Here is a 72,089-nt window from a genome sequence, read left to right on the forward strand (position 1 = left end):
CGGCACGGCACGGCACGGCACCGGCGAAATGCGCCGCCCCCGCCCCTCCGCGCATCCGTCCGTCTCGCCACGTTCACTGACAGCCGCGTCTGCGGCTACACCACGACAACCACAACACAACACCGCTCCCCTCCCTGGCAACTCATTGTTTTTCTCCTCCTCTTTTGCACAAACCACAACGCCGAGCACAGGCGCAAGCCACCCACACCGCGCCCCTCCCCGTCCCGCCTTTCTTTGGCCGCCGCTCCTCGTTTGCCCCCTCCCATCTCCCGAAATGCCATGCCAGCAGCGTTACGCATGCCCCTCCCCTGTCCACACAACACTACCGCCAAACGAACAGCCTTCCGGGCCACATGCAGGGCACGCCCACCTCCAAACACTGCCAATTCACGGACGCACACACACACACACACACTTTCTCGACACCTTTCTGTACGGAGGGTGCGTCATCTCGACCGTGACAGAGTGACGCCAACTATCGACGATCCATTTCCCCCCACTGGTGAAACATGTCCACTAACACCTACATACATCATTCAAGTACACAGACAATAGCATACACACAATGGGAGGGCACACGAACATGGACGGCACGGCACTGTCATACACTCTTCCTCACAACCATATCAACAAACGTTACGTACATCCGGGAAAGCGAAAGCGAAAGCGAAAGCGAAAGCAAAAGCAAAAGCAAAAGCAAAGCCCAATGCAGCCGTCAAAGGTAACGTTCACCACGGCAGACACTTGCAGCCGCGCCGCCGTTAAACGCATTTCAGTGCGGCTCCAATACGCCTCCGACACGGGAACGTTCCGTTGCTCTACGAATGCGTTTCTCCCCTTTTTCCCTTCCTCTCTCTTTTGCCCCCCCTCCTTGCACTCTTGCCTCATTCCTCACGTTCTGCCCAGACATTCGACCGATCAAAGTCAACCTTTCGTCACCGTTCTCAGCGCGACGGTGTACAACAGTATGACGGGTGTGCCCAAGACTTCGGTTCAGTTGCGTGACGCCGGTCTATCGCGCCGATCGACAGTTACTCAGGGGGCGACGGATCGGACCACGTCACCGACACACAAAACACTTTCAAACAAACACATACATACCGGATGGACACAGACAAACACGTGTACAGACATTCGCCAAACAAACGACGACCGCCGCCGCCGCCGCCGCCGCCGCCGTCTAGCGTCGCGCTTACTGTACTGCACTGGACACGCGTGCATCTTGAATGACGACATCGGTGTGCGTGCGTCGTACGCAATCAGTCAGACACGGCTATCAAAAATCAGAGTCGAATGGTACATCATCGTGCGTGTCGCCGTACACGTACAGTACAATACAACAACAATGCGTCTTAATGGCACGTTCAATTTCAACGTCACTCACACACCTCCACGCTGCAGTTACGTCGCACCATTGTCAAACTCGGCGTACAGCAAAGGGAATAGTGGGCGGCAAAAAAAAACCAAACAAAAACATTTCACATTTCACCCTCGCCATGTATGATGTGCAAAAAACAAACCCGCAAACGGCCGTCGTTACGGTGACACAAAAGTCGCCGATCGCACTGTCCCCCCTCGCAGACAGGTAACACACACACACCACCACCAATGGGTCAAAACCACTCCAACGAGGCGTGCCACCATTCCACGCCACGGCGACCAACCTCGTGGCCGTCCCCCGCAACACGCTTTGACGCGCCCCCCCCCCACCCACAATCAAAATGCACACATACATCACAGCCGTCCACACAAACAACAACAACAACAATTCCGCCCTTCCCGCAAAAGGCAAGTTGGTGGCCCTGAAAAGGGCCGTTTTGCCGCTCTCGCAACGGAGGAGCCTTCTCCATCCTTCCTTCCACTCCAGAGCCACCTCCTTACTTGGAGCTCGTGTACTTGGTCACCGCCTTCGTGCCCTCGCTCACGGCGTGCTTGGCCAGCTCGCCAGGCAGCAACAGCCGCACAGCGGTCTGGATCTCGCGGGACGTGATGGTCGAGCGCTTGTTGTAGTGCGCCAGGCGAGAAGCCTCGGCCGCAATGCGCTCGAAAATGTCGTTCACGAAGCTGTTCATGATGCTCATCGCCTTCGACGAGATGCCCGTGTCAGGGTGCACCTGCTTCAGCACCTTGTAGATGTAGATGGCATAGCTCTCCTTCCTCTTGCGCTTCTTCTTCTTGTCGCCCTTCGAAATGTTCTTCTGCGCCTTGCCAGCCTTCCCGCTAGTCTTGGGCGGCATCTCGAACGAACGTACGGCAGCAGCAACACCAGTAGCAAGCGCTCCGCTCTAGTCAGCGTCTCCCCACACAGTGGCACCCGCCGCCAGCCGCCGCCGCACCTTTACCAGCTCGCCCTGTTGCGGCCGCCGACCAATGGGGCGCGCGCGCAACCGGCCGCCGCACCCGAGCCCATAAAGCACCCCCACCCCGGCTGCGCCGGCACGCACTCCGCTGCTCGACTCGCTGCCGCTCGCACCGGTCGTTTTCGTTTCCGTTTCGTGTGCACCGTCGCTAGCCCATCGCCATGTCCGGACGCGGAAAGGGAGGCAAAGTCAAGGGCAAGTCAAAGTCCCGCTCAAGCAGGGCTGGGCTCCAGTTCCCGGTCGGCAGAATCCACCGCCTCCTGCGCAAGGGAAACTACGCAGAGCGCGTCGGCGCCGGGGCGCCCGTCTACCTCGCCGCCGTCATGGAGTACCTCGCGGCTGAGGTGCTCGAGCTGGCCGGAAACGCGGCCCGCGACAACAAGAAGACGCGCATCATCCCGCGCCACCTGCAGCTTGCCATCCGCAACGACGAGGAGCTCAACAAGCTCCTGTCGGGCGTCACCATCGCACAGGGTGGTGTCCTGCCCAACATCCAGGCCGTCCTGCTGCCAAAGAAGACCGAGAAGAAGGCCTAAAGGAGGCCAAGGCAATCGCAGCGCCGCGTGCTCCCCTGCACGCAACGCGCTTTGCCGGCTCGGCTCGGCCCGGCCCACAACAATCGGCCCTTTTCAGGGCCACCACACAAACCTACGTCCAAAGCAAAATTTCAGTCGTCCTCGCCGCACCTTGTTTTGTTTTAACTTTGCACTTTCACAGCACAGCCGCCGCCGGCGCACGTCCGCCATCTTGTCGTCCACACAGCCCGTGTGGCCCAACAAACACACACACACACATTCATTTTGCACGGTCGCAGTCGCCTTCCAAACGACAACGGCAGCAATAATGACCATTGTTACAGGGAGGCGTGTCGACACACCGCCCTCCACTCCCGCGCGCAACGGCCGTCGACACGAACGAAACAGCTGATCCGGCCGCCTGTGCCCACACGCCTTGCCTCGGAAACCCCAACGCCGCCGCAAACACACAGAGCCAAACCACGCAAGCAAATAATCACCGCCTCTCGCACAACAACACACAGCCCGCCATCTCCGTCGCGATCGATACAACGACACACAATAACAAACACAAACGAAGCAGCTCCCACACACAGCCAGCCACATGACACGTTTCCTTTCCTTCTCCCCTCCCAGTCACATCACGTCGCTCAAACGGAAAGAAAGAAACAAACAAACAACACAGACTCTTTCGCACTTTTCAACTTCCGAACAGTGTGGTGGCCCTGAAAAGGGCCGTTTTCTAGTCTCTCCCACCCACAAGCACGGCCGCGGGAAGGCCAGCGCCCGCTGCGACGCAGCCTAACCGCCGAAACCGTACAGGGTGCGCCCCTGCCTCTTCAGGGCGTACACCACGTCCATGGCCGTCACAGTCTTGCGCTTGGCGTGCTCAGTGTACGTCACCGCGTCGCGGATCACGTTCTCCAGGAACACCTTCAGCACCCCGCGGGTCTCCTCGTAGATCAGACCAGAGATGCGCTTCACGCCGCCCCTGCGAGCCAGGCGGCGGATGGCGGGCTTCGTGATGCCCTGGATGTTGTCGCGCAACACCTTGCGGTGCCGCTTGGCGCCACCCTTGCCGAGCCCCTTTCCTCCCTTGCCGCGGCCTGTCATCCTTCCTTCCTCGGGCAAAGCAAAACGTGCACAAACAGCAGCTGCAGCGGCTGGCGAGTCGGCTACGGTCTGCGCCCAGCGTTACTCCGTTACTCATGTGCCTACCTGAGGCACGTGTGTGAGCAGGGTAAGCACTTGTGTGCTGTTCCTGCAGGACCTGAAAGAGATGTTTTTGAAAAGACTTCCTAACTGTTGTTGGGGTCCTCTCGGTGTTTATCTCGTGGGTCCTGGTGTTGTTGGGGGAAGGGTTATTCCCGCAACAGGTCCGGCCAACGGGTAGTTGGTCGATGGTGTTGCTGCTGGCCCAAGTCCCGAATGAGCCGATTGCGGGATTGACCCGCTTTTTGGTAAAACTGACGTGCTAGGACTCGGAATCGGTCCCGCAACGTCAGGATACCCGTGTCTTCATGGAGAAAGGTGGTTGGGTAGAACCTGGGAAGGCCCAGCGCAAGCTTGAGCGCCTTGTTTTGGACGCATTGTAGCGATCGTATCGAGGAGTCGGCGGCATTGCCCCACACCACGGCCGCGTACTCTAACACTGGACGTACCAGTGTCAGATACAGCGTGATGCCGTGACGGGAGGGCAATGTGGACTCCGGGTTTAGCAAGGGATAGAGTGCACGAAGCCGCCCTATCGCCTTGTTTCGGATCCACTGGATGTGTGGGGCCCAGGTGAGCCGCTGGTCTAGTCTCACTCCGAGGTAGGTAGCTGTTTTTGACCACGGGATGGGGCCTCCCGCGATGTGTAGGGCTTCTAGGTTTGGCGGCACTCTGCGCTTCGTGAACGCCACCGCCTGGCTCTTGCCAGCGTTAAATTTAAGGCGCCACATGGTGGCCCAAGCACCAAGCGCTTCACATCCTTGCTGGAGGCGACGCCCCATGGTATGCGCGTTCATGCTCCGGGTGAACAGAGCAGTGTCGTCCGCATAGAGGGCCAACTCTACTCCGTTCACTCGCGGAGCGTCGGCGGTGAAGAGCGAGTAGAGTATGGGGCCTAGTACCGATCCCTGCGGTACGCCGGCACGTATGGGTCTGTTTGTGGACCTTCCCTGTTCTGCCCTGACGTGGAAAGTCCTGCCAGATAAGTAGGACCTGAGAAGCACTCCGTGCGACGTCGGTACCCCGAGTACAAACAACTTGTAGACGAGGCCGTCATGCCACACGGAGTCGAAGGCGCGTGAGACGTCCAGGAATACCGCCCCAAGGTATTCCCTCGTCTCCAGCGCCCTCATAGCTGGTTCCACGAGGCGGAGCAGCTGGTGGGTCGTGGAGTGACCTCCACGAAAACCAAACTGTTCGTCTGGCAGTATGTCTTCCTGGTCCACGTGTTGCAGAAGTCGCCGCACGTAAAGTCTCTCGAAAACCTTCGAGAGACATGGGAGGAGGCTGATGGGTCTGTAGCTGGATGGCGACCGGGGGTCCTTGTCTTGCTTCGGGATGGCCACCACCTCGGCATGTTTCCACACCGAGGGGTAGACACCCGAGGCCAGGATTTCGTTAAAGACTGTGGCCAGGTATTGCTCGTACTCCTGAGGAAGATTCCTGAGGAGTGAGTTCGGGATGCCGTCGATGCCCCCTGCCCTCCGGGCGTTGAGCGATCGGAGTTGCAATGCGACTTCTTCGGCGGTGATGGGGTCTATGCTGTCACCCTCCTCTCGTGCTTCGAGGAAGACTGGGAGACGTTCTTCCACTAGACGGACGTGGGCCACGTCGATGTCTTCTACCATGGGTCGGAAGTTTGCCTCAAAGGTGTCCGCTAGGACACTTGCCTTGGCGTCCGGCTCGCAGTAGTGGTCCTGACCGAGTTGCAGGGGAGGAATGCGCTGCCTGCGGCGCAGAAAACCTCTCACGACTCGCCATGCACTGCCGTCATCTGGGTCGAGGGACTCGACAAGGTCGGCCCATGCTTGGTTGCGGTGTTCGCGGACGGCCGCAGTGATGGCACGACGCATGCGGTTTACGCGGCGTTTCGTTTCTGGCTGTCGCGTTATTTGCCACTCACGGAAGAGATGGTTTTTCGCAACTATAAGCTCCCGTATTGCTTGCGGGAGGCGTCGCGACCTGTCTTGCGGCCGATGAGTGCGACCAGGTGTGGCAGTCTCTGCAGCTCGCAGGAGCGCCTGATTTAGGGAGGCGATGGCGGCTTCCGCCCCCACCTCCTCCGGATCAGGGGCATCTGTGAGGTACTCCCGTACCTCGGTTTGGAAGTGCTCGACGTTGATATTTTTGAAGGATGGACGACCGGCCCGCACCGCCGCGCCGACGACGTCCATGTCAAAGATCACCGGCAGGTGATCTGATGACAAAGCCGTCCTCGTCTCGGCAGTCGTAAATCGATCGACCCCCCTCAGTATAGCAACGTCGAGCACGTCAGGTTGTCCGCGCACTGGGATGTGGGTTGGGTCGTAGGGCCCTAGAATGATGGCGCCGTGTCTGAGGGCGGCGCGTTCAAGTCGGCGCCCGCTGACATTTGTGAGGCGGGAGTTCCAGTGGGCGGACTTTGCGTTAAAGTCCCCCCCGATGAACAGCCTCCCCTCCATGTCCAGTAGGGTGTCGAAATCGGCCTCTTGCAGAACACCCCGCGGCGGCCGGTATGCCGCCACGAAGGTGATCTTGCCGACAGACGTGTTGACGGTCACGCCGGTGGCTTCAACGTGCTCGAGTTGTGGCAGTTGCACCGGGTAGTGCCGCAAGGACGACCTAACATACGCCGCCGTGGGTCGGCCGGTCGGTGCGGTAGCAGCTGTAGTTTGCGACCCTGACGTGCACACCGGGCTTTAGGAATGTTTCACAGACGAGGCAGATGTCTACTGCCTCGCTGTATAGAAATTCCCTAAATTCACCCTGCTGCGGTATAAGACTGTTTGCGTTAAAAACGCAAATAGTCAGGCCATGGGTATGGTCGTTATCCATGACTGGGGGGCTGGGCGATGGCCTGGAGGGCCGTCGCAGCTGCGGAGACTAGACTGGGTAGTTGTGTCATGATTCTGTTTAATGTTTGCAGTAGCGTCTGCAGATCATCACTGATAGCGCTCGCGGCCGCGGGGGCGGGTGGCGCTGGGGCTGTACTAGGCTGGCACTGTTTTGCGACGGGTGTCTGCGCAGCAGGGGCAGCCTGTCCATTTTCGGCGCGGGTCGGGGGGTGCGGTGGGAGTAGCCCAGCAGCACTGGGTTCCGGCTGTGTGTTGGTAGGTGGTTGCAGGTTGCGGGCGGGTAGGCGGCGTTCACCGCGAGGCGGGGCCTGCTGTTCAGCAGCCCGTCTCCCGGCAACGGACGCAAAACTGACTCCTGGCTGCACTTTTTTGGCAGCCTTGCCACGCTTGCGGGATTTGAATGCGTTACAGCCCCTGTAGCTAGCAACATGCGGCTCACTGCAGTTGCAGCATTTGGGCTGTTCGTCGCGCTTTTTTGCGCAGTCACGGCTTTGGTGTGCACCTGCACACTTTACGCAACGCGCGGGCATGGTGCAGTTGTGTGCAACATGGTCTAGGCCTTGGCAGGAGTAACACTGGAGCCTCTTGCCTTTGGCCTTGAGTAGTTCGACTGAAACGTCGATGTCCGCAATTTTGTCGAGTTGGAAGATTTTCCTGTTGTCCTCGTTGTCCACTAGGACGACAAGGAACAACGGCATCTTTTTGTGCGTACGCGGCGATGTCATTAATTCTACCGTGCGCGCGGAAAAACCCGACTCCGCGAGTTCTTGTTTAAGGTGGGTAGGGTCCATCTTGATTGGCAGGTGACGTATAACCACCTTTAGTAGCTTCAGGGACTCGGTGTTGTGGGTATAGCAATGGAGTCCCTGATCCCTAACGAGATCCATGAGCTTTTTGTGCTCGTCTATGGATGTTGGGAGGACCTTGTAGACGTTATTCGATTGGACTTTGAATGACTTTACTTCCACCACTTCTTTAATCATGCGGCGGAGGTCCATGAACTCGTCGTCCCACGTCACGATTACTGGAGGGGGGCGTGTCTGTTTACGTGCTGGGGCGGCGGGTTCCGCTTCCATGACAACTTCGGTTGCCTCTGCGAACCGATTTGATGTGGCTGGCGGTGGGGCGAGCACCTTCTCCAGCCTTTTGGGCTTGGCAGTGTGCCGCCGGTTTGGTACGGTAAAACCGTCTTCCTCGGCTGCAGGGGGCGCTGTGGGGGCGTCTGCAGCAGCAGCCTTCTTTTTTGTTTGGCGCCCTTCAGGCGCGGTTACTGCGGTTTGTTCCTCAGAGTCAGAGGTGGCTGGTCGTTTCCGTGATGCCTGTTGCACATCCATCGGCATCTCTGCCGATAGAAGTGTCCCCAGGTTGGCTTCAGGAATTTCTAGTAGAACTGGCGTTGTTGGGTGCCGTGTTGGGTTTGGGTGGTCGCTGTCAGTCAGTCTCTGCGCGGCGAGGACTGGCGCACTAGCGGCTTCTTCACTGGAATTGTCCGTTGGGGCGATCAGCAGCGCACTGGCTTCTTGAGTAGCCAAGACTGGTGACGCAACACCATTCGGGGCCGCCTCCGCCAGAGCAGCAACATCTTGAGTTGCTACACCCAGCAGGGCTCCCGGCGGAACAATCACCTCTTCTATGGCCGAGCGCGGCAGTTCACTCAGCGGAAAGGAAGACTCTGTTTGCGGCTGTTGTGCCCGGGCGGCGGCTAAGTCGTGGCGCACGAAATGTGCGTACGCCCTTTCCGCGGCCTCTTTTTCTGCGGGTGTTTCTGGCTTTGCTATGCGATTCATAATCACATACAGCTCAACGGCAGAGATGGGGCGGTAGCCTGAGGGAGCGCAAGAAGCGCCGACCGTGGACGCGGTATCGCTGTGGGCGGGTGGTGTGGCGGATGTTGCCGCCGACAGAGTGCGGTCTGTCGTGACAACATCCTCTATGGCGGTTAGGCAGCTATTATTTGGGTCCATGGGGCACCTGTAATTGAGAAAGAAAAGATGTAGATATCTAACTCTAGTGATCGCGGACTGGTCCCACGTGAAGGGGGTCCTGGATCACAGCGTGCCCTAACGTTCCCTAGGCGTGACGCAAATCGATTCCTGAATCGATTTGTGCCACAGCCAGTAGCAGATAACACGACAATTTTGCCGCTGACCAACCCGCGCGCGAGCAGGAGAGACAAGCTTTTGCTTTTGCCACGCGGACGCCGTTGACCAACGCACCTTAACAAAGGCGCGCAGACAAAGACGCGCGAGAACAATAGCGCGGGCGAGACAATAGCAGCTGCGGTGAGCCAGAGCGTCCTCTCGCTACGGCGGCTCAGCGCGGTCTCTTCTGTCTGCTCTTCGTCTGCGCCCAGCGCGCCCGCCGCCCCCCTATATAGACTCTGGCCCGCCCTCCCCCCACCACGCGCAACCGAGGGCATATAAGCGCAGCACGGAGGCGCGCGGGCCCGTTGTCAAGGCAGCACCGGACGCCGCGCCGCACCTAACCTCCACGCACGCCGCTCCGCTACCGCTATGGCCCGCACAAAGCAAACGGCCCGCAAGTCCACCGGCGGAAAGGCGCCGCGCAAACAGCTCGCCACCAAGGCGGCGAGGAAGAGCGCGCCCGCCACCGGAGGCGTCAAGAAGCCCCACCGCTACAGGCCGGGCACCGTCGCCCTGCGAGAAATCAGGCGCTACCAGAAGAGCACAGAGCTGCTCATCCGCAAGCTGCCATTCCAGCGCCTAGTGCGCGAGATCGCCCAGGACTTCAAGACCGACCTGCGCTTCCAGAGCTCCGCAGTCATGGCCCTGCAGGAGGCCAGCGAGGCCTACCTCGTCGGCCTCTTCGAAGACACCAACCTGTGCGCAATCCACGCCAAGCGCGTCACCATCATGCCCAAGGACATCCAGCTCGCGCGCCGCATCCGCGGCGAGCGCGCCTAAACCGCGCCGCGGCACCGCACCGCACAAACAAAAACGGCCCTTTTCAGGGCCACTAACATCTCTCCGTCGCGAGCAAACTTTGTCGGTCGCCTGCCTCTCGCCCCGCAACCCAAAAAAAAACAACAACCACCACTTCCCGTCCGTCCGCCACACCCGCTCACTCTGCCTGCCTGCTTAGCAGCGCGCAACAATCACACATCATCCCTCCCCGGCGCTCAAAGCGCACAATACCCAACGGCCGACGTCACACCGCACGGGTGGCTGGCCGGCCGGCCGCCGCTTTCGTTTCGAAAACACAAAAACAAACCCGCACTCCACTCCGACGGCCAACGGCCAGGCAGGCGCGCTCGCTCGCTCTACACGCCACCGAAATCCCCGCCGACTCCTTCCACATCTCAACGTGCCCCCCGTTGCAAAACATAACACACACACACACACACACAAAGGAACAAAACAACAAAGACCAGACACGACTAGACAAGACAGACATCCGAGAAGAACGAACGCAGGCAAGCCAACCAACGTATTCAAACAAAACAACGTGACAGAAAACCAACCGTCGGCCGCCGCCACAAACACGGCGACAATCAACAACAACACCGCTTACCGCTACCGCCGCCCACACCCGCCACCGACCCCCGCAATCCAACCACCACGGCACGCAAACAGCATCCCCACGGGCATACAGAAACGCCAGACAGACAGACACCCACACCAAACGCAACACGACAATCAAAACCTTCCCCGACGTGCTTTGATGGCCCTGAGAAGGGCCGTTTTGGGCCGCGCGTCTCTTGCGCGCCACTAGACGACGACGGGGGGTGGGGACGACGGAGTCAAGCGCCAAACCCTTCCTTTCTCCCATCTCTTTCTCCTCTACTCTACTTCTTCTTCTTGGGCGAAGCCTTCGCCTTAGACGGCGTCGTCGCCTTCTTCGGGCGCGGCGCCTTCGGCTTCTTCGTCGGAACCTTGGCGGCCTTCTTCGCCTTCGACGGCGACTTGGCCTTGGCCGGCTTGGCCGCAGCCGCCTTCTTCGCACCCGCGGGAGCGGCCGACGCCGCAGACGCCTTCTTGGCGGCGCCCGCCTTCCGACCGGTCGCCGCCTTCACGCCACCAGCCTTCTTTGCGCCGGCCGCACGGGCGCCCTTCTTCTCCTTGCTGGCCGGAGCGGCGCGCTTCTTCTTGGCACCGCCAGCACGAGCCTTGCCGCCCTCGGCCGCCCCCCCGCCGCCGGCGCCGGCAAGCTTGAACGAGCCGGACGCGCCCTTCCCCTTCGTCTGCACCAGCTCGCCCGCCACGACGGCCGACTTGAGGTACTTCTTGATAAACGGCGCCAGCTTCTCCGCGTCCAGCTTGTAGTGCGCGGCAATGTACTTCTTGATCGCCTGCAGCGACGACCCGCCGCGCTCCTTCAGACTCTTGATGGCGGCCGTCACCATCTCAGAGGTGCGCGGGTGCGCAGGCTTGGCGCGCGGCTTCTTCGCAGACGACGCAGACTTGGCCTTCTTCGTAGTGCCGGTGGCGGCGGGTGCCGCAGCAGTCTCGTTCGTAGCCGCCTGATCTGCCATTTCGACGACGCGCGTAACACACAGCGAGAGCGAGAGCGAGAGCGAGCGGGACGGCAGGCAGGCACGCAAGCACAGCACAGCAGCAGAGCAGAGAATCACAAGGCCCAGCCAGTGTCGCGGGCGGGCGCGGACGGCCGAGAGAGCGGCCGCCACTCTGCGCGCCGCCGCGCCGCGCCTCCCGCGCTTGCTACCGCCCAACGTCCGACAGCCTGTGCGGAGCAGCCCCAAACCTGCGCCACAACCGCCCGCGCCTTTCAAACCACCGAGGATGGGGCTACACACAGCCACACCACAGTCGCCAACCAGTCGCCACGGCAGCGCCGCAAACCACGGCCAAACTGCAGCTACCGCGCGCTACAGCCTGGGTCGGCCCGCCGAGAATCGCCGCCCCCGCCCAAATGCCGCCCCCACAGCCCCAGCCGACGACCCGCCACAATGGCCAAACCTTCGGCAAAACTCCCACACCGTCGCCGCGGCAGCCCGGCCAGCGCGGCCGGCGCCACAGCCACACAAGCCGAGGCGTGCGGCGATGACGGCCGTGCAAACGCGCCTCCGCCGCCCCATCGCCTTCCGTCGCCCTCCCGCCGTTTCCCGATCGGCCCGCAGCCGTCGGGCCACATCGCGCGCCGTCCTCCTCCTCTCGCCCGCCAACATTCACAGCCGTTTATCAACAATTGCCCGCCGCAAACGGACGCCGCCTGCGCAACAGGCGCCGCCGCCCCTCGCCGCTTCCGACCCAACCCCTCGACCGAGGCAAACCGCAATCCGAATCTACAGACCAACCCAATCTGCCGTCAGCACACACGACAGCCGACCTTACACGTTACGCGTTACACATTACGTTTACACGTCTAGGTTAGGTTAGGGTTAGGTGGACGTGGGTTAGGTTAAGGGGACTTGGGTTAGGTTAAGCGTCAAACTTAGGTTAAGCATTCAAACACGTCAGGCGTCAGAGGTTAGGTTAGGTTACACGTTAGGTTAAGGGGTCAGTGCTAGGTTAAAAAAAAGCGTTCAAACGTGAGGCGTCAGCCGGACAGCTTACCTTACGTAGACGTTAGGGGCTCACAGGCTGAGCTCACCTCGCCACACCACAGGTTAGGTTCGGTTCGCTCGGCTCAGCGTAAAGCGCCGAGGTCAGGGTTACGTTCGTTCACCTTCGGGCGCCACACTTTCGGTTGAAAGGTCGCGACGGGACGACGTCGGCAGGCACGCCGCAAACGAACAAAAACGTACAGACGACGTCGAAAACCGCCGACAGACGGGGGAGCAGCACGACCACGACCAGATACCGAGCGCGAACGAGACACACGCGAACCACCCCCACCGGCCAAAGGGCACCACACAACAACCCAGAGCACCACGTGTCGACACCAGAGCAACCCGCCGCTCACGCGACATGGCTGGCACCGAAGGGCAACCGCCCGCAACTGCGCTTTCCGCGCCGGCCCGGATGCACGTCGTGCTACAACAACACCACTACCGTACACAGCCGCTGTTCACAACATCACTATCATGCGCGCCCGCGGCTCGCCGCCGTCGCAGTCGCAGCCCCAACGCCAGCACTTTTGCACCACCATTCACACGCACCGCAACACAGCTCGCCGACACAGCCGAACAAAACAAACACCACACAACAACAGCAACAACGCCGCCGCCTCTACTTGTGCCGGCGACCCACCCCGCCGATGGCGCACCTTTCGCCAGCCGGCAATCGACACACACGCACCCACCCACCCCCCGGGGCCCAGTGCAAAAAAAAAACACACAAAAACAAAAAAACCAAACAAAAACAAAACGACACGGGAAGCGCACACCGCCACTTCGCGCGCACGCCACCAACCAGTCGTCGTCTCAAAATAACAAACACAAAAAAAAAATAAACTAACAACTAGGGCAACACGAAACAAAAAACGCCTCGCACGAACCGCCCACAAAAAGGACAAGCACACGCACAGCCTCTGCTGACGACCACGACGCAGCGGCACGCTGCTCCTGTCCCGCGCCCCGCGCCCCACTCGAGTCACAACTCACGCGACACCGTCAACGACGGGCTCGCTTCCCGCAACCTACCACCTTTCCGCCACGACGCACAGCCCCAGCCCCACCCGACGACGCGCCCGTGGCAACGACTGCACTTTCACCACCGCCTCCCCCTTCCCCCCCAAAACACACACACACACACACACACACACACACACACACACACACAGCCAGCCAAAAACGCACTCGCGACCCACACATGCACACGCCAACCAGTCAACGTCGACAACCACACGCAAGGCTCGAAACGAAACCGGCGTCCTTCCACGTTGCCATCAAGCTACGCGACACAAGACACAAGGAACCAACACAACAGCCGGCCCCACTAATTCCCCACTCTCACGCCGCAAAAAGCACACCGAAACCGCCAAACGCACGCACATTCCCCTTCGCACTGACACCGACCGGCTCGCTACCACACACCTCTCGGCAGCCGTTTCACGCCAATTCGCCACACCGCCCACACAGTCGACAAGCGCCCGCCCTGTACGGCACACGCAACGACGCAGCGCAGCAAAGGGCGCCCGCAACACATACCTCTCCTCCCCCTCTCTCTCTCTCTCCGCCGCCCGACGCGCCAACCGCCACACCACACCGCCAGCCACTCGCAAATTGTGCACTGCCACCAGCCACACGTCCAACACGCCGCGCCGCCTCCGGCCACCCGCCAGGGGGCGCTCACGTCCGCGACAACAGCGCGGCCCGCCGGGCCGGGCCGGGCCGGGCCGAACCGAACCGAGCCGCCGCTGCTCTGCACTCGGCACGGCCACACCCTGCTGCAGACCGGGCTCGTCTCTCTGTACGCGTCTGCCTGCGCATCAACACAACACGACCTTTTTTTTTTCCTCTCTCTACCGCCATCCCTTCTTCTCGCGTTTTACTCGTTGTTGCAGCAGCGGCGCACACCTACACATCCACAGCCCCAGCCGAGCCGAGCCGGCCTCACCTCAGGGCCCGCCGCCAGCGTCTCCTCCTCGGGCACAGGTGCGGTGCTGTGGCCGCCCATCCAACCGCATTGCTGGCCGTCCAGCCGCCAGGCGTTCCCACTGCCGCGAGCCACGCCGCGCACCGACCCTGCTGCAGAAAACGAAGCATAGCCAGAGACCGACCGATACACAAAGCAAGCCGTCGCCTCGCCTCTTGTCCTTCCTGCCTTCCTTCCGCCCCCGCCCTTCTCACACCACCGCCTCTCCACTTTCGCCCCCCCCTCCTCCTTTTTTTTTTTTTTTTTTGTTTTCTTCTTTCTTTCTTTCTTTCTTTCTTTCTTTGGCCCTCTCTCCTTCCCGCCATGGCGGTTACGGCACCGCCTGCAGCGGCAGATTTTGTGCGCCCACACGCCTACTCCTACCACCATTAACCTCGCCCTGCCCTGCCCATCAACGTCGCAGTCGAACCGACGCTTGCCAACACACTGCCGACGTTCCTTTCTCTTTTCGGCCTACGCCCATTACGCGCCGCCGCCACAGCACCTTCCCTTCCCACAACACACCGACGTCATCACACGCACCCAAAACAGGGGCCACGACCGTGTTCCTCGCCCACTCCCGTCCCGCACGGTACGCACATTCCCAACTATTACCGCGCACCCTCCCTTTCCAATCTGTGTGTCTCTGTGTCTGTGTCCTGTCCGCGCGTGACGCCTCTCAACATCCGCCGTCCCCCGTCCCGTTTTCGCCCCCATGCCGTCGTCGCGCCGCCTCCTCCCCGTCCACCGCCGCCCCTGTCCGCCCCGCACCACACCATACACCGCTGCTTGTCCCGGCCGTTGCCACCAAAGGCGCCGACCGCAAACGCGCCACGCCGCAGCCCCCGTGCGTCTCGCGCTCGCTTGCATCTCCGTGCCGACGCTGCCTCTCTTCCCGCTCGCACTCGACCTCGACAACACAGTCTTTGGCTCCGCCACTGCGTGTTCCGGTGGTACGCACGCTGCAACACGTATGTATTCATTACCAGAGCGATGGCGAGGCATGACAGCATCTCTGTCTGACCAGAGAGTTATTTATCGTTGCTAGTCGGCGCTTGGACCGCGCCAGACGACAGTAGTGGCACGCACCGGGTCGCCAGGAACAGTTGTTATATATATTGTAGCGCGAGTCGGGAGAGGTAGTAGTCGGTCGACAGTAGTAGCGGGTGGACGGTTGTACTGAGCGGGCGTCGGCGGCGTGCTCTGCTCGTCTCGCGACTCTGGTCACGGTTCGGGACGATGTATAGTATATTGTGTTATAATCAAAAGGTAGTGTGAAGCTGCATTTTGCGCAAATCTGATAACGTATGTTCATTGTACTTATTTTGTTCAACGACAAAAAGCCCCACTATTACTTTTTTCTAAAGTAACTTTTGTCTTTTAACGAAAAACATTCACTTTTTAAAGACTACTTCCTATGGCATTTCCCTCCAAGGAGTGCAATTAATTACCAGCCAGCACTCATTCATTGCACACAGCTGTGTAAGGGGTATCTACAATTGAGGAGCGGATACAAATGCAATTTTTTGTTTTGTTTTTTTTTTTTTTGTGCGTTGTAACCTCCCCGCAAAATTTAAAATAATGGACAATGTTATTTACGGATGCTAATGGACATTGCGCTAATTGTAACCTCGCCCACAATGAGAGGTATTGAAAATGGCAACAAAAATGTTAAATTCGCAATCTGACTCAAATATAAATTCTTCACAACATTTAAAAGTCCGTTCAGTGACAAGAAACTTCAATTAAACCGAAATATCGGTCTTTGGCCCTGTGCAAAACAATCAGAATTAAAGTCTTACCTCAGAATAAATGGATGTCACATTTCTGCTCTTGTTTGTTGCGCAGCGCTTGGAGGAACTGCATTGCAAATAATAATATTCTCTTTTTTTTTTGTGATTTTAGTGAAATTTTTCTTCAAAGAAGTGGAATGAAATGTGAAGTGCAACGAACTCTTCAGTTCAATAAAAAATTAAATGTTTGAAAAATGCTTTTGAAATAAAAATTATTATTGGGGAACTTGTTGGAGAATAATTACAATAAATAAAATTGTTCATTATCTAATGATTATATTAATTAACAGTATACCTTATTCACCATCTTGACCAGTGTTGCCGACCGCCTACATCACACAACCGCACTCGGCTGCTACTACTGACCGACCGCTCTGCATGACGACTATTAGCGTACTGCACGCGACGACTACTGACAGAGTACAGCCCTCAACTAGACAGACCTACAGACTCGCAACGACCGACCGACTGACTGACTGACTGACTGAGAACCGCTCGCAACACTCGCGCGGTCCAGCGCAAACTCTCTGGTCACAGATGCTACAATGTCTCGCCATCGCTGCTATGTTACATACGTGTTTCAGTGTCTTTTTCATTGGGGTGACGATCTTTGGCTCTTTTTATTCTGAATACAGGGCCAAAGGTCAACGCTGCTGCCCTTATACAATTTATCAGGTTTCATTATGTCTGTTGCAATGTTACATACGGTTCATTCTTTCATTAATATTATCGTTGGGTTTGTTTTGTAGGGACGTTAACATTCTGGCACATTTCTATTATCATCGGACTCTCTGCTATTTGTGCAGGGAGGTTATACCTGGGTCCATTTCCATTTCCATTTACATTCTAATATTGATAGACTTTTTGTTTTCTTTTTTGTTTCTTGTTGTTTTTCCTTCTTTTTTTTGTTGTTTTTTTTTTTGTTTGTTTTGTTTTTCCCGCTCTCACCACCACCGCCGCATCACGCCTCCCGTTTTCTTGGTTTCTTTTCTGTTCTTCAACTGCTTCAACATCACCGCGCCCCATTTCCACACCACAGCCATCAGCCTCCAAGACGGGCAGGCGCAGTGTGCCATTTCCGGCGCACAAGCACACCCGTACGGTACTCTCCTCGCCCCCACGCCACCAACAACACAGCGACCACGCGGCTGTCAGGCACGGCACGGCACGGCACGGCACCGGCGAAATGCGCCGCCCCCGCCCCTCCGCGCATCCGTCCGTCTCGCCACGTTCACTGACAGCCGCGTCTGCGGCTACACCACGACAACCACAACACAACACCGCTCCCCTCCCTGGCAACTCATTGTTTTTCTCCTCCTCTTTTGCACAAACCACAACGCCGAGCACAGGCGCAAGCCACCCACACCGCGCCCCTCCCCGTCCCGCCTTTCTTTGGCCGCCGCTCCTCGTTTGCCCCCTCCCATCTCCCGAAATGCCATGCCAGCAGCGTTACGCATGCCCCTCCCCTGTCCACACAACACTACCGCCAAACGAACAGCCTTCCGGGCCACATGCAGGGCACGCCCACCTCCAAACACTGCCAATTCACGGACGCACACACACACACACACACACTTTCTCGACACCTTTCTGTACGGAGGGTGCGTCATCTCGACCGTGACAGAGTGACGCCAACTATCGACGATCCATTTCCCCCCACTGGTGAAACATGTCCACTAACACCTACATACATCATTCAAGTACACAGACAATAGCATACACACAATGGGAGGGCACACGAACATGGACGGCACGGCACTGTCATACACTCTTCCTCACAACCATATCAACAAACGTTACGTACATCCGGGAAAGCGAAAGCGAAAGCGAAAGCGAAAGCAAAAGCAAAAGCAAAAGCAAAGCCCAATGCAGCCGTCAAAGGTAACGTTCACCACGGCAGACACTTGCAGCCGCGCCGCCGTTAAACGCATTTCAGTGCGGCTCCAATACGCCTCCGACACGGGAACGTTCCGTTGCTCTACGAATGCGTTTCTCCCCTTTTTCCCTTCCTCTCTCTTTTGCCCCCCCTCCTTGCACTCTTGCCTCATTCCTCACGTTCTGCCCAGACATTCGACCGATCAAAGTCAACCTTTCGTCACCGTTCTCAGCGCGACGGTGTACAACAGTATGACGGGTGTGCCCAAGACTTCGGTTCAGTTGCGTGACGCCGGTCTATCGCGCCGATCGACAGTTACTCAGGGGGCGACGGATCGGACCACGTCACCGACACACAAAACACTTTCAAACAAACACATACATACCGGATGGACACAGACAAACACGTGTACAGACATTCGCCAAACAAACGACGACCGCCGCCGCCGCCGCCGCCGCCGCCGCCGCCGTCTAGCGTCGCGCTTACTGTACTGCACTGGACACGCGTGCATCTTGAATGACGACATCGGTGTGCGTGCGTCGTACGCAATCAGTCAGACACGGCTATCAAAAATCAGAGTCGAATGGTACATCATCGTGCGTGTCGCCGTACACGTACAGTACAATACAACAACAATGCGTCTTAATGGCACGTTCAATTTCAACGTCACTCACACACCTCCACGCTGCAGTTACGTCGCACCATTGTCAAACTCGGCGTACAGCAAAGGGAATAGTGGGCGGCAAAAAAAAACCAAACAAAAACATTTCACATTTCACCCTCGCCATGTATGATGTGCAAAAAACAAACCCGCAAACGGCCGTCGTTACGGTGACACAAAAGTCGCCGATCGCACTGTCCCCCCTCGCAGACAGGTAACACACACACACCACCACCAATGGGTCAAAACCACTCCAACGAGGCGTGCCACCATTCCACGCCACGGCGACCAACCTCGTGGCCGTCCCCCGCAACACGCTTTGACGCGCCCCCCCCCCCCACCCACAATCAAAATGCACACATACATCACAGCCGTCCACACAAACAACAACAACAACAATTCCGCCCTTCCCGCAAAAGGCAAGTTGGTGGCCCTGAAAAGGGCCGTTTTGCCGCTCTCGCAACGGAGGAGCCTTCTCCATCCTTCCTTCCACTCCAGAGCCACCTCCTTACTTGGAGCTCGTGTACTTGGTCACCGCCTTCGTGCCCTCGCTCACGGCGTGCTTGGCCAGCTCGCCAGGCAGCAACAGCCGCACAGCGGTCTGGATCTCGCGGGACGTGATGGTCGAGCGCTTGTTGTAGTGCGCCAGGCGAGAAGCCTCGGCCGCAATGCGCTCGAAAATGTCGTTCACGAAGCTGTTCATGATGCTCATCGCCTTCGACGAGATGCCCGTGTCAGGGTGCACCTGCTTCAGCACCTTGTAGATGTAGATGGCATAGCTCTCCTTCCTCTTGCGCTTCTTCTTCTTGTCGCCCTTCGAAATGTTCTTCTGCGCCTTGCCAGCCTTCTTGGCGGCCTTCCCGCTAGTCTTGGGCGGCATCTCGAACGAACGTACGGCAGCAGCAACACCAGTAGCAAGCGCTCCGCTCTAGTCAGCGTCTCCCCACACAGTGGCACCCGCCGCCAGCCGCCGCCGCACCTTTACCAGCTCGCCCTGTTGCGGCCGCCGACCAATGGGGCGCGCGCGCAACCGGCCGCCGCACCCGAGCCCATAAAGCACCCCCACCCCGGCTGCGCCGGCACTCGCTGAGTGGCAGTCAAGGGTTGAGCTTGCTCCTCTGACTCGCGCGCTGTCAGCCATAGGCCCCCGCTTGTACGGGTGACACACCAGGGGAATCTACGGCTTTGCTTTTATTAAAGCATCGGCGGGACCCAGTCAAGGTCTGCAGTAAGGTATTACGGCGGGCAGGATATTTTTGGAGACGCCCGACAGCAGAATTGTCGTGTTTCCTCTTTCAACTGCGGGATGTCGAGCTCCAGTGGTGCTTTGGGGTCGAAGCGGTCAACCGCTGTCGACAAAAAGCGCGTCTTGTTGTTGCCGCGGGCCGCGTCGTCGGCCGTCTCGAGCACTTCGGCTGCCGCAGAGCTAGGCTCTGCCCCCCCCAAGGATAGGGAAAATGTGGGCCAGGACCTGGGAGCCGGCCGCGGAACCGCAGAGAAGGTTTCCGCCGCCGCCGATCAGACCTCCGCGTCCACAATTACAGTAGGGCCAGCAATGCAGCCGGGATACCTAACGGTGCCAACAAAGGCTGTAACTGGCACCCCCCTGGCAGCAGCCCCACTTTCCGCCCCGGACATGGCAAGAAACACACCAAAAAACGCAGTCACACACAGTACGCCGACAACAAAATATATTGTCAGTACTTGCAATCCTGCCCCTCCTAACCTCGTCCTATCTCCGCTCCTGCTTGCCCACGCCACCGGCACACTTCCAGAATTCCTCACGTCCATGAAGAATGGCAAGCAGATGCCCCGTCTGCCGACAAAAATCCTCCCCAAACCCACCCCCTCGTCTCAGTCTTCCACCCGCTCCAAATACCTTAAATCCCCCCCACTCAAGTCCACCACATCCGACCAGCGGCGTGCAAGGAAGGACAAGAAGGAGAAGCGCTCCAAGGGGAAGAAGAAATCCACCACCCCCACCCCAGCCGCTTCCACACCCTCTGAGGAGCCAGCGCCCCCGACAGCACCTGTCGTCACACTGGGAGGGGACCAGGAAACTCTTGTACTGGAAGGGAACCGCGTAACCGGGCAGGATTCGGACGGTTTCGTGCTGGCGAAGAAAACGTTTCGTCAGCCGAAGCTTCCGCCAGCCCGGGGATTGGAACCCACCCCGAACAGATTTCAGGCGGTTGCTGATGAGCCTGAGACAACAGAAACCACCACAACGCAAACACAGAACCAAGTCGCCCACCACCTCCCCCCGATAGTTGCTGAGTTTGCCCACAGCTATGAGGAGCTCTTCGAGCTGTTGAAGGCAGAAATCGGGGGAGGCAGTTTCCAGGCAAAACCTGCTGGTGGGGACAAAATCAAAATCACACTGCACACACTAGAACACTACACAACAGTCAAAACACTTTTCACAAATAAAAACATACCACACTACACGTTCCCCACAACAAAAACAAGGAACAGAAACATCGTAATACGAGACCTGCCAAGACGAGTGTCCCCCCAGGCGATCAAAACAGATTTGACTGCCCAGGGGTACGTCGTCAAGGGGGTCCAACAGATGGGCAACATTAACAGTAAGTGGCCACTTTACCAGGCCACACTCCCGGACATCCCCCAGAACAAAAGGGAGATAAAGATGGTTCTGGCAGTGCCTGTCACCACCGAACCGCTGCGCCGTAAGAACAAGACGGTGCAGTGCTTCAGGTGTCAGGGCCTTAACCACATCGCCGCCTACTGCACCATGCCAGTAAGGTGCAGGAAGTGCGCCGAGGCCCACGACACGAGAACATGCACACTTCACCACACGGACCCACAAATAAGGTGCGCGCTGTGTGGCAAAAACCACACGGCGGGCTACCAAGGTTGTGAGGTCCACAAACGACACACACAACAGGCAAAGGGCGCAAAGGCCGCCCCCCACACACGCAAACAAAACACCATAAACCCACCAAGACACACAAGAAAACAAACCATGGCAACACACACGGACAAGGCCTGGGTAAAACCAAGGCCAGACACACCGAGGGCGACTTATGCGGAAGTGGTTTCTCCACCGAGGAACCATGAAAGCGTAGCCCAACCATCACAACACCAGACACTATCACAAGAACAACACCGGGAAACACATAGCAACAACGACCAGGTCCACCATGACGGAGGAAGGCCCAGGGAACCCCACACACACTCTCCCCCCATGGATCAGTTGTTAGGCGTAATGGTGCAGACCATGAACCTCGTCATGGAAATGATGAAGGAATTCAGGGAAGCCCAGAAGCAGAACACACAGATCCTCGTCGCCCTTCAGGCAACAGTCCAGCAGTCGCTCCCCTCTGCGACTTCCTCAGTAGTATCGACACCCCATCATGAATAGACGACCAAATATTCAAGGCCTGACAATGTGCGTCTTTAACGCAGACGGCATTGTTAATCAAGAGGTCGAGTTCCGAGAACTCATGAAGGAGTTCTCCATCGACATATGCATGATGGGGGAAACCCACCTAAAGCCGGGAGTAAAAGCGACAGTTCCCAACTACAGTAGCTACCGTAAAGACAGGCCAACCCAAGGCGGAGGAGTGGCCATATATGTAAAAAGAGGGATTCCCCACCACCAGGTATTCTTACCAGCTACCAACAAAATCGAAGCAGTGGCGGTGGAAGTAACCACTGCCACTGGACCCCTAACAATTGTTGCAGTCTACCGACCCCCACATGACCAGATAGATGAGGGAGACATAGCTGCTCTAGGGCAAATTGAAGGCAAACTCATAATAGGGGGAGACTTCAATGCCAAACATCCCGATTGGAATTCTAGAGTAACCTCCAGAGCAGGCGCCAAACTGCAACAACTAGCGCGCGCCCACCACTTCGAAACATGGGGTCCAGTCGAGCCCACACATTTTCCAAAAAACGGAAGCAGGCCCGATGTGTTAGACATAGCTCTCACCAGGAGGATCGCAGGGTTCGTGGCCGCAAGGACAATCAACAGAATGTCCTCCGACCACAACCCAGTGATTCTGGAGGTCGATGTGGGAGAATGGGTAGCACTCCCACGGTACCAGACGTCGTACAAACGAACAGACTGGGAGCGATACCAAGAAACTGTCGCCTCTGATATCGCTCGCGCTCCGCCACCCACTGCGGAAACAGTGGAACAAGCGCTACAAGACCTAACAGGCACCATCTTGCAGGCAGCGGAAGAAGCCACCCCTCCACAAAGGGATGGCCCACCGCCGCAAATACAGCTCCCGGAACACCTGCTAGCTCAAATTCGACACAAGAACAGAGTGGCAAAAGAGTGGAAGATCACCAGAAATCAGGCCACCAGGAGGCTGCTCAATCGTCTACAGAGAGAGCTGAAGGTAGCGCTCAATGAGCACAGAAACCAGCAATGGCAAAACCGCCTCACATCTCTCAAAGTAGACGATCATACACTATGGCAAGCGACCAAACAGTTTACAAAACGACGCGCTAGGATGCCGCCACTGCATGGCGAGCGGGGACTGGTCTACAGCCATGCTGGAAAGGCCAACGCCCTCGCCGACTCCTTTGAGAAGCAGTTCCAAGCGGCAGAACCCCAGGATGAAGAACATGAAGAGGTAGTCAGTCGTCAACTGGCCGTCTTCCTCAATGCTGAGGAGGACCCAGAGGACGAACCCATACTTTTTGCCCCCGAGGACGTGGCAAGAGTAATTAGGTCCCTCCCTACAAAAAAGGCGCCAGGGCACGACAGTGTCACAAACCAGTTAGTCAAAAAACTCCCACCCACAGCGATCACACACCTCGCGAACGTCCTCAACGAGATTACTCGTTCCCGTGTTTTCCCAGCTTGCTGGAAACATGCGGAAGTGGTCGCGATACACAAACCAGGGAAAGACCCTCTATTCCCGCAGCACTACAGGCCGATTAGCCTCTTGCCAACACTCAGCAAGATCTATGAGCGCCTCCTGCTAAGACCCATACAAGAACACATTACCAGAGAGCAAATTCTGCCGGATTTCCAATTTGGGTTCCGGCAGAACCACTCTGCCCCACAGCAGGTCATGAGAATGGTTGAAGCAGCCACAGAGGGCTTCAACCACAGAGGCTACTGCGGGATAGTGCTACTAGACGTAGCCAAAGCCTTTGATTCAGTATGGCATAGAGGGCTACTCTACAAGTTGTACACACAAGGGTTTCCCGGGAGCATAGTTCAGCTCATTAAGAGCTATCTCACGAACAGGACTTTCTCCGTCAAAGTAGAAACTGCCACCTCCACCAGAAGGCGTATTCGTGCCGGGGTGCCACAGGGATCGGTCCTGGGGCCCGTATTGTACAGTTTGTACACTGCGGATACTCCGACGGCCCCCCTGGTGCACACTGCGCAGTACGCTGACGACACAGCCTTCTACACGAGAAATGCGAACAAGGACCTGGTCATCCGTAGGCTACAAAAGGTTTTAGATGACACAGAAACTTGGGCCCGTCGCTGGCGCATCACGATCAACTCCGAGAAGACGCAGGCAATGCTGATTACCCGCAGGCTCGGAAGGCGCGAACCTCCTCAACGTCCCCCCCTCCACCTTCACCTAAATGGAATCCAACTCCCCTGGCGCAGAACCGCCAAGTACCTTGGCGTAACCTTGGACTCTCGTCTTACGTGGAAACCCCACATAGACGAGGTCCACAGGAAGGTCTGCGCCAGAATGTCCATTCTATACCCTATCCTGAACACAAACAGCTCCCTTCCCTTCCCAGTAGCAGTAAATGTTTATCAGGCCCTGATCCGGCCAGTAATGGAGTATGCGTGCCCTGTCTGGGGATACGCGGCAAAGCAGCACCTGGACAAACTCCAGAGGCTGCAGAACCGCGCCCTCAGAAGGGCACTGCATCTACCACTCGGATTCCCCATAGACGACCTGCACGCCGCAGCCGAAATCCCACTCCTGAGAGAGCGTTTCCAGGATCTGGCAAGGTCCTTCTATGAGGGTTCTTCCAGATCCGAAAACGCGCTCATCCACTCCCTAGGTCGGTACGACATGTCCCGCGACAAGCATAAGCGCCCTATGACGATCTTCGACGACTAAGTCGAAGAGAAAATCCCAAAACCCAATCCCTAATCCAGTTCCTTCCCATATAACACCAACCTTCTCGCCTACCTCAGGCAAGTACTAGACTCATTCACAACAAACATCACAAGTCACAGACACCAAAAAACTATAGAAAAAAAAAAAATCACACACACACGTTCACAGGGGAGTAAAAGCCGAAAGGCTACAAACTCCCCCACACACACTTCCCCAAAGAGGGGAAAGTAAAAGATGTGAGCAGCAGCAGCAGCAGCAGCAGCAGGCTGCGCCGGCACGCACTCCGCTGCTCGACTCGCTGCCGCTCGCACCGGTCGTTTTCGTTTCCGTTTCGTGTGCACCGTCGCTAGCCCATCGCCATGTCCGGACGCGGAAAGGGAGGCAAAGTCAAGGGCAAGTCAAAGTCCCGCTCAAGCAGGGCTGGGCTCCAGTTCCCGGTCGGCAGAATCCACCGCCTCCTGCGCAAGGGAAACTACGCAGAGCGCGTCGGCGCCGGGGCGCCCGTCTACCTCGCCGCCGTCATGGAGTACCTCGCGGCTGAGGTGCTCGAGCTGGCCGGAAACGCGGCCCGCGACAACAAGAAGACGCGCATCATCCCGCGCCACCTGCAGCTTGCCATCCGCAACGACGAGGAGCTCAACAAGCTCCTGTCGGGCGTCACCATCGCACAGGGTGGTGTCCTGCCCAACATCCAGGCCGTCCTGCTGCCAAAGAAGACCGAGAAGAAGGCCTAAAGGAGGCCAAGGCAATCGCAGCGCCGCGTGCTCCCCTGCACGCAACGCGCTTTGCCGGCTCGGCTCGGCCCGGCCCACAACAATCGGCCCTTTTCAGGGCCACCACACAAACCTACGTCCAAAGCAAAATTTCAGTCGTCCTCGCCGCACCTTGTTTTGTTTTAACTTTGCACTTTCACAGCACAGCCGCCGCCGGCGCACGTCCGCCATCTTGTCGTCCACACAGCCCGTGTGGCCCAACAAACACACACACACACATTCATTTTGCACGGTCGCAGTCGCCTTCCAAACGACAACGGCAGCAATAATGACCATTGTTACAGGGAGGCGTGTCGACACACCGCCCTCCACTCCCGCGCGCAACGGCCGTCGACACGAACGAAACAGCTGATCCGGCCGCCTGTGCCCACACGCCTTGCCTCGGAAACCCCAACGCCGCCGCAAACACACAGAGCCAAACCACGCAAGCAAATAATCACCGCCTCTCGCACAACAACACACAGCCCGCCATCTCCGTCGCGATCGATACAACGACACACAATAACAAACACAAACGAAGCAGCTCCCACACACAGCCAGCCACATGACACGTTTCCTTTCCTTCTCCCCTCCCAGTCACATCACGTCGCTCAAACGGAAAGAAAGAAACAAACAAACAACACAGACTCTTTCGCACTTTTCAACTTCCGAACAGTGTGGTGGCCCTGAAAAGGGCCGTTTTCTAGTCTCTCCCACCCACAAGCACGGCCGCGGGAAGGCCAGCGCCCGCTGCGACGCAGCCTAACCGCCGAAACCGTACAGGGTGCGCCCCTGCCTCTTCAGGGCGTACACCACGTCCATGGCCGTCACAGTCTTGCGCTTGGCGTGCTCAGTGTACGTCACCGCGTCGCGGATCACGTTCTCCAGGAACACCTTCAGCACCCCGCGGGTCTCCTCGTAGATCAGACCAGAGATGCGCTTCACGCCGCCCCTGCGAGCCAGGCGGCGGATGGCGGGCTTCGTGATGCCCTGGATGTTGTCGCGCAACACCTTGCGGTGCCGCTTGGCGCCACCCTTGCCGAGCCCCTTTCCTCCCTTGCCGCGGCCTGTCATCCTTCCTTCCTCGGGCAAAGCAAAACGTGCACAAACAGCAGCTGCAGCGGCTGGCGAGTCGGCTACGGTCTGCGCCCAGCGCGCCCGCCGCCCCCCTATATAGACTCTGGCCCGCCCTCCCCCCACCACGCGCAACCGAGGGCATATAAGCGCAGCACGGAGGCGCGCGGGCCCGTTGTCAAGGCAGCACCGGACGCCGCGCCGCACCTAACCTCCACGCACGCCGCTCCGCTACCGCTATGGCCCGCACAAAGCAAACGGCCCGCAAGTCCACCGGCGGAAAGGCGCCGCGCAAACAGCTCGCCACCAAGGCGGCGAGGAAGAGCGCGCCAGCCACCGGAGGCGTCAAGAAGCCCCACCGCTACAGGCCGGGCACCGTCGCCCTGCGAGAAATCAGGCGCTACCAGAAGAGCACAGAGCTGCTCATCCGCAAGCTGCCATTCCAGCGCCTAGTGCGCGAGATCGCCCAGGACTTCAAGACCGACCTGCGCTTCCAGAGCTCCGCAGTCATGGCCCTGCAGGAGGCCAGCGAGGCCTACCTCGTCGGCCTCTTCGAAGACACCAACCTGTGCGCAATCCACGCCAAGCGCGTCACCATCATGCCCAAGGACATCCAGCTCGCGCGCCGCATCCGCGGCGAGCGCGCCTAAACCGCGCCGCGGCACCGCACCGCACAAACAAAAACGGCCCTTTTCAGGGCCACTAACATCTCTCCGTCGCGAGCAAACTTTGTCGGTCGCCTGCCTCTCGCCCCGCAACCCAAAAACAACAACCACCACTTCCCGTCCGTCCGCCACACCCGCTCACTCTGCCTGCCTGCTTAGCAGCGCGCAACAATCACACATCATCCCTCCCCGGCGCTCAAAGCGCACAATACCCAACGGCCGACGTCACACCGCACGGGTGGCTGGCCGGCCGGCCGCCGCTTTCGTTTCGAAAACACAAAAACAAACCCGCACTCCACTCCGACGGCCAACGGCCAGGCAGGCGCGCTCGCTCGCTCTACACGCCACCGAAATCCCCGCCGACTCCTTCCACATCTCAACGTGCCCCCCGTTGCAAAACATAACACACACACACACACACACAAAGGAACAAAACAACAAAGACCAGACACGACTAGACAAGACAGACATCCGAGAAGAACGAACGCAGGCAAGCCAACCAACGTATTCAAACAAAACAACGTGACAGAAAACCAACCGTCGGCCGCCGCCACAAACACGGCGACAATCAACAACAACACCGCTTACCGCTACCGCCGCCCACACCCGCCACCGACCCCCGCAATCCAACCACCACGGCACGCAAACAGCATCCCCACGGGCATACAGAAACGCCAGACAGACAGACACCCACACCAAACGCAACACGACAATCAAAACCTTCCCCGACGTGCTTTGATGGCCCTGAGAAGGGCCGTTTTGGGCCGCGCGTCTCTTGCGCGCCACTAGACGACGACGGGGGGTGGGGACGACGGAGTCAAGCGCCAAACCCTTCCTTTCTCCCATCTCTTTCTCCTCTACTCTACTTCTTCTTCTTGGGCGAAGCCTTCGCCTTAGACGGCGTCGTCGCCTTCTTCGGGCGCGGCGCCTTCGGCTTCTTCGTCGGAACCTTGGCGGCCTTCTTCGCCTTCGACGGCGACTTGGCCTTGGCCGGCTTGGCCGCAGCCGCCTTCTTCGCACCCGCGGGAGCGGCCGACGCCGCAGACGCGTTCTTGGCGGCGCCCGCCTTCCGACCGGTCGCCGCCTTCACGCCACCAGCCTTCTTTGCGCCGGCCGCACGGGCGCCCTTCTTCTCCTTGCTGGCCGGAGCGGCGCGCTTCTTCTTGGCACCGCCAGCACGAGCCTTGCCGCCCTCGGCCGCCCCCCCGCCGCCGGCGCCGGCAAGCTTGAACGAGCCGGACGCGCCCTTCCCCTTCGTCTGCACCAGCTCGCCCGCCACGACGGCCGACTTGAGGTACTTCTTGATAAACGGCGCCAGCTTCTCCGCGTCCAGCTTGTAGTGCGCGGCAATGTACTTCTTGATCGCCTGCAGCGACGACCCGCCGCGCTCCTTCAGACTCTTGATGGCGGCCGTCACCATCTCAGAGGTGCGCGGGTGCGCAGGCTTGGCGCGCGGCTTCTTCGCAGACGACGCAGACTTGGCCTTCTTCGTAGTGCCGGTGGCGGCGGGTGCCGCAGCAGTCTCGTTCGTAGCCGCCTGATCTGCCATTTCGACGACGCGCGTAACACACAGCGAGAGCGAGAGCGAGAGCGAGCGGGACGGCAGGCAGGCACGCAAGCACAGCACAGCAGCAGAGCAGAGAATCACAAGGCCCAGCCAGTGTCGCGGGCGGGCGCGGACGGCCGAGAGAGCGGCCGCCACTCTGCGCGCCGCCGCGCCGCGCCTCCCGCGCTTGCTACCGCCCAACGTCCGACAGCCTGTGCGGAGCAGCCCCAAACCTGCGCCACAACCGCCCGCGCCTTTCAAACCACCGAGGATGGGGCTACACACAGCCACACCACAGTCGCCAACCAGTCGCCACGGCAGCGCCGCAAACCACGGCCAAACTGCAGCTACCGCGCGCTACAGCCTGGGTCGGCCCGCCGAGAATCGCCGCCCCCGCCCAAATGCCGCCCCCACAGCCCCAGCCGACGACCCGCCACAATGGCCAAACCTTCGGCAAAACTCCCACACCGTCGCCGCGGCAGCCCGGCCAGCGCGGCCGGCGCCACAGCCACACAAGCCGAGGCGTGCGGCGATGACGGCCGTGCAAACGCGCCTCCGCCGCCCCATCGCCTTCCGTCGCCCTCCCGCCGTTTCCCGATCGGCCCGCAGCCGTCGGGCCACATCGCGCGCCGTCCTCCTCCTCTCGCCCGCCAACATTCACAGCCGTTTATCAACAATTGCCCGCCGCAAACGGACGCCGCCTGCGCAACAGGCGCCGCCGCCCCTCGCCGCTTCCGACCCAACCCCTCGACCGAGGCAAACCGCAATCCGAATCTACAGACCAACCCAATCTGCCGTCAGCACACACGACAGCCGACCTTACACGTTACGCGTTACACATTACGTTTACACGTCTAGGTTAGGTTAGGGTTAGGTGGACGTGGGTTAGGTTAAGGGGACTTGGGTTAGGTTAAGCGTCAAACTTAGGTTAAGCATTCAAACACGTCAGGCGTCAGAGGTTAGGTTAGGTTACACGTTAGGTTAAGGGGTCAGTGCTAGGTTAAAAAAAAGCGTTCAAACGTGAGGCGTCAGCCGGACAGCTTACCTTACGTAGACGTTAGGGGCTCACAGGCTGAGCTCACCTCGCCACACCACAGGTTAGGTTCGGTTCGCTCGGCTCAGCGTAAAGCGCCGAGGTCAGGGTTACGTTCGTTCACCTTCGGGCGCCACACTTTCGGTTGAAAGGTCGCGACGGGACGACGTCGGCAGGCACGCCGCAAACGAACAAAAACGTACAGACGACGTCGAAAACCGCCGACAGACGGGGGAGCAGCACGACCACGACCAGATACCGAGCGCGAACGAGACACACGCGAACCACCCCCACCGGCCAAAGGGCACCACACAACAACCCAGAGCACCACGTGTCGACACCAGAGCAACCCGCCGCTCACGCGACATGGCTGGCACCGAAGGGCAACCGCCCGCAACTGCGCTTTCCGCGCCGGCCCGGATGCACGTCGTGCTACAACAACACCACTACCGTACACAGCCGCTGTTCACAACATCACTATCATGCGCGCCCGCGGCTCGCCGCCGTCGCAGTCGCAGCCCCAACGCCAGCACTTTTGCACCACCATTCACACGCACCGCAACACAGCTCGCCGACACAGCCGAACAAAACAAACACCACACAACAACAGCAACAACGCCGCCGCCTCTACTTGTGCCGGCGACCCACCCCGCCGATGGCGCACCTTTCGCCAGCCGGCAATCGACACACACGCACCCACCCACCCCCCGGGGCCCAGTGCAAAAAAAAAACACACAAAAACAAAAAAACCAAACAAAAACAAAACGACACGGGAAGCGCACACCGCCACTTCGCGCGCACGCCACCAACCAGTCGTCGTCTCAAAATAACAAACACAAAAAAAAAATAAACTAACAACTAGGGCAACACGAAACAAAAAACGCCTCGCACGAACCGCCCACAAAAAGGACAAGCACACGCACAGCCTCTGCTGACGACCACGACGCAGCGGCACGCTGCTCCTGTCCCGCGCCCCGCGCCCCACTCGAGTCACAACTCACGCGACACCGTCAACGACGGGCTCGCTTCCCGCAACCTACCACCTTTCCGCCACGACGCACAGCCCCAGCCCCACCCGACGACGCGCCCGTGGCAACGACTGCACTTTCACCACCGCCTCCCCCTTCCCCCCCAAAACACACACACACACACACACACACACACACACACACACACACACAGCCAGCCAAAAACGCACTCGCGACCCACACATGCACACGCCAACCAGTCAACGTCGACAACCACACGCAAGGCTCGAAACGAAACCGGCGTCCTTCCACGTTGCCATCAAGCTACGCGACACAAGACACAAGGAACCAACACAACAGCCGGCCCCACTAATTCCCCACTCTCACGCCGCAAAAAGCACACCGAAACCGCCAAACGCACGCACATTCCCCTTCGCACTGACACCGACCGGCTCGCTACCACACACCTCTCGGCAGCCGTTTCACGCCAATTCGCCACACCGCCCACACAGTCGACAAGCGCCCGCCCTGTACGGCACACGCAACGACGCAGCGCAGCAAAGGGCGCCCGCAACACATACCTCTCCTCCCCCTCTCTCTCTCTCTCCGCCGCCCGACGCGCCAACCGCCACACCACACCGCCAGCCACTCGCAAATTGTGCACTGCCACCAGCCACACGTCCAACACGCCGCGCCGCCTCCGGCCACCCGCCAGGGGGCGCTCACGTCCGCGACAACAGCGCGGCCCGCCGGGCCGGGCCGGGCCGGGCCGAACCGAACCGAGCCGCCGCTGCTCTGCACTCGGCACGGCCACACCCTGCTGCAGACCGGGCTCGTCTCTCTGTACGCGTCTGCCTGCGCATCAACACAACACGACCTTTTTTTTTTCCTCTCTCTACCGCCATCCCTTCTTCTCGCGTTTTACTCGTTGTTGCAGCAGCGGCGCACACCTACACATCCACAGCCCCAGCCGAGCCGAGCCGGCCTCACCTCAGGGCCCGCCGCCAGCGTCTCCTCCTCGGGCACAGGTGCGGTGCTGTGGCCGCCCATCCAACCGCATTGCTGGCCGTCCAGCCGCCAGGCGTTCCCACTGCCGCGAGCCACGCCGCGCACCGACCCTGCTGCAGAAAACGAAGCATAGCCAGAGACCGACCGATACACAAAGCAAGCCGTCGCCTCGCCTCTTGTCCTTCCTGCCTTCCTTCCGCCCCCGCCCTTCTCACACCACCGCCTCTCCACTTTCGCCCCCCCCTCCTCCTTTTTTTTTTTTTTTTTTGTTTTCTTCTTTCTTTCTTTCTTTCTTTCTTTCTTTGGCCCTCTCTCCTTCCCGCCATGGCGGTTACGGCACCGCCTGCAGCGGCAGATTTTGTGCGCCCACACGCCTACTCCTACCACCATTAACCTCGCCCTGCCCTGCCCATCAACGTCGCAGTCGAACCGACGCTTGCCAACACACTGCCGACGTTCCTTTCTCTTTTCGGCCTACGCCCATTACGCGCCGCCGCCACAGCACCTTCCCTTCCCACAACACACCGACGTCATCACACGCACCCAAAACAGGGGCCACGACCGTGTTCCTCGCCCACTCCCGTCCCGCACGGTACGCACATTCCCAACTATTACCGCGCACCCTCCCTTTCCAATCTGTGTGTCTCTGTGTCTGTGTCCTGTCCGCGCGTGACGCCTCTCAACATCCGCCGTCCCCCGTCCCGTTTTCGCCCCCATGCCGTCGTCGCGCCGCCTCCTCCCCGTCCACCGCCGCCCCTGTCCGCCCCGCACCACACCATACACCGCTGCTTGTCCCGGCCGTTGCCACCAAAGGCGCCGACCGCAAACGCGCCACGCCGCAGCCCCCGTGCGTCTCGCGCTCGCTTGCATCTCCGTGCCGACGCTGCCTCTCTTCCCGCTCGCACTCGACCTCGACAACACAGTCTTTGGCTCCGCCACTGCGTGTTCCGGTGGTACGCACGCTGCAACACGTATGTATTCATTACCAGAGCGATGGCGAGGCATGACAGCATCTCTGTCTGACCAGAGAGTTATTTATCGTTGCTAGTCGGCGCTTGGACCGCGCCAGACGACAGTAGTGGCACGCACCGGGTCGCCAGGAACAGTTGTTATATATATTGTAGCGCGAGTCGGGAGAGGTAGTAGTCGGTCGACAGTAGTAGCGGGTGGACGGTTGTACTGAGCGGGCGTCGGCGGCGTGCTCTGCTCGTCTCGCGACTCTGGTCACGGTTCGGGACGATGTATAGTATATTGTGTTATAATCAAAAGGTAGTGTGAAGCTGCATTTTGCGCAAATCTGATAACGTATGTTCATTGTACTTATTTTGTTCAACGACAAAAAGCCCCACTATTACTTTTTTCTAAAGTAACTTTTGTCTTTTAACGAAAAACATTCACTTTTTAAAGACTACTTCCTATGGCATTTCCCTCCAAGGAGTGCAATTAATTACCAGCCAGCACTCATTCATTGCACACAGCTGTGTAAGGGGTATCTACAATTGAGGAGCGGATACAAATGCAATTTTTTGTTTTGTTTTTTTTTTTTTTGTGCGTTGTAACCTCCCCGCAAAATTTAAAATAATGGACAATGTTATTTACGGATGCTAATGGACATTGCGCTAATTGTAACCTCGCCCACAATGAGAGGTATTGAAAATGGCAACAAAAATGTTAAATTCGCAATCTGACTCAAATATAAATTCTTCACAACATTTAAAAGTCCGTTCAGTGACAAGAAACTTCAATTAAACCGAAATATCGGTCTTTGGCCCTGTGCAAAACAATCAGAATTAAAGTCTTACCTCAGAATAAATGGATGTCACATTTCTGCTCTTGTTTGTTGCGCAGCGCTTGGAGGAACTGCATTGCAAATAATAATATTCTCTTTTTTTTTGTGATTTTAGTGAAATTTTTCTTCAAAGAAGTGGAATGAAATGTGAAGTGCAACGAACTCTTCAGTTCAATAAAAAATTAAATGTTTGAAAAATGCTTTTGAAATAAAAATTATTATTGGGGAACTTGTTGGAGAATAATTACAATAAATAAAATTGTTCATTATCTAATGATTATATTAATTAACAGTATACCTTATTCACCATCTTGACCAGTGTTGCCGACCGCCTACATCACACAACCGCACTCGGCTGCTACTACTGACCGACCGCTCTGCATGACGACTATTAGCGTACTGCACGCGACGACTACTGACAGAGTACAGCCCTCAACTAGACAGACCTACAGACTCGCAACGACCGACCGACTGACTGACTGACTGACTGAGAACCGCTCGCAACACTCGCGCGGTCCAGCGCAAACTCTCTGGTCACAGATGCTACAATGTCTCGCCATCGCTGCTATGTTACATACGTGTTTCAGTGTCTTTTTCATTGGGGTGACGATCTTTGGCTCTTTTTATTCTGAATACAGGGCCAAAGGTCAACGCTGCTGCCCTTATACAATTTATCAGGTTTCATTATGTCTGTTGCAATGTTACATACGGTTCATTCTTTCATTAATATTATCGTTGGGTTTGTTTTGTAGGGACGTTAACATTCTGGCACATTTCTATTATCATCGGACTCTCTGCTATTTGTGCAGGGAGGTTATACCTGGGTCCATTTCCATTTCCATTTACATTCTAATATTGATAGACTTTTTGTTTTCTTTTTTGTTTCTTGTTGTTTTTCCTTCTTTTTTTTGTTGTTTTTTTTTTTGTTTGTTTTGTTTTTCCCGCTCTCACCACCACCGCCGCATCACGCCTCCCGTTTTCTTGGTTTCTTTTCTGTTCTTCAACTGCTTCAACATCACCGCGCCCCATTTCCACACCACAGCCATCAGCCTCCAAGACGGGCAGGCGCAGTGTGCCATTTCCGGCGCACAAGCACACCCGTACGGTACTCTCCTCGCCCCCACGCCACCAACAACACAGCGACCACGCGGCTGTCAGGCACGGCACGGCACGGCACGGCACCGGCGAAATGCGCCGCCCCCGCCCCTCCGCGCATCCGTCCGTCTCGCCACGTTCACTGACAGCCGCGTCTGCGGCTACACCACGACAACCACAACACAACACCGCTCCCCTCCCTGGCAACTCATTGTTTTTCTCCTCCTCTTTTGCACAAACCACAACGCCGAGCACAGGCGCAAGCCACCCACACCGCGCCCCTCCCCGTCCCGCCTTTCTTTGGCCGCCGCTCCTCGTTTGCCCCCTCCCATCTCCCGAAATGCCATGCCAGCAGCGTTACGCATGCCCCTCCCCTGTCCACACAACACTACCGCCAAACGAACAGCCTTCCGGGCCACATGCAGGGCACGCCCACCTCCAAACACTGCCAATTCACGGACGCACACACACACACACACACTTTCTCGACACCTTTCTGTACGGAGGGTGCGTCATCTCGACCGTGACAGAGTGACGCCAACTATCGACGATCCATTTCCCCCCACTGGTGAAACATGTCCACTAACACCTACATACATCATTCAAGTACACAGACAATAGCATACACACAATGGGAGGGCACACGAACATGGACGGCACGGCACTGTCATACACTCTTCCTCACAACCATATCAACAAACGTTACGTACATCCGGGAAAGCGAAAGCGAAAGCGAAAGCGAAAGCAAAAGCAAAAGCAAAAGCAAAGCCCAATGCAGCCGTCAAAGGTAACGTTCACCACGGCAGACACTTGCAGCCGCGCCGCCGTTAAACGCATTTCAGTGCGGCTCCAATACGCCTCCGACACGGGAACGTTCCGTTGCTCTACGAATGCGTTTCTCCCCTTTTTCCCTTCCTCTCTCTTTTGCCCCCCCTCCTTGCACTCTTGCCTCATTCCTCACGTTCTGCCCAGACATTCGACCGATCAAAGTCAACCTTTCGTCACCGTTCTCAGCGCGACGGTGTACAACAGTATGACGGGTGTGCCCAAGACTTCGGTTCAGTTGCGTGACGCCGGTCTATCGCGCCGATCGACAGTTACTCAGGGGGCGACGGATCGGACCACGTCACCGACACACAAAACACTTTCAAACAAACACATACATACCGGATGGACACAGACAAACACGTGTACAGACATTCGCCAAACAAACGACGACCGCCGCCGCCGCCGCCGCCGCCGTCTAGCGTCGCGCTTACTGTACTGCACTGGACACGCGTGCATCTTGAATGACGACATCGGTGTGCGTGCGTCGTACGCAATCAGTCAGACACGGCTATCAAAAATCAGAGTCGAATGGTACATCATCGTGCGTGTCGCCGTACACGTACAGTACAATACAACAACAATGCGTCTTAATGGCACGTTCAATTTCAACGTCACTCACACACCTCCACGCTGCAGTTACGTCGCACCATTGTCAAACTCGGCGTACAGCAAAGGGAATAGTGGGCGGCAAAAAAAAACCAAACAAAAACATTTCACATTTCACCCTCGCCATGTATGATGTGCAAAAAACAAACCCGCAAACGGCCGTCGTTACGGTGACACAAAAGTCGCCGATCGCACTGTCCCCCCTCGCAGACAGGTAACACACACACACCACCACCAATGGGTCAAAACCACTCCAACGAGGCGTGCCACCATTCCACGCCACGGCGACCAACCTCGTGGCCGTCCCCCGCAACACGCTTTGACGCGCCCCCCCCCCACCCACAATCAAAATGCACACATACATCACAGCCGTCCACACAAACAACAACAACAACAATTCCGCCCTTCCCGCAAAAGGCAAGTTGGTGGCCCTGAAAAGGGCCGTTTTGCCGCTCTCGCAACGGAGGAGCCTTCTCCATCCTTCCTTCCACTCCAGAGCCACCTCCTTACTTGGAGCTCGTGTACTTGGTCACCGCCTTCGTGCCCTCGCTCACGGCGTGCTTGGCCAGCTCGCCAGGCAGCAACAGCCGCACAGCGGTCTGGATCTCGCGGGACGTGATGGTCGAGCGCTTGTTGTAGTGCGCCAGGCGAGAAGCCTCGGCCGCAATGCGCTCGAAAATGTCGTTCACGAAGCTGTTCATGATGCTCATCGCCTTCGACGAGATGCCCGTGTCAGGGTGCACCTGCTTCAGCACCTTGTAGATGTAGATGGCATAGCTCTCCTTCCTCTTGCGCTTCTTCTTCTTGTCGCCCTTCGAAATGTTCTTCTGCGCCTTGCCAGCCTTCTTGGCGGCCTTCCCGCTAGTCTTGGGCGGCATCTCGAACGAACGTACGGCAGCAGCAACACCAGTAGCAAGCGCTCCGCTCTAGTCAGCGTCTCCCCACACAGTGGCACCCGCCGCCAGCCGCCGCCGCACCTTTACCAGCTCGCCCTGTTGCGGCCGCCGACCAATGGGGCGCGCGCGCAACCGGCCGCCGCACCCGAGCCCATAAAGCACCCCCACCCCGGCTGCGCCGGCACGCACGCGACGCACGTGACGCGACGCACGCGGACTCGAGTTCGAGATGGCGAGTGAGCAAGACGTTTATGACGCGCGCGCGGTCGCGGCAGCTGCCGCCGCCGCGCCGGAGCTGTCTGATCGCCGTTCGGCGGCGCCTGCGCCGTCGGCGGCCCCATCGGACGCTCCACTTATGACGACCCGGCAACCCCAGGAGGACCAAGAGTATATGACGACTACGCGCGCCCAGGACGATGAGATGGACTACTCTACCGACCCTCCCCGTGAGGACTGCGCTGCCGGCGCCCCGCAGAGGGTGCTTCAGCGCAAGCGATCGGCTGTCACGTCCGCCAGTGACGATCCACACACTTCTGGTACGAGTGACGCTGGATTCAAGAAACCGCCGCCTAAGAAGAGGGCGGCTCCACGACGGCGCCCGGCCGTTGTCCCTGTGCCTACTGCCAATCAGTACGACGCCCTACAGGATGGCGCCGACTCTGAAGATCCTGACGAGCCTCCACCGGCGGCCGCCGACGATGCTACACATCGCTCCGGCCCTAAGCTGCCGCCGATTGTTATCGACTACCCTGACGATTATCTGACGCTTCGGGACTGGCTCCAGGCCAACCTCAAGAACGCTTTTACCGCCAAACACTGCGGCGAAGACCGTCTGAAGCTGACAGTCGCCACTACTGAAGATTACGTGGCTGTCATGGACATGGTTGGTGCACGTGGGATCCCAAACTACACCTTCCCCACTGTCCGACCCAAAGTTCTCAAGGTTGCCATGCGAGGCATACCGCTGAAGATGAAGGCGGACGCCTTTAAGGACGGCCTCATCACTATGGGTTTCGCGCCCACTGCAGCCACCCGGATGAAGATGCCTGGTACCCAGCGCCCCATCCCTTTGATGGAGATCGTGTTGCCTGATACGCCTGATAACAGGCAAATCTACCAAGTCACCAGGTTTTATGACCTCTCGGTGACCGTCGAGAAGTTACGCGCACGGAAGGGCCTCGTCCAATGCTACAATTGTCAGGAGCCGGGCCACACTTCCCGCCTCTGTCGCATGAGGCCCCGATGTGTCAAGTGTGGCGAGGGTCACCTCAGCCAGCAGTGTACCCGGTCCCGGGACGAACCAGCCACCTGTGCCCTGTGCAAGCGGGCTCATCCTGCGAGCTACCGCGGTTGCGCTGTCCACAAGGCAGCCAGCCGCCGCCAGCGTGGACTACCTCCCTTGCGGCAGACGTCCCGCTCTGATGGTCAACAGCAGCGGCGCCGAGCTGCGCCACCACCTGCTCCACCTGCTACTCCTCCGCGACAACCCGCCCAGCGGCGTCTGCTTGCTGCTCGGGCGGACCTTGGTTACGCCGACGTCCTCCAGGGCCGGACGACGCCTCCTTCTGCCCCTGCTGTCCAGCCTCTGCGACGCTCTGAAGACGGGCCTGCTCCACCTGCTGCAGCTGCTGATTTCATCGCGGTCTTGCAAGAAGTCCAGGCCACCCTCGTGGCTGTCTCTGCCGCTCTGGCCCAGCTGCCGACCGCCATCACTGCTGCAGTCCATGCAGCCCTCCGAAGTTTCCCCACTGCCACGGCGATCGCATCCGCTGGCCATGGCTCACAACCTTAGGCGCCACCAGACCTTCACGGCTGTAACGTGGAACGCGAATGGCCTCTTCCCTGCGCTTCTGGAATTCCGGCAGTTCCTCCAGGATTACAGCGTGGATGTGTGTCTCCTCACCGAGACACACCTCAAACCTGGACTTCGAGCGAACGCCCCGAATTACGTCTGCTATCGCGACGACAGGCTGACGGCTGGCGGTGGGACAGCCATCTATGTCAAGCGGACACTCCGGCACTATCGTGTCCCTCTGCCGAGGTTGGACTCCTGTGAAGCCACGGCCGTTGCAGTGGAGACGTCCCTTGGAACGGTCATCTTTCTCTCCGTGTACCGGCCGCCACGAGGCCACCTCACCGTCCATGATGCTGACACTCTCCTTCGTGCTGGGGTCAAGCTCTTCCTCGCTGGAGACCTGAATGCCAAGCACCAGCTCTGGAATTCTCGGACGCTGAACGTCAGTGGGAGGCGGCTCTATCATGCTGCTGAGAGGGCACGAGCTTCTGTGTATGGACCTGCTGAGCCGACGCACTACCCTTCGAACGGCTCTGCTCCCGACGTTTTGGACATTTGTCTCGTCAAGGGTGTCGACTGGTTTGTCACCCCCGACGTTCTCCACGCCTTGAGCTCCGACCACTTGCCGGTGCTCTTTCGACTACATGTCACTCCGCTTCCACCAGCGGTGAAGCTCGACACCCGGAAGACCGACTGGCCGCGCTTCCGGCAGCTTGTTCTGCAACGCCTCCCGGATGAGCCACCTCCACTGCACACGGATGTCAATGCTGCTCTTAACACGCTGACTGCGGCTCTCACCACGGCTGTTGCTGACTCCACTACGCCTCCACGGGTTTCTTCAGTGGCAGCTCCAGCACTCCCTGCAGACTTACGGGACCTTATCCGAGAACGAAACCGTCTCAACAGAGTTTGGCATGAAACACGCCAGCCCGTGCTGAAGCGGCGCATCAATCATCTTCGCCGCGTCATCAAGGCTGCCCTTGCTGCTCACCGTATCCGCCGGTGGGAGGAGAAGCTTGCCTCAGTTGATCCTGGGGCCGACACGTGGGAGTTGGTCCGTTCCCTCACACGGCACCGCCCACACATGCCGCCGCTCACAACTACCGTTGGACCTGCTTACACGCCCGCCGCTAAAGCCGAGGCCCTGGCGACGACTTTTGAGGCCAACTTCCGGCCCCTTGCGGCGCCGGACGACAACGAGAACGTCCGCACAGTTGAGACCAGACTTGCTGCCTTCCTCCACGGCGATCACGGTGACGCCACCATTGTCCCGACATCGGAAAGGGAGGTCACTGACCATCTTCGCCGACTTCCCCAGACGAAGGCCCCGGGGCACGACAACGTTGACGGGAGAGTCCTCCGCATGCTGCCCAGGATTGCCATCCTGTTTGTGGTCGCTCTCTTCAACGCCATCTTTCACCAACTGCAGTACCCAGAAGCTTGGAAGAAGGCTGTCGTTGTGGCGGTCCCGAAGCCGGGCAAAAACAGGACAGTACCGGAGCATTATCGCCCCATCAGTCTCCTCCCGACGCTGAGTAAAGTTTTCGAGAGGATCCTCCTCTCTAGGTTCGGCCGGCTGCTTCACCAGGACAACATCATTCCTCGGGAACAGTTTGGCTTCCGCCAGCACCACTCCACCACTCAACAGTTGCTCCGCGTCGTCGAGGAGGCGACAATGGCGTTCAACAATCGGGAGTTTTGCGGCCTTGTCTTGCTTGATGTGTCCAAGGCCTTTGACACCGTCTGGCACCACGGCCTGCTCTTCAAGTTGTTCCATCTCGGCATCCCTTCGTGCTTCGTCCGCCTACTTGGCAACTACCTTGAGGGCCGTACATTTGTCGTCCGAGTTGGCAGCACGACTTCCTCTGTTCGCCCGGTCCTTGCTGGAGTGCCACAAGGGAGCGTTCTGGGCCCGATATTGTATGCTGTCTACACCTCTGACCTGCCGATTTCCCCGAGGGTTGGTCGTGCCATCTATGCTGATGACACGGCCCTCTTCTCGCGCCATCGCAACATCGACGCCGTCCTCCGACGTCTGCAAGCTGCTCTGCAGGACCTCGAGCGCTGGGCCGCCGACTGGCGGATCGGCTTCAACGCCACCAAATCTCAGGCGATACTCCTCACTCGCCGTCTCCCACCTGTCGTGCCGCCACTGGTGCTTTGTAATCAGGCCATCACCTGGACCACGACTGCTACCTACCTCGGGGTCATTCTCGATCGCACCCTGACATGGAAGGCTCACGTCACCGCTGTACACCGGAAGACTTCTCAGAGGGCTGGGGCATTGTACCCCATGCTCAACGAAACTTCCTCGCTCCCTGTCGCCAACGGACTGCATATCTATCGCACGTGCATTCGTCCGGTCATGGACTATGCCTGTGAAGTCTGGGGCAATGCTGCCCCCTCCCACATTCAGAGGCTCCAGCAACTACAAAACAAGCTCTTGCGCCGAGTTTACCATGTGCCGCGTGATTTCCCTCATCGCCCCCTCCATCAGGCGGCTGAGGAACCCCTCGTCCGGGAGAGATTTCAAGACGCAGCGCGCCGGTTTTATACTGCCACCCGCACTTCAGACAATCCCCTCGTCCGGAGGTTAGGACGACATAATGACCATCACGACCACTACAGGCGGCCCGTTGCCCTGATCGAATAATCAGGTCAGCCCAGAAGACTCACCACCACTTCTTCCTCTCAGCGATTTCCAGTTATCATACGCGCTGACCACCGCCAACCACACCCTACAGCCTTGGTAGGAAATGCCTCTCGGTAAACCCTACGTTCACGTTAGCCTGGGATGTTCCACACCCAGTCCAGACGAAAGGAGGCCGCGCGCGCGCCGGCACGCACGCGACGCACGCACGCGCACGCACGCGACGCGACTCCGAGCTGAGATGTCGAGGCGAGAGGACGTGTTTGACGATCGAGCGAAGGGTGTGGCGGATCGCCGTCCGGCGGGGTCAGCTCAGGCGACTGAGTTGCTCCCGTCGGCGGCCCCATCCGGCCCCCCACTTATGACGAACCGGCGCCGACCACTTGACAATGACTTGGACGTTTCTCTTGTTGATGTTTCTCGCTCCCAGGAGCGCATGGAAGTGCGCATGCATAAGCTTGCACATGGGGGTGACTACCCCGGTCGTGAGGACGACGAAGCTGCCATGCTTGCGTACTGCAGGATATGGAAGGCTTCTGCACTGCCGGGCACGGGGCGACAGGCGACAGGTGAGCCGGTGGGGGCCTCGCCAGGCGCACAGGCTGCGTCTCTGGCGACGGCGGTCTCACAGGGTGCGCCACAGGGGCCGACCATGCGAGAGGTCGGTTCACATGTGGCTGCTCCTACGGCCCTGCAACATCAAGAACCCGTAGCCACGCCAGTTTCTGCCGCGCCCTGCGCGAAGGGCTCTACCGCGGTCCGGGCGGTTGCAAAACCAGCCCAAGAGGCCGCCATGATTACCGACGACGACGACTTGCCAGACGCAAATCTTGCGGAGGCCATTGCTGACGCTGACAGACGTGACGCTGACGATGCTCGTGCGCTCCGTAAGCGCCGGGCTGACGCGACGGACGACTCTGACGGCCGCTCCCAAGCCTCCGACACTGCCCGGCCGCGGAAGAAGGCCACTAAGGCCTCCCGCGCCGCCGCTGCCACTGCGGCCCAGGCGGTCGAGACGACGGTGTGCGCGAGGGAGCAGAGGTCCTCCTCTGGGCCTGCTGCTGCGCGCCACCCTGATGAGGACGGTTTTGTTACCCCTGCCAGGCGGCACACGGCAAGGGCGGCTGTCCTACAGCCTGCGCTGCCGCTGCCGACCGCCAACGCCTTTCAGGACGCGCCTGATGATGTCTCTGACGACGCCGGGGTGCCACGCCGGCCTGCTGCGTCGCGCCCCCCGCCGATTGTCGTCCAATGGGACGGCCCTTATCGGCTGTTCGAGCAGAAGATCGCCAGGGTGGCGCCAACTGCCAGCGTCAGGACTGCTGGCAATAATCTCTACCGGCTCCTCACGACTTCTGCTGAGGACTACCGTGCAGTCATGGAGGTCATCTGCAAAGATGGCCTCCATTGCTACACGCACCCATCGGAGCCACTCAAACTGCTGAAGGTGGTGTTCCGCCGCCTCCCCCTCCAGTTTGGGGCGGATTATCTACGCGAAGAACTGGAGGACATGGGCTTCGGCATCCGACACACGGGGCTCATGAACTCCCCACGCACCCACCGACCAATGCCGCTGTACCTGGTTGTCCTTGTTGACAACCTGGAAAATCGCAAGATTTTCCAGGTGCAGCGGGTTGGGCGGGTCGATGTCGCAGTGGAGCCACTGAGGGCCAAGGGCAGGAGGGCCCAGTGTTTCTCCTGCCAACGGCTCGACCATGTGTCGCGCTATTGTTCGATGCCGCCCCGCTGTGTCAAGTGCGGGGCCCAGCATCAGAGCAAGGAATGCCCACTCCCGCGAGAGGACAAACCGACGTGCTGCAACTGCAGTGGCGCGCACGTTGCGAGCTACCGGGGATGTCCGGCCTTCCAACGTGGCCGCCAGCAGCATCGCGGCCGGGCTACCCCTTCCCGCAAGGTGCAGGCTGGCACCAGCTTCGCTGATGCCGCCAAGGGGGGGGCGCCCGCCCCCTCTACTCAGCGGCCTGCTGCCTCTGATGGCGCTGCGCTGCTGCAGCCTGCCTCGTCAGATGTGGCTGCTCCCCCTGCACCCGCGCCTTCCGCACCGGCTGCTTCCCCCCGCCGGCGCCGCCGACGGCCGCGGCGCACCGCCCCTGCGGCGGAACGTCCGGCCACTGATGCCCCGCGACAGCGGTCTGCCCCTCGGGCTGTGCCGCTGCCAACATCACCTCCTGCGGTCCCACCGCAGCCTGCTGTTCCTGCCTTGGAGGCCGCCCCAGAGGTCCCCGCGGCCCCTGATGCAGCTGAGCTCCGCACGCTTTTGCGTTCGTTGAGCCAGCTGCTCGAGCAGCTGCCGGTGTTAGTCACTGCCGTCACGTCCGCCCTCCAGGCCGGCGTTGTTCCTGCGGACCGCCATGGAAAATGAGCATATACATGGGCTCACCGTGTGCGGCTTTAACGCACGCGGCTTAGTTCCCCAACAAGGGGAATTCCGTCAATTCCTCCGAGATGAGGCGATAGACATCTGCCTCGTCTGTGAGACGTTTCTTAAACCTGGCGTGGCCGTCGGTGTGGCGAACTATCGCTGCTACCGCACCGACCGGCCCACCCATGGTGGAGGCACTGCCATATATGTGAAAAACTCACTGAAGCACCATGCTGTCCTGCTGCCGCCTCTAGCTGCGGTGGAGGCCACTGGGGTGGCTGTCACCACCACAGCTGGTGTCATTACCTTCATCGCTGTCTACAGGCCACCGAGGGGCCATCTCCTGGAGGCCGACCTTGATGCCCTCCTAACGCTGCGTGGGAAACTTTTCATTGCGGGTGACTTAAATGCCAAGAGCCCGCAATGGAATTCTCGAGTCACCAACGTCAGCGGGCGACGCCTTCTCCGCGTCACTCAACGCCACGGCGCTCTAGTTCTGGGTCCATTTGACCATACATTCTTTCCCAACAGAGGCCAGCCCGACGTGCTCGACGTCGCAGTCCTGAAAGGCGTCGGGCACTTTACGTCGGCTACCGTCCGCTGCGCCCTGTCCTCTGACCACCTTCCGGTGGTCTACGATATGGACGTTGTCGGCGCCTCCCTGCCGCCTGCTCGCCGCACCTTCCGCGGAATTGACGAAGCCAGATTCCAAGCCGAACTGCTCGGCCGCTTTGAAGATGCCCCAGATCCTGCCCTGGAGGGGGCCGATGCTGCGCTGGCCTTTTTTACGCGGCACACCCTTAGCGCTGCTGCCGCTGCATCTCCCCGACAGCCGCGGCGGCCCCGAGAGATGTCTCGGCAGCTTCCTCCGCACATACTGGAGGCTATAACGGCCAAAAACCGCCTCTTTCGCGAGTGGCAACTCACTAGGCAGCCTGAGACCAAGCGTCGCCTCAATCGGGCACGGCGCGAAATCCGGGCCGCCATCGACCAACACCGAAACCGTGACTGGGCTGGCCTTGTGGCCACCCTGAACACGACTGATGGGAGTGCCTGGCGGACCGCCAAGCGCTTCCTCCGCCGCCATCAGCCTGTTCCTCCGCTCCATGTCGGCGGCGAGGTTGTCTGCGCCCCGGACGCCAAGGCCAACGCACTCGCAGACGTGTTCGCCGACAACTTCCGACCGGTCGAGGATGTTTTCGACGCCGAACACGTCCAACTCGTGGAAAACCACCTACCAGTTTTCCTCGCCGCCAGGGCCGCTGATGATGTGATCACGCCCGTCACAGCTGAAGAGGTTGGACTCCAGCTCCGCCGCCTCAACCCGAAGAAGGCAGGTGGCTCTGATGGAGTCACAAACCACCTCCTGCGGCTATTGCCGCCGGCACTCTATCAGCCACTAGCGGACACTTTTAACTGTGTCCTCAGCTCCGGGATCTACCCTTCCGCGTGGAAACACGCGGAAGTGGTGGCTATCCCAAAGGCCGGCAAGGATCCGCGCCAGGTGGAGCATTACCGGCCGATCAGCCTGCTCCCGTCTCTCTCCAAGATTTTTGAGAGATTGTACGTGGAGCGGCTGTGGCGCCACGTCACCGCTGAAGGGCTCCTTCCAGCTGAGCAGTTCGGATTCCGGCGGGGCCACTCGACCACGCACCAGCTCCTACGCCTGGTGGAACAGGCGATGAGGGCGCTGGAGACGCGGGAGTACCTTGGGGCGGTACTCCTAGACGTCTCCAAGGCGTTCGACAGCGTGTGGCACGAGGGCCTCGTGTACAAGCTCCTTGTACATGGGGTCCCGACGTCGCACGCACTTCTACTGCGGTCCTACCTAGAGGGCCGCACTTTCCACGTCAGGGCCGCCGGCGGCACATCCACCGACCGGCCGATTCGTGCAGGGGTACCGCAGGGGTCGGTTCTCGGCCCCCTGCTGTACACCTTGTACACCGCCGACGCACCGCGGGTGGCACGCGTGGAGTTGGCTCTTTACGCCGACGACACTGCGCTGTTCACCCGCAGCATGAACGTGGTCGCGATGTGCCGCCGACTCCAACTTGCGTGCGACGTCCTGGGGGCGTGGTCCACCAAGTGGCGTCTCAAATTCAACGCCGCCAAGAGCCAGGCGGTCGTCTTCACTCGGAGACGACTGCCTCCTGCCCTGCCGCCTGTCTCGATCTCGGGAGGCCCCATCCCGTGGTCACCAACAGGCCAATACCTCGGTGTGCGGCTGGACCGGCATCTCACCTGGCTACCGCACATCCGCGACATCAGGGGGCGGGCGATTGGGCGTCTCCGGGCGCTCTACCCGCTGCTGAACCCCTCGTCCACTCTCCCCCCTCGGCACGGCCTAACCGTGTACTTGGCCCTCGTCCGGCCGGTACTCGAGTACGCCGCCGTGGTGTGGGGGAATGCTGCTCCATAGCACGTTGCGATGCTCCAGCGTGTCCAAAATCGGGCGCTGCGACTCGCACTTCACAAGCCGCCTCGGTACCCCACGAGACTGCTTCATGAGGAAGCTGGCGTCCCGTTGCTACGGGATCGCATCAGGCAGTCCGCCAGGGTGTTCTATGCCTCTGCAGGACACTCTGGCAGTCATCTTATACGTGGACTGGGACACCAAGTCCACCGCAGGCCAACCACGCGCTGGCCTGATCTGCTGCGGGAGTAGCTTCTCCCGCAGCAGCTATGACGCATTTAAAGCAGCGTCCGCCCTCACGCGGGCGCTCACATAGGCCAAACCAACAGTGAGGCCACACAACAGCTCTAGAGGTCCAAACAGGAACAGCAGCTTCGCTGCTTAGCCTGTCCCTCCTCCTGGTAGATGAAACCAGTGAATTGCAGTGCAGTGCAGTGCAGTGCGCCGGCACGCACTCCGCTGCTCGACTCGCTGCCGCTCGCACCGGTCGTTTTCGTTTCCGTTTCGTGTGCACCGTCGCTAGCCCATCGCCATGTCCGGACGCGGAAAGGGAGGCAAAGTCAAGGGCAAGTCAAAGTCCCGCTCAAGCAGGGCTGGGCTCCAGTTCCCGGTCGGCAGAATCCACCGCCTCCTGCGCAAGGGAAACTACGCAGAGCGCGTCGGCGCCGGGGCGCCCGTCTACCTCGCCGCCGTCATGGAGTACCTCGCGGCTGAGGTGCTCGAGCTGGCCGGAAACGCGGCCCGCGACAACAAGAAGACGCGCATCATCCCGCGCCACCTGCAGCTTGCCATCCGCAACGACGAGGAGCTCAACAAGCTCCTGTCGGGCGTCACCATCGCACAGGGTGGTGTCCTGCCCAACATCCAGGCCGTCCTGCTGCCAAAGAAGACCGAGAAGAAGGCCTAAAGGAGGCCAAGGCAATCGCAGCGCCGCGTGCTCCCCTGCACGCAACGCGCTTTGCCGGCTCGGCTCGGCCCGGCCCACAACAATCGGCCCTTTTCAGGGCCACCACACAAACCTACGTCCAAAGCAAAATTTCAGTCGTCCTCGCCGCACCTTGTTTTGTTTTAACTTTGCACTTTCACAGCACAGCCGCCGCCGGCGCACGTCCGCCATCTTGTCGTCCACACAGCCCGTGTGGCCCAACAAACACACACACACACATTCATTTTGCACGGTCGCAGTCGCCTTCCAAACGACAACGGCAGCAATAATGACCATTGTTACAGGGAGGCGTGTCGACACACCGCCCTCCACTCCCGCGCGCAACGGCCGTCGACACGAACGAAACAGCTGATCCGGCCGCCTGTGCCCACACGCCTTGCCTCGGAAACCCCAACGCCGCCGCAAACACACAGAGCCAAACCACGCAAGCAAATAATCACCGCCTCTCGCACAACAACACACAGCCCGCCATCTCCGTCGCGATCGATACAACGACACACAATAACAAACACAAACGAAGCAGCTCCCACACACAGCCAGCCACATGACACGTTTCCTTTCCTTCTCCCCTCCCAGTCACATCACGTCGCTCAAACGGAAAGAAAGAAACAAACAAACAACACAGACTCTTTCGCACTTTTCAACTTCCGAACAGTGTGGTGGCCCTGAAAAGGGCCGTTTTCTAGTCTCTCCCACCCACAAGCACGGCCGCGGGAAGGCCAGCGCCCGCTGCGACGCAGCCTAACCGCCGAAACCGTACAGGGTGCGCCCCTGCCTCTTCAGGGCGTACACCACGTCCATGGCCGTCACAGTCTTGCGCTTGGCGTGCTCAGTGTACGTCACCGCGTCGCGGATCACGTTCTCCAGGAACACCTTCAGCACCCCGCGGGTCTCCTCGTAGATCAGACCAGAGATGCGCTTCACGCCGCCCCTGCGAGCCAGGCGGCGGATGGCGGGCTTCGTGATGCCCTGGATGTTGTCGCGCAACACCTTGCGGTGCCGCTTGGCGCCACCCTTGCCGAGCCCCTTTCCTCCCTTGCCGCGGCCTGTCATCCTTCCTTCCTCGGGCAAAGCAAAACGTGCACAAACAGCAGCTGCAGCGGCTGGCGAGTCGGCTACGGTCTGCGCCCAGCGCGCCCGCCGCCCCCCTATATAGACTCTGGCCCGCCCTCCCCCCACCACGCGCAACCGAGGGCATATAAGCGCAGCACGGAGGCGCGCGGGCCCGTTGTCAAGGCAGCACCGGACGCCGCGCCGCACCTAACCTCCACGCACGCCGCTCCGCTACCGCTATGGCCCGCACAAAGCAAACGGCCCGCAAGTCCACCGGCGGAAAGGCGCCGCGCAAACAGCTCGCCACCAAGGCGGCGAGGAAGAGCGCGCCCGCCACCGGAGGCGTCAAGAAGCCCCACCGCTACAGGCCGGGCACCGTCGCCCTGCGAGAAATCAGGCGCTACCAGAAGAGCACAGAGCTGCTCATCCGCAAGCTGCCATTCCAGCGCCTAGTGCGCGAGATCGCCCAGGACTTCAAGACCGACCTGCGCTTCCAGAGCTCCGCAGTCATGGCCCTGCAGGAGGCCAGCGAGGCCTACCTCGTCGGCCTCTTCGAAGACACCAACCTGTGCGCAATCCACGCCAAGCGCGTCACCATCATGCCCAAGGACATCCAGCTCGCGCGCCGCATCCGCGGCGAGCGCGCCTAAACCGCGCCGCGGCACCGCACCGCACAAACAAAAACGGCCCTTTTCAGGGCCACTAACATCTCTCCGTCGCGAGCAAACTTTGTCGGTCGCCTGCCTCTCGCCCCGCAACCCAAAAACAACAACCACCACTTCCCGTCCGTCCGCCACACCCGCTCACTCTGCCTGCCTGCTTAGCAGCGCGCAACAATCACACATCATCCCTCCCCGGCGCTCAAAGCGCACAATACCCAACGGCCGACGTCACACCGCACGGGTGGCTGGCCGGCCGGCCGCCGCTTTCGTTTCGAAAACACAAAAACAAACCCGCACTCCACTCCGACGGCCAACGGCCAGGCAGGCGCGCTCGCTCGCTCTACACGCCACCGAAATCCCCGCCGACTCCTTCCACATCTCAACGTGCCCCCCGTTGCAAAACATAACACACACACACACACACACACAAAGGAACAAAACAACAAAGACCAGACACGACTAGACAAGACAGACATCCGAGAAGAACGAACGCAGGCAAGCCAACCAACGTATTCAAACAAAACAACGTGACAGAAAACCAACCGTCGGCCGCCGCCACAAACACGGCGACAATCAACAACAACACCGCTTACCGCTACCGCCGCCCACACCCGCCACCGACCCCCGCAATCCAACCACCACGGCACGCAAACAGCATCCCCACGGGCATACAGAAACGCCAGACAGACAGACACCCACACCAAACGCAACACGACAATCAAAACCTTCCCCGACGTGCTTTGATGGCCCTGAGAAGGGCCGTTTTGGGCCGCGCGTCTCTTGCGCGCCACTAGACGACGACGGGGGGTGGGGACGACGGAGTCAAGCGCCAAACCCTTCCTTTCTCCCATCTCTTTCTCCTCTACTCTACTTCTTCTTCTTGGGCGAAGCCTTCGCCTTAGACGGCGTCGTCGCCTTCTTCGGGCGCGGCGCCTTCGGCTTCTTCGTCGGAACCTTGGCGGCCTTCTTCGCCTTCGACGGCGACTTGGCCTTGGCCGGCTTGGCCGCAGCCGCCTTCTTCGCACCCGCGGGAGCGGCCGACGCCGCAGACGCCTTCTTGGCGGCGCCCGCCTTCCGACCGGTCGCCGCCTTCACGCCACCAGCCTTCTTTGCGCCGGCCGCACGGGCGCCCTTCTTCTCCTTGCTGGCCGGAGCGGCGCGCTTCTTCTTGGCACCGCCAGCACGAGCCTTGCCGCCCTCGGCCGCCCCCCCGCCGCCGGCGCCGGCAAGCTTGAACGAGCCGGACGCGCCCTTCCCCTTCGTCTGCACCAGCTCGCCCGCCACGACGGCCGACTTGAGGTACTTCTTGATAAACGGCGCCAGCTTCTCCGCGTCCAGCTTGTAGTGCGCGGCAATGTACTTCTTGATCGCCTGCAGCGACGACCCGCCGCGCTCCTTCAGACTCTTGATGGCGGCCGTCACCATCTCAGAGGTGCGCGGGTGCGCAGGCTTGGCGCGCGGCTTCTTCGCAGACGACGCAGACTTGGCCTTCTTCGTAGTGCCGGTGGCGGCGGGTGCCGCAGCAGTCTCGTTCGTAGCCGCCTGATCTGCCATTTCGACGACGCGCGTAACACACAGCGAGAGCGAGAGCGAGAGCGAGAGCGAGCGGGACGGCAGGCAGGCACGCAAGCACAGCACAGCAGCAGAGCAGAGAATCACAAGGCCCAGCCAGTGTCGCGGGCGGGCGCGGACGGCCGAGAGAGCGGCCGCCACTCTGCGCGCCGCCGCGCCGCGCCTCCCGCGCTTGCTACCGCCCAACGTCCGACAGCCTGTGCGGAGCAGCCCCAAACCTGCGCCACAACCGCCCGCGCCTTTCAAACCACCGAGGATGGGGCTACACACAGCCACACCACAGTCGCCAACCAGTCGCCACGGCAGCGCCGCAAACCACGGCCAAACTGCAGCTACCGCGCGCTACAGCCTGGGTCGGCCCGCCGAGAATCGCCGCCCCCGCCCAAATGCCGCCCCCACAGCCCCAGCCGACGACCCGCCACAATGGCCAAACCTTCGGCAAAACTCCCACACCGTCGCCGCGGCAGCCCGGCCAGCGCGGCCGGCGCCACAGCCACACAAGCCGAGGCGTGCGGCGATGACGGCCGTGCAAACGCGCCTCCGCCGCCCCATCGCCTTCCGTCGCCCTCCCGCCGTTTCCCGATCGGCCCGCAGCCGTCGGGCCACATCGCGCGCCGTCCTCCTCCTCTCGCCCGCCAACATTCACAGCCGTTTATCAACAATTGCCCGCCGCAAACGGACGCCGCCTGCGCAACAGGCGCCGCCGCCCCTCGCCGCTTCCGACCCAACCCCTCGACCGAGGCAAACCGCAATCCGAATCTACAGACCAACCCAATCTGCCGTCAGCACACACGACAGCCGACCTTACACGTTACGCGTTACACATTACGTTTACACGTCTAGGTTAGGTTAGGGTTAGGTGGACGTGGGTTAGGTTAAGGGGACTTGGGTTAGGTTAAGCGTCAAACTTAGGTTAAGCATTCAAACACGTCAGGCGTCAGAGGTTAGGTTAGGTTACACGTTAGGTTAAGGGGTCAGTGCTAGGTTAAAAAAAAGCGTTCAAACGTGAGGCGTCAGCCGGACAGCTTACCTTACGTAGACGTTAGGGGCTCACAGGCTGAGCTCACCTCGCCACACCACAGGTTAGGTTCGGTTCGCTCGGCTCAGCGTAAAGCGCCGAGGTCAGGGTTACGTTCGTTCACCTTCGGGCGCCACACTTTCGGTTGAAAGGTCGCGACGGGACGACGTCGGCAGGCACGCCGCAAACGAACAAAAACGTACAGACGACGTCGAAAACCGCCGACAGACGGGGGAGCAGCACGACCACGACCAGATACCGAGCGCGAACGAGACACACGCGAACCACCCCCACCGGCCAAAGGGCACCACACAACAACCCAGAGCACCACGTGTCGACACCAGAGCAACCCGCCGCTCACGCGACATGGCTGGCACCGAAGGGCAACCGCCCGCAACTGCGCTTTCCGCGCCGGCCCGGATGCACGTCGTGCTACAACAACACCACTACCGTACACAGCCGCTGTTCACAACATCACTATCATGCGCGCCCGCGGCTCGCCGCCGTCGCAGTCGCAGCCCCAACGCCAGCACTTTTGCACCACCATTCACACGCACCGCAACACAGCTCGCCGACACAGCCGAACAAAACAAACACCACACAACAACAGCAACAACGCCGCCGCCTCTACTTGTGCCGGCGACCCACCCCGCCGATGGCGCACCTTTCGCCAGCCGGCAATCGACACACACGCACCCACCCACCCCCCGGGGCCCAGTGCAAAAAAAAAACACACAAAAACAAAAAAACCAAACAAAAACAAAACGACACGGGAAGCGCACACCGCCACTTCGCGCGCACGCCACCAACCAGTCGTCGTCTCAAAATAACAAACACAAAAAAAAAATAAACTAACAACTAGGGCAACACGAAACAAAAAACGCCTCGCACGAACCGCCCACAAAAAGGACAAGCACACGCACAGCCTCTGCTGACGACCACGACGCAGCGGCACGCTGCTCCTGTCCCGCGCCCCGCGCCCCACTCGAGTCACAACTCACGCGACACCGTCAACGACGGGCTCGCTTCCCGCAACCTACCACCTTTCCGCCACGACGCACAGCCCCAGCCCCACCCGACGACGCGCCCGTGGCAACGACTGCACTTTCACCACCGCCTCCCCCTTCCCCCCCAAAACACACACACACACACACACACACACACACACACACAGCCAGCCAAAAACGCACTCGCGACCCACACATGCACACGCCAACCAGTCAACGTCGACAACCACACGCAAGGCTCGAAACGAAACCGGCGTCCTTCCACGTTGCCATCAAGCTACGCGACACAAGACACAAGGAACCAACACAACAGCCGGCCCCACTAATTCCCCACTCTCACGCCGCAAAAAGCACACCGAAACCGCCAAACGCACGCACATTCCCCTTCGCACTGACACCGACCGGCTCGCTACCACACACCTCTCGGCAGCCGTTTCACGCCAATTCGCCACACCGCCCACACAGTCGACAAGCGCCCGCCCTGTACGGCACACGCAACGACGCAGCGCAGCAAAGGGCGCCCGCAACACATACCTCTCCTCCCCCTCTCTCTCTCTCTCCGCCGCCCGACGCGCCAACCGCCACACCACACCGCCAGCCACTCGCAAATTGTGCACTGCCACCAGCCACACGTCCAACACGCCGCGCCGCCTCCGGCCACCCGCCAGGGGGCGCTCACGTCCGCGACAACAGCGCGGCCCGCCGGGCCGGGCCGGGCCGGGCCGAACCGAACCGAGCCGCCGCTGCTCTGCACTCGGCACGGCCACACCCTGCTGCAGACCGGGCTCGTCTCTCTGTACGCGTCTGCCTGCGCATCAACACAACACGACCTTTTTTTTTTCCTCTCTCTACCGCCATCCCTTCTTCTCGCGTTTTACTCGTTGTTGCAGCAGCGGCGCACACCTACACATCCACAGCCCCAGCCGAGCCGAGCCGGCCTCACCTCAGGGCCCGCCGCCAGCGTCTCCTCCTCGGGCACAGGTGCGGTGCTGTGGCCGCCCATCCAACCGCATTGCTGGCCGTCCAGCCGCCAGGCGTTCCCACTGCCGCGAGCCACGCCGCGCACCGACCCTGCTGCAGAAAACGAAGCATAGCCAGAGACCGACCGATACACAAAGCAAGCCGTCGCCTCGCCTCTTGTCCTTCCTGCCTTCCTTCCGCCCCCGCCCTTCTCACACCACCGCCTCTCCACTTTCGCCCCCCCCTCCTCCTTTTTTTTTTTTTTTTTGTTTTCTTCTTTCTTTCTTTCTTTCTTTCTTTCTTTGGCCCTCTCTCCTTCCCGCCATGGCGGTTACGGCACCGCCTGCAGCGGCAGATTTTGTGCGCCCACACGCCTACTCCTACCACCATTAACCTCGCCCTGCCCTGCCCATCAACGTCGCAGTCGAACCGACGCTTGCCAACACACTGCCGACGTTCCTTTCTCTTTTCGGCCTACGCCCATTACGCGCCGCCGCCACAGCACCTTCCCTTCCCACAACACACCGACGTCATCACACGCACCCAAAACAGGGGCCACGACCGTGTTCCTCGCCCACTCCCGTCCCGCACGGTACGCACATTCCCAACTATTACCGCGCACCCTCCCTTTCCAATCTGTGTGTCTCTGTGTCTGTGTCCTGTCCGCGCGTGACGCCTCTCAACATCCGCCGTCCCCCGTCCCGTTTTCGCCCCCATGCCGTCGTCGCGCCGCCTCCTCCCCGTCCACCGCCGCCCCTGTCCGCCCCGCACCACACCATACACCGCTGCTTGTCCCGGCCGTTGCCACCAAAGGCGCCGACCGCAAACGCGCCACGCCGCAGCCCCCGTGCGTCTCGCGCTCGCTTGCATCTCCGTGCCGACGCTGCCTCTCTTCCCGCTCGCACTCGACCTCGACAACACAGTCTTTGGCTCCGCCACTGCGTGTTCCGGTGGTACGCACGCTGCAACACGTATGTATTCATTACCAGAGCGATGGCGAGGCATGACAGCATCTCTGTCTGACCAGAGAGTTATTTATCGTTGCTAGTCGGCGCTTGGACCGCGCCAGACGACAGTAGTGGCACGCACCGGGTCGCCAGGAACAGTTGTTATATATATTGTAGCGCGAGTCGGGAGAGGTAGTAGTCGGTCGACAGTAGTAGCGGGTGGACGGTTGTACTGAGCGGGCGTCGGCGGCGTGCTCTGCTCGTCTCGCGACTCTGGTCACGGTTCGGGACGATGTATAGTATATTGTGTTATAATCAAAAGGTAGTGTGAAGCTGCATTTTGCGCAAATCTGATAACGTATGTTCATTGTACTTATTTTGTTCAACGACAAAAAGCCCCACTATTACTTTTTTCTAAAGTAACTTTTGTCTTTTAACGAAAAACATTCACTTTTTAAAGACTACTTCCTATGGCATTTCCCTCCAAGGAGTGCAATTAATTACCAGCCAGCACTCATTCATTGCACACAGCTGTGTAAGGGGTATCTACAATTGAGGAGCGGATACAAATGCAATTTTTTGTTTTGTTTTTTTTTTTTTTTGTGCGTTGTAACCTCCCCGCAAAATTTAAAATAATGGACAATGTTATTTACGGATGCTAATGGACATTGCGCTAATTGTAACCTCGCCCACAATGAGAGGTATTGAAAATGGCAACAAAAATGTTAAATTCGCAATCTGACTCAAATATAAATTCTTCACAACATTTAAAAGTCCGTTCAGTGACAAGAAACTTCAATTAAACCGAAATATCGGTCTTTGGCCCTGTGCAAAACAATCAGAATTAAAGTCTTACCTCAGAATAAATGGATGTCACATTTCTGCTCTTGTTTGTTGCGCAGCGCTTGGAGGAACTGCATTGCAAATAATAATATTCTCTTTTTTTTTTGTGATTTTAGTGAAATTTTTCTTCAAAGAAGTGGAATGAAATGTGAAGTGCAACGAACTCTTCAGTTCAATAAAAAATTAAATGTTTGAAAAATGCTTTTGAAATAAAAATTATTATTGGGGAACTTGTTGGAGAATAATTACAATAAATAAAATTGTTCATTATCTAATGATTATATTAATTAACAGTATACCTTATTCACCATCTTGACCAGTGTTGCCGACCGCCTACATCACACAACCGCACTCGGCTGCTACTACTGACCGACCGCTCTGCATGACGACTATTAGCGTACTGCACGCGACGACTACTGACAGAGTACAGCCCTCAACTAGACAGACCTACAGACTCGCAACGACCGACCGACTGACTGACTGACTGACTGAGAACCGCTCGCAACACTCGCGCGGTCCAGCGCAAACTCTCTGGTCACAGATGCTACAATGTCTCGCCATCGCTGCTATGTTACATACGTGTTTCAGTGTCTTTTTCATTGGGGTGACGATCTTTGGCTCTTTTTATTCTGAATACAGGGCCAAAGGTCAACGCTGCTGCCCTTATACAATTTATCAGGTTTCATTATGTCTGTTGCAATGTTACATACGGTTCATTCTTTCATTAATATTATCGTTGGGTTTGTTTTGTAGGGACGTTAACATTCTGGCACATTTCTATTATCATCGGACTCTCTGCTATTTGTGCAGGGAGGTTATACCTGGGTCCATTTCCATTTCCATTTACATTCTAATATTGATAGACTTTTTGTTTTCTTTTTTGTTTCTTGTTGTTTTTCCTTCTTTTTTTTGTTGTTTTTGTTTTTGTTTGTTTTGTTTTTCCCGCTCTCACCACCACCGCCGCATCACGCCTCCCGTTTTCTTGGTTTCTTTTCTGTTCTTCAACTGCTTCAACATCACCGCGCCCCATTTCCACACCACAGCCATCAGCCTCCAAGACGGGCAGGCGCAGTGTGCCATTTCCGGCGCACAAGCACACCCGTACGGTACTCTCCTCGCCCCCACGCCACCAACAACACAGCGACCACGCGGCTGTCAGGCACGGCACGGCACGGCACGGCACCGGCGAAATGCGCCGCCCCCGCCCCTCCGCGCATCCGTCCGTCTCGCCACGTTCACTGACAGCCGCGTCTGCGGCTACACCACGACAACCACAACACAACACCGCTCCCCTCCCTGGCAACTCATTGTTTTTCTCCTCCTCTTTTGCACAAACCACAACGCCGAGCACAGGCGCAAGCCACCCACACCGCGCCCCTCCCCGTCCCGCCTTTCTTTGGCCGCCGCTCCTCGTTTGCCCCCTCCCATCTCCCGAAATGCCATGCCAGCAGCGTTACGCATGCCCCTCCCCTGTCCACACAACACTACCGCCAAACGAACAGCCTTCCGGGCCACATGCAGGGCACGCCCACCTCCAAACACTGCCAATTCACGGACGCACACACACACACACACACTTTCTCGACACCTTTCTGTACGGAGGGTGCGTCATCTCGACCGTGACAGAGTGACGCCAACTATCGACGATCCATTTCCCCCCACTGGTGAAACATGTCCACTAACACCTACATACATCATTCAAGTACACAGACAATAGCATACACACAATGGGAGGGCACACGAACATGGACGGCACGGCACTGTCATACACTCTTCCTCACAACCATATCAACAAACGTTACGTACATCCGGGAAAGCGAAAGCGAAAGCGAAAGCGAAAGCAAAAGCAAAAGCAAAAGCAAAGCCCAATGCAGCCGTCAAAGGTAACGTTCACCACGGCAGACACTTGCAGCCGCGCCGCCGTTAAACGCATTTCAGTGCGGCTCCAATACGCCTCCGACACGGGAACGTTCCGTTGCTCTACGAATGCGTTTCTCCCCTTTTTCCCTTCCTCTCTCTTTTGCCCCCCCTCCTTGCACTCTTGCCTCATTCCTCACGTTCTGCCCAGACATTCGACCGATCAAAGTCAACCTTTCGTCACCGTTCTCAGCGCGACGGTGTACAACAGTATGACGGGTGTGCCCAAGACTTCGGTTCAGTTGCGTGACGCCGGTCTATCGCGCCGATCGACAGTTACTCAGGGGGCGACGGATCGGACCACGTCACCGACACACAAAACACTTTCAAACAAACACATACATACCGGATGGACACAGACAAACACGTGTACAGACATTCGCCAAACAAACGACGACCGCCGCCGCCGCCGCCGCCGCCGCCGTCTAGCGTCGCGCTTACTGTACTGCACTGGACACGCGTGCATCTTGAATGACGACATCGGTGTGCGTGCGTCGTACGCAATCAGTCAGACACGGCTATCAAAAATCAGAGTCGAATGGTACATCATCGTGCGTGTCGCCGTACACGTACAGTACAATACAACAACAATGCGTCTTAATGGCACGTTCAATTTCAACGTCACTCACACACCTCCACGCTGCAGTTACGTCGCACCATTGTCAAACTCGGCGTACAGCAAAGGGAATAGTGGGCGGCAAAAAAAAACCAAACAAAAACATTTCACATTTCACCCTCGCCATGTATGATGTGCAAAAAACAAACCCGCAAACGGCCGTCGTTACGGTGACACAAAAGTCGCCGATCGCACTGTCCCCCCTCGCAGACAGGTAACACACACACACCACCACCAATGGGTCAAAACCACTCCAACGAGGCGTGCCACCATTCCACGCCACGGCGACCAACCTCGTGGCCGTCCCCCGCAACACGCTTTGACGCGCCCCCCCCCCACCCACAATCAAAATGCACACATACATCACAGCCGTCCACACAAACAACAACAACAACAATTCCGCCCTTCCCGCAAAAGGCAAGTTGGTGGCCCTGAAAAGGGCCGTTTTGCCGCTCTCGCAACGGAGGAGCCTTCTCCATCCTTCCTTCCACTCCAGAGCCACCTCCTTACTTGGAGCTCGTGTACTTGGTCACCGCCTTCGTGCCCTCGCTCACGGCGTGCTTGGCCAGCTCGCCAGGCAGCAACAGCCGCACAGCGGTCTGGATCTCGCGGGACGTGATGGTCGAGCGCTTGTTGTAGTGCGCCAGGCGAGAAGCCTCGGCCGCAATGCGCTCGAAAATGTCGTTCACGAAGCTGTTCATGATGCTCATCGCCTTCGACGAGATGCCCGTGTCAGGGTGCACCTGCTTCAGCACCTTGTAGATGTAGATGGCATAGCTCTCCTTCCTCTTGCGCTTCTTCTTCTTGTCGCCCTTCGAAATGTTCTTCTGCGCCTTGCCAGCCTTCTTGGCGGCCTTCCCGCTAGTCTTGGGCGGCATCTCGAACGAACGTACGGCAGCAGCAACACCAGTAGCAAGCGCTCCGCTCTAGTCAGCGTCTCCCCACACAGTGGCACCCGCCGCCAGCCGCCGCCGCACCTTTACCAGCTCGCCCTGTTGCGGCCGCCGACCAATGGGGCGCGCGCGCAACCGGCCGCCGCACCCGAGCCCATAAAGCACCCCCACCCCGGCTGCGCCGGCACGCACTCCGCTGCTCGACTCGCTGCCGCTCGCACCGGTCGTTTTCGTTTCCGTTTCGTGTGCACCGTCGCTAGCCCATCGCCATGTCCGGACGCGGAAAGGGAGGCAAAGTCAAGGGCAAGTCAAAGTCCCGCTCAAGCAGGGCTGGGCTCCAGTTCCCGGTCGGCAGAATCCACCGCCTCCTGCGCAAGGGAAACTACGCAGAGCGCGTCGGCGCCGGGGCGCCCGTCTACCTCGCCGCCGTCATGGAGTACCTCGCGGCTGAGGTGCTCGAGCTGGCCGGAAACGCGGCCCGCGACAACAAGAAGACGCGCATCATCCCGCGCCACCTGCAGCTTGCCATCCGCAACGACGAGGAGCTCAACAAGCTCCTGTCGGGCGTCACCATCGCACAGGGTGGTGTCCTGCCCAACATCCAGGCCGTCCTGCTGCCAAAGAAGACCGAGAAGAAGGCCTAAAGGAGGCCAAGGCAATCGCAGCGCCGCGTGCTCCCCTGCACGCAACGCGCTTTGCCGGCTCGGCTCGGCCCGGCCCACAACAATCGGCCCTTTTCAGGGCCACCACACAAACCTACGTCCAAAGCAAAATTTCAGTCGTCCTCGCCGCACCTTGTTTTGTTTTAACTTTGCACTTTCACAGCACAGCCGCCGCCGGCGCACGTCCGCCATCTTGTCGTCCACACAGCCCGTGTGGCCCAACAAACACACACACACACATTCATTTTGCACGGTCGCAGTCGCCTTCCAAACGACAACGGCAGCAATAATGACCATTGTTACAGGGAGGCGTGTCGACACACCGCCCTCCACTCCCGCGCGCAACGGCCGTCGACACGAACGAAACAGCTGATCCGGCCGCCTGTGCCCACACGCCTTGCCTCGGAAACCCCAACGCCGCCGCAAACACACAGAGCCAAACCACGCAAGCAAATAATCACCGCCTCTCGCACAACAACACACAGCCCGCCATCTCCGTCGCGATCGATACAACGACACACAATAACAAACACAAACGAAGCAGCTCCCACACACAGCCAGCCACATGACACGTTTCCTTTCCTTCTCCCCTCCCAGTCACATCACGTCGCTCAAACGGAAAGAAAGAAACAAACAAACAACACAGACTCTTTCGCACTTTTCAACTTCCGAACAGTGTGGTGGCCCTGAAAAGGGCCGTTTTCTAGTCTCTCCCACCCACAAGCACGGCCGCGGGAAGGCCAGCGCCCGCTGCGACGCAGCCTAACCGCCGAAACCGTACAGGGTGCGCCCCTGCCTCTTCAGGGCGTACACCACGTCCATGGCCGTCACAGTCTTGCGCTTGGCGTGCTCAGTGTACGTCACCGCGTCGCGGATCACGTTCTCCAGGAACACCTTCAGCACCCCGCGGGTCTCCTCGTAGATCAGACCAGAGATGCGCTTCACGCCGCCCCTGCGAGCCAGGCGGCGGATGGCGGGCTTCGTGATGCCCTGGATGTTGTCGCGCAACACCTTGCGGTGCCGCTTGGCGCCACCCTTGCCGAGCCCCTTTCCTCCCTTGCCGCGGCCTGTCATCCTTCCTTCCTCGGGCAAAGCAAAACGTGCACAAACAGCAGCTGCAGCGGCTGGCGAGTCGGCTACGGTCTGCGCCCAGCGCGCCCGCCGCCCCCCTATATAGACTCTGGCCCGCCCTCCCCCCACCACGCGCAACCGAGGGCATATAAGCGCAGCACGGAGGCGCGCGGGCCCGTTGTCAAGGCAGCACCGGACGCCGCGCCGCACCTAACCTCCACGCACGCCGCTCCGCTACCGCTATGGCCCGCACAAAGCAAACGGCCCGCAAGTCCACCGGCGGAAAGGCGCCGCGCAAACAGCTCGCCACCAAGGCGGCGAGGAAGAGCGCGCCCGCCACCGGAGGCGTCAAGAAGCCCCACCGCTACAGGCCGGGCACCGTCGCCCTGCGAGAAATCAGGCGCTACCAGAAGAGCACAGAGCTGCTCATCCGCAAGCTGCCATTCCAGCGCCTAGTGCGCGAGATCGCCCAGGACTTCAAGACCGACCTGCGCTTCCAGAGCTCCGCAGTCATGGCCCTGCAGGAGGCCAGCGAGGCCTACCTCGTCGGCCTCTTCGAAGACACCAACCTGTGCGCAATCCACGCCAAGCGCGTCACCATCATGCCCAAGGACATCCAGCTCGCGCGCCGCATCCGCGGCGAGCGCGCCTAAACCGCGCCGCGGCACCGCACCGCACAAACAAAAACGGCCCTTTTCAGGGCCACTAACATCTCTCCGTCGCGAGCAAACTTTGTCGGTCGCCTGCCTCTCGCCCCGCAACCCAAAAACAACAACCACCACTTCCCGTCCGTCCGCCACACCCGCTCACTCTGCCTGCCTGCTTAGCAGCGCGCAACAATCACACATCATCCCTCCCCGGCGCTCAAAGCGCACAATACCCAACGGCCGACGTCACACCGCACGGGTGGCTGGCCGGCCGGCCGCCGCTTTCGTTTCGAAAACACAAAAACAAACCCGCACTCCACTCCGACGGCCAACGGCCAGGCAGGCGCGCTCGCTCGCTCTACACGCCACCGAAATCCCCGCCGACTCCTTCCACATCTCAACGTGCCCCCCGTTGCAAAACATAACACACACACACACACACACACAAAGGAACAAAACAACAAAGACCAGACACGACTAGACAAGACAGACATCCGAGAAGAACGAACGCAGGCAAGCCAACCAACGTATTCAAACAAAACAACGTGACAGAAAACCAACCGTCGGCCGCCGCCACAAACACGGCGACAATCAACAACAACACCGCTTACCGCTACCGCCGCCCACACCCGCCACCGACCCCCGCAATCCAACCACCACGGCACGCAAACAGCATCCCCACGGGCATACAGAAACGCCAGACAGACAGACACCCACACCAAACGCAACACGACAATCAAAACCTTCCCCGACGTGCTTTGATGGCCCTGAGAAGGGCCGTTTTGGGCCGCGCGTCTCTTGCGCGCCACTAGACGACGACGGGGGGTGGGGACGACGGAGTCAAGCGCCAAACCCTTCCTTTCTCCCATCTCTTTCTCCTCTACTCTACTTCTTCTTCTTGGGCGAAGCCTTCGCCTTAGACGGCGTCGTCGCCTTCTTCGGGCGCGGCGCCTTCGGCTTCTTCGTCGGAACCTTGGCGGCCTTCTTCGCCTTCGACGGCGACTTGGCCTTGGCCGGCTTGGCCGCAGCCGCCTTCTTCGCACCCGCGGGAGCGGCCGACGCCGCAGACGCCTTCTTGGCGGCGCCCGCCTTCCGACCGGTCGCCGCCTTCACGCCACCAGCCTTCTTTGCGCCGGCCGCACGGGCGCCCTTCTTCTCCTTGCTGGCCGGAGCGGCGCGCTTCTTCTTGGCACCGCCAGCACGAGCCTTGCCGCCCTCGGCCGCCCCCCCGCCGCCGGCGCCGGCAAGCTTGAACGAGCCGGACGCGCCCTTCCCCTTCGTCTGCACCAGCTCGCCCGCCACGACGGCCGACTTGAGGTACTTCTTGATAAACGGCGCCAGCTTCTCCGCGTCCAGCTTGTAGTGCGCGGCAATGTACTTCTTGATCGCCTGCAGCGACGACCCGCCGCGCTCCTTCAGACTCTTGATGGCGGCCGTCACCATCTCAGAGGTGCGCGGGTGCGCAGGCTTGGCGCGCGGCTTCTTCGCAGACGACGCAGACTTGGCCTTCTTCGTAGTGCCGGTGGCGGCGGGTGCCGCAGCAGTCTCGTTCGTAGCCGCCTGATCTGCCATTTCGACGACGCGCGTAACACACAGCGAGAGCGAGAGCGAGAGCGAGCGGGACGGCAGGCAGGCACGCAAGCACAGCACAGCAGCAGAGCAGAGAATCACAAGGCCCAGCCAGTGTCGCGGGCGGGCGCGGACGGCCGAGAGAGCGGCCGCCACTCTGCGCGCCGCCGCGCCGCGCCTCCCGCGCTTGCTACCGCCCAACGTCCGACAGCCTGTGCGGAGCAGCCCCAAACCTGCGCCACAACCGCCCGCGCCTTTCAAACCACCGAGGATGGGGCTACACACAGCCACACCACAGTCGCCAACCAGTCGCCACGGCAGCGCCGCAAACCACGGCCAAACTGCAGCTACCGCGCGCTACAGCCTGGGTCGGCCCGCCGAGAATCGCCGCCCCCGCCCAAATGCCGCCCCCACAGCCCCAGCCGACGACCCGCCACAATGGCCAAACCTTCGGCAAAACTCCCACACCGTCGCCGCGGCAGCCCGGCCAGCGCGGCCGGCGCCACAGCCACACAAGCCGAGGCGTGCGGCGATGACGGCCGTGCAAACGCGCCTCCGCCGCCCCATCGCCTTCCGTCGCCCTCCCGCCGTTTCCCGATCGGCCCGCAGCCGTCGGGCCACATCGCGCGCCGTCCTCCTCCTCTCGCCCGCCAACATTCACAGCCGTTTATCAACAATTGCCCGCCGCAAACGGACGCCGCCTGCGCAACAGGCGCCGCCGCCCCTCGCCGCTTCCGACCCAACCCCTCGACCGAGGCAAACCGCAATCCGAATCTACAGACCAACCCAATCTGCCGTCAGCACACACGACAGCCGACCTTACACGTTACGCGTTACACATTACGTTTACACGTCTAGGTTAGGTTAGGGTTAGGTGGACGTGGGTTAGGTTAAGGGGACTTGGGTTAGGTTAAGCGTCAAACTTAGGTTAAGCATTCAAACACGTCAGGCGTCAGAGGTTAGGTTAGGTTACACGTTAGGTTAAGGGGTCAGTGCTAGGTTAAAAAAAAGCGTTCAAACGTGAGGCGTCAGCCGGACAGCTTACCTTACGTAGACGTTAGGGGCTCACAGGCTGAGCTCACCTCGCCACACCACAGGTTAGGTTCGGTTCGCTCGGCTCAGCGTAAAGCGCCGAGGTCAGGGTTACGTTCGTTCACCTTCGGGCGCCACACTTTCGGTTGAAAGGTCGCGACGGGACGACGTCGGCAGGCACGCCGCAAACGAACAAAAACGTACAGACGACGTCGAAAACCGCCGACAGACGGGGGAGCAGCACGACCACGACCAGATACCGAGCGCGAACGAGACACACGCGAACCACCCCCACCGGCCAAAGGGCACCACACAACAACCCAGAGCACCACGTGTCGACACCAGAGCAACCCGCCGCTCACGCGACATGGCTGGCACCGAAGGGCAACCGCCCGCAACTGCGCTTTCCGCGCCGGCCCGGATGCACGTCGTGCTACAACAACACCACTACCGTACACAGCCGCTGTTCACAACATCACTATCATGCGCGCCCGCGGCTCGCCGCCGTCGCAGTCGCAGCCCCAACGCCAGCACTTTTGCACCACCATTCACACGCACCGCAACACAGCTCGCCGACACAGCCGAACAAAACAAACACTACACAACAACAGCAACAACGCCGCCGCCTCTACTTGTGCCGGCGACCCACCCCGCCGATGGCGCACCTTTCGCCAGCCGGCAATCGACACACACGCACCCACCCACCCCCCGGGGCCCAGTGCAAAAAAAAAACACACAAAAACAAAAAAACCAAACAAAAACAAAACGACACGGGAAGCGCACACCGCCACTTCGCGCGCACGCCACCAACCAGTCGTCGTCTCAAAATAACAAACACAAAAAAAAAATAAACTAACAACTAGGGCAACACGAAACAAAAAACGCCTCGCACGAACCGCCCACAAAAAGGACAAGCACACGCACAGCCTCTGCTGACGACCACGACGCAGCGGCACGCTGCTCCTGTCCCGCGCCCCGCGCCCCACTCGAGTCACAACTCACGCGACACCGTCAACGACGGGCTCGCTTCCCGCAACCTACCACCTTTCCGCCACGACGCACAGCCCCAGCCCCACCCGACGACGCGCCCGTGGCAACGACTGCACTTTCACCACCGCCTCCCCCTTCCCCCCCAAAACACACACACACACACACACACACACACACACACACACACACACACAGCCAGCCAAAAACGCACTCGCGACCCACACATGCACACGCCAACCAGTCAACGTCGACAACCACACGCAAGGCTCGAAACGAAACCGGCGTCCTTCCACGTTGCCATCAAGCTACGCGACACAAGACACAAGGAACCAACACAACAGCCGGCCCCACTAATTCCCCACTCTCACGCCGCAAAAAGCACACCGAAACCGCCAAACGCACGCACATTCCCCTTCGCACTGACACCGACCGGCTCGCTACCACACACCTCTCGGCAGCCGTTTCACGCCAATTCGCCACACCGCCCACACAGTCGACAAGCGCCCGCCCTGTACGGCACACGCAACGACGCAGCGCAGCAAAGGGCGCCCGCAACACATACCTCTCCTCCCCCTCTCTCTCTCTCTCCGCCGCCCGACGCGCCAACCGCCACACCACACCGCCAGCCACTCGCAAATTGTGCACTGCCACCAGCCACACGTCCAACACGCCGCGCCGCCTCCGGCCACCCGCCAGGGGGCGCTCACGTCCGCGACAACAGCGCGGCCCGCCGGGCCGGGCCGGGCCGGGCCGAACCGAACCGAGCCGCCGCTGCTCTGCACTCGGCACGGCCACACCCTGCTGCAGACCGGGCTCGTCTCTCTGTACGCGTCTGCCTGCGCATCAACACAACACGACCTTTTTTTTTTCCTCTCTCTACCGCCATCCCTTCTTCTCGCGTTTTACTCGTTGTTGCAGCAGCGGCGCACACCTACACATCCACAGCCCCAGCCGAGCCGAGCCGGCCTCACCTCAGGGCCCGCCGCCAGCGTCTCCTCCTCGGGCACAGGTGCGGTGCTGTGGCCGCCCATCCAACCGCATTGCTGGCCGTCCAGCCGCCAGGCGTTCCCACTGCCGCGAGCCACGCCGCGCACCGACCCTGCTGCAGAAAACGAAGCATAGCCAGAGACCGACCGATACACAAAGCAAGCCGTCGCCTCGCCTCTTGTCCTTCCTGCCTTCCTTCCGCCCCCGCCCTTCTCACACCACCGCCTCTCCACTTTCGCCCCCCCCTCCTCCTTTTTTTTTTTTTTTTTGTTTTCTTCTTTCTTTCTTTCTTTCTTTCTTTCTTTGGCCCTCTCTCCTTCCCGCCATGGCGGTTACGGCACCGCCTGCAGCGGCAGATTTTGTGCGCCCACACGCCTACTCCTACCACCATTAACCTCGCCCTGCCCTGCCCATCAACGTCGCAGTCGAACCGACGCTTGCCAACACACTGCCGACGTTCCTTTCTCTTTTCGGCCTACGCCCATTACGCGCCGCCGCCACAGCACCTTCCCTTCCCACAACACACCGACGTCATCACACGCACCCAAAACAGGGGCCACGACCGTGTTCCTCGCCCACTCCCGTCCCGCACGGTACGCACATTCCCAACTATTACCGCGCACCCTCCCTTTCCAATCTGTGTGTCTCTGTGTCTGTGTCCTGTCCGCGCGTGACGCCTCTCAACATCCGCCGTCCCCCGTCCCGTTTTCGCCCCCATGCCGTCGTCGCGCCGCCTCCTCCCCGTCCACCGCCGCCCCTGTCCGCCCCGCACCACACCATACACCGCTGCTTGTCCCGGCCGTTGCCACCAAAGGCGCCGACCGCAAACGCGCCACGCCGCAGCCCCCGTGCGTCTCGCGCTCGCTTGCATCTCCGTGCCGACGCTGCCTCTCTTCCCGCTCGCACTCGACCTCGACAACACAGTCTTTGGCTCCGCCACTGCGTGTTCCGGTGGTACGCACGCTGCAACACGTATGTATTCATTACCAGAGCGATGGCGAGGCATGACAGCATCTCTGTCTGACCAGAGAGTTATTTATCGTTGCTAGTCGGCGCTTGGACCGCGCCAGACGACAGTAGTGGCACGCACCGGGTCGCCAGGAACAGTTGTTATATATATTGTAGCGCGAGTCGGGAGAGGTAGTAGTCGGTCGACAGTAGTAGCGGGTGGACGGTTGTACTGAGCGGGCGTCGGCGGCGTGCTCTGCTCGTCTCGCGACTCTGGTCACGGTTCGGGACGATGTATAGTATATTGTGTTATAATCAAAAGGTAGTGTGAAGCTGCATTTTGCGCAAATCTGATAACGTATGTTCATTGTACTTATTTTGTTCAACGACAAAAAGCCCCACTATTACTTTTTTCTAAAGTAACTTTTGTCTTTTAACGAAAAACATTCACTTTTTAAAGACTACTTCCTATGGCATTTCCCTCCAAGGAGTGCAATTAATTACCAGCCAGCACTCATTCATTGCACACAGCTGTGTAAGGGGTATCTACAATTGAGGAGCGGATACAAATGCAATTTTTTGTTTTGTTTTTTTTTTTTTTTGTGCGTTGTAACCTCCCCGCAAAATTTAAAATAATGGACAATGTTATTTACGGATGCTAATGGACATTGCGCTAATTGTAACCTCGCCCACAATGAGAGGTATTGAAAATGGCAACAAAAATGTTAAATTCGCAATCTGACTCAAATATAAATTCTTCACAACATTTAAAAGTCCGTTCAGTGACAAGAAACTTCAATTAAACCGAAATATCGGTCTTTGGCCCTGTGCAAAACAATCAGAATTAAAGTCTTACCTCAGAATAAATGGATGTCACATTTCTGCTCTTGTTTGTTGCGCAGCGCTTGGAGGAACTGCATTGCAAATAATAATATTCTCTTTTTTTTTTGTGATTTTAGTGAAATTTTTCTTCAAAGAAGTGGAATGAAATGTGAAGTGCAACGAACTCTTCAGTTCAATAAAAAATTAAATGTTTGAAAAATGCTTTTGAAATAAAAATTATTATTGGGGAACTTGTTGGAGAATAATTACAATAAATAAAATTGTTCATTATCTAATGATTATATTAATTAACAGTATACCTTATTCACCATCTTGACCAGTGTTGCCGACCGCCTACATCACACAACCGCACTCGGCTGCTACTACTGACCGACCGCTCTGCATGACGACTATTAGCGTACTGCACGCGACGACTACTGACAGAGTACAGCCCTCAACTAGACAGACCTACAGACTCGCAACGACCGACCGACTGACTGACTGACTGACTGAGAACCGCTCGCAACACTCGCGCGGTCCAGCGCAAACTCTCTGGTCACAGATGCTACAATGTCTCGCCATCGCTGCTATGTTACATACGTGTTTCAGTGTCTTTTTCATTGGGGTGACGATCTTTGGCTCTTTTTATTCTGAATACAGGGCCAAAGGTCAACGCTGCTGCCCTTATACAATTTATCAGGTTTCATTATGTCTGTTGCAATGTTACATACGGTTCATTCTTTCATTAATATTATCGTTGGGTTTGTTTTGTAGGGACGTTAACATTCTGGCACATTTCTATTATCATCGGACTCTCTGCTATTTGTGCAGGGAGGTTATACCTGGGTCCATTTCCATTTCCATTTACATTCTAATATTGATAGACTTTTTGTTTTCTTTTTTGTTTCTTGTTGTTTTTCCTTCTTTTTTTTGTTGTTTTTTTTTTTTGTTTGTTTTGTTTTTCCCGCTCTCACCACCACCGCCGCATCACGCCTCCCGTTTTCTTGGTTTCTTTTCTGTTCTTCAACTGCTTCAACATCACCGCGCCCCATTTCCACACCACAGCCATCAGCCTCCAAGACGGGCAGGCGCAGTGTGCCATTTCCGGCGCACAAGCACACCCGTACGGTACTCTCCTCGCCCCCACGCCACCAACAACACAGCGACCACGCGGCTGTCAGGCACGGCACGGCACGGCACGGCACCGGCGAAATGCGCCGCCCCCGCCCCTCCGCGCATCCGTCCGTCTCGCCACGTTCACTGACAGCCGCGTCTGCGGCTACACCACGACAACCACAACACAACACCGCTCCCCTCCCTGGCAACTCATTGTTTTTCTCCTCCTCTTTTGCACAAACCACAACGCCGAGCACAGGCGCAAGCCACCCACACCGCGCCCCTCCCCGTCCCGCCTTTCTTTGGCCGCCGCTCCTCGTTTGCCCCCTCCCATCTCCCGAAATGCCATGCCAGCAGCGTTACGCATGCCCCTCCCCTGTCCACACAACACTACCGCCAAACGAACAGCCTTCCGGGCCACATGCAGGGCACGCCCACCTCCAAACACTGCCAATTCACGGACGCACACACACACACACACACTTTCTCGACACCTTTCTGTACGGAGGGTGCGTCATCTCGACCGTGACAGAGTGACGCCAACTATCGACGATCCATTTCCCCCCACTGGTGAAACATGTCCACTAACACCTACATACATCATTCAAGTACACAGACAATAGCATACACACAATGGGAGGGCACACGAACATGGACGGCACGGCACTGTCATACACTCTTCCTCACAACCATATCAACAAACGTTACGTACATCCGGGAAAGCGAAAGCGAAAGCGAAAGCGAAAGCAAAAGCAAAAGCAAAAGCAAAGCCCAATGCAGCCGTCAAAGGTAACGTTCACCACGGCAGACACTTGCAGCCGCGCCGCCGTTAAACGCATTTCAGTGCGGCTCCAATACGCCTCCGACACGGGAACGTTCCGTTGCTCTACGAATGCGTTTCTCCCCTTTTTCCCTTCCTCTCTCTTTTGCCCCCCCTCCTTGCACTCTTGCCTCATTCCTCACGTTCTGCCCAGACATTCGACCGATCAAAGTCAACCTTTCGTCACCGTTCTCAGCGCGACGGTGTACAACAGTATGACGGGTGTGCCCAAGACTTCGGTTCAGTTGCGTGACGCCGGTCTATCGCGCCGATCGACAGTTACTCAGGGGGCGACGGATCGGACCACGTCACCGACACACAAAACACTTTCAAACAAACACATACATACCGGATGGACACAGACAAACACGTGTACAGACATTCGCCAAACAAACGACGACCGCCGCCGCCGCCGCCGCCGCCGCCGCCGCCGTCTAGCGTCGCGCTTACTGTACTGCACTGGACACGCGTGCATCTTGAATGACGACATCGGTGTGCGTGCGTCGTACGCAATCAGTCAGACACGGCTATCAAAAATCAGAGTCGAATGGTACATCATCGTGCGTGTCGCCGTACACGTACAGTACAATACAACAACAATGCGTCTTAATGGCACGTTCAATTTCAACGTCACTCACACACCTCCACGCTGCAGTTACGTCGCACCATTGTCAAACTCGGCGTACAGCAAAGGGAATAGTGGGCGGCAAAAAAAAACCAAACAAAAACATTTCACATTTCACCCTCGCCATGTATGATGTGCAAAAAACAAACCCGCAAACGGCCGTCGTTACGGTGACACAAAAGTCGCCGATCGCACTGTCCCCCCTCGCAGACAGGTAACACACACACACCACCACCAATGGGTCAAAACCACTCCAACGAGGCGTGCCACCATTCCACGCCACGGCGACCAACCTCGTGGCCGTCCCCCGCAACACGCTTTGACGCGCCCCCCCCCCACCCACAATCAAAATGCACACATACATCACAGCCGTCCACACAAACAACAACAACAACAATTCCGCCCTTCCCGCAAAAGGCAAGTTGGTGGCCCTGAAAAGGGCCGTTTTGCCGCTCTCGCAACGGAGGAGCCTTCTCCATCCTTCCTTCCACTCCAGAGCCACCTCCTTACTTGGAGCTCGTGTACTTGGTCACCGCCTTCGTGCCCTCGCTCACGGCGTGCTTGGCCAGCTCGCCAGGCAGCAACAGCCGCACAGCGGTCTGGATCTCGCGGGACGTGATGGTCGAGCGCTTGTTGTAGTGCGCCAGGCGAGAAGCCTCGGCCGCAATGCGCTCGAAAATGTCGTTCACGAAGCTGTTCATGATGCTCATCGCCTTCGACGAGATGCCCGTGTCAGGGTGCACCTGCTTCAGCACCTTGTAGATGTAGATGGCATAGCTCTCCTTCCTCTTGCGCTTCTTCTTCTTGTCGCCCTTCGAAATGTTCTTCTGCGCCTTGCCAGCCTTCTTGGCGGCCTTCCCGCTAGTCTTGGGCGGCATCTCGAACGAACGTACGGCAGCAGCAACACCAGTAGCAAGCGCTCCGCTCTAGTCAGCGTCTCCCCACACAGTGGCACCCGCCGCCAGCCGCCGCCGCACCTTTACCAGCTCGCCCTGTTGCGGCCGCCGACCAATGGGGCGCGCGCGCAACCGGCCGCCGCACCCGAGCCCATAAAGCACCCCCACCCCGGCTGCGCCGGCACGCAATTCCTGCACGATGAGAGAGTGGACATCTGCCTAGTGCAGGAAACCAGCCTGAAACCTGGAATCAACGTTAGGGCGGCAAACTTCAATTGCTACCGTACCGACAGGCTGACTGCTGGAGGGGGAACCGCAGTGTACGTGAGAACATCACTACAACAACACCCCATTAACCTTCCGCAACTGACAACAACAGAGGCCACCGGAGTAGCTGTCAAGACAACTCGAGGGACAATAAACTTTATATCGCTATACAGACCACCCGCAGGAAACCTTGACCCACAGGACTTCGACGAGCTCCTCACGATCCCAGGAAATGTGTTCCTCGCAGGAGATTTTAACGCGAAGCACGTCAGCTGGAACAGTCGCCTAACAAACGTGAGTGGAAGAAGACTGCACAGAACTGTGATCCGAAACAACGCCAACGTGATCGCCCCCTTTGAGCCCACTATCTACCCAAGAAGCAGAGGGCAACCAGATGTCATAGACTTCGCTGTAGTGAAGGGTCTACAGTTAGACGCATCAGCCACTCCACTCTGCGCACTGTCCTCCGACCATGTTCCCGTCGTGTTTGACATCGACCTGCACGGAACAGAAAAGCAGCACAGAGGTATAAACATAAGCGGGATTAACTGGGAAACATACCGAGAGACCTTGGAAGAGACACTAAGTACGGTCCCAGACCCAGAAACGGCAGGAACGGAGGCCACACTAATGCACATCACGACGCACGCACTAGAAGCAGCAGCGGCAGCAGTCCCACAAAGACAGCAGCGACCAAGAGACAACCACAGACAGTTACCACAGGAAGTGCTTCTACTAATCACAAGGAAAAACAGGCTGAACAGGGAATGGCATGCAACAAGACTCCCCGCCACCAAGCGGGAAGTAAATAGGCTCCAAAGAGAAATCAAATCAGCAGTACAACACCACAGGAACAAAGAGTGGGCAGACAAAGTAGC

The 72,089-nt window shown here is 58.8% G+C and overlaps 1 protein-coding gene across 1 annotated transcript; it reads right to left on the minus strand.

Annotated features, from left to right (window-relative positions):
• Nucleotides 1-6,893: 6,893 nt before the first annotated feature.
• LOC124749038 lies at nucleotides 6,894-38,861 on the minus strand. Its single transcript, XM_047248964.1, has 3 exons — nucleotides 38,479-38,861; nucleotides 8,653-8,892; nucleotides 6,894-7,248 (listed from the first exon to the last, which is right to left on the minus strand). Exons 1-3 carry the CDS (start codon nucleotides 38,859-38,861, stop codon nucleotides 6,894-6,896), a joined length of 978 nt encoding a protein of 325 aa, XP_047104920.1.
• Nucleotides 38,862-72,089: the final 33,228 nt, after the last annotated feature.

The sequence above is a fragment of the Schistocerca piceifrons genome, unplaced genomic scaffold, assembly GCF_021461385.2.
Source record: "Schistocerca piceifrons isolate TAMUIC-IGC-003096 unplaced genomic scaffold, iqSchPice1.1 HiC_scaffold_426, whole genome shotgun sequence".
In the NCBI taxonomy this organism is placed as follows: domain Eukaryota; kingdom Metazoa; phylum Arthropoda; class Insecta; order Orthoptera; family Acrididae; genus Schistocerca; species Schistocerca piceifrons.

Coding starts and splice junctions, on each gene's coding strand:
- LOC124749038 (XM_047248964.1), bottom strand. CDS start 38,861: ATGGCCAGCGGATGCGATCGCCGTGGCAGTGGGGAAACTTCGGAGGGC. Junction 8,893..38,478: donor GGACGTCTGCCGCAAGGGAG/GTAGTCCACGCT, acceptor TCTCAATTACAG/GTGCCCCATGGACCCAAATA. Junction 7,249..8,652: donor AAAGAGGCCGCGGAAAGGGC/GTACGCACATTT, acceptor CGTTGCCGGGAG/ACGGGCTGCTGAACAGCAGG.